General features: G+C 42.2%; 1 protein-coding gene across 1 annotated transcript; it reads left to right on the top strand.

The window, feature by feature from the left end:
• Positions 1 to 25,681: 25,681 nt before the first annotated feature.
• Positions 25,682 to 38,537, top strand: LOC137379743 (anterior gradient protein 3-like). The gene is made up of 8 exons (XM_068051061.1): positions 25,682 to 25,789; positions 25,970 to 26,147; positions 26,301 to 26,364; positions 29,753 to 29,805; positions 29,984 to 30,060; positions 34,246 to 34,309; positions 34,425 to 34,508; positions 38,099 to 38,537. The coding sequence occupies exons 2-8, from the start codon at positions 26,000 to 26,002 to the stop codon at positions 38,146 to 38,148; spliced, it is 540 nt and encodes a 179-aa protein (XP_067907162.1). The 5' UTR covers positions 25,682 to 25,789; positions 25,970 to 25,999; the 3' UTR covers positions 38,149 to 38,537.
• The last annotated feature ends 33,552 nt before the right edge of the window (positions 38,538 to 72,089 follow it).

The following is a 72,089-nucleotide window of genomic DNA, read 5'->3' on the forward strand; positions in this document are numbered from 1 at the left end:
GTGCATGCCAGGAAAAATGCTATGGAATTTTTATCGCATAATGGGATTTTTAAGAAGATTTTATTCTTGAAAGATGCTGATTTGGCAGATTTCTTGAAACCTTCTTGCAATGAGAACTCCTGCTGTAGATTGATGAGTCACAATTCACTGCTGAGGCAGGGGATGGATATTGAGGGGATAGATATTGAGCCTGGCAGCAAGGATGCCAATCAAGCAGATTGCTCTGCCCTGGGTGTTGTCGAACTTCTTGAATACTGTTGTAGCTGCACCCACCCAGGTAAGTGGTGAGTATTCAATCGCACTTCTGGCTTGAACCTTGTAGATAATGAGAAGCTTTAAGAAATCAAGAAGAAGCTCACTTATTGCAGACTGTCCAGATTCTGCATTGTTCTTGTAGATATTTTCTTGATACGGCTTGTCCAGTTAATCTTTTGGTCAATGGTGACCCCTTGAAAATTGTTGGTAGGGGGCTTTGCAATTCCAGTGCTATTTGAAAATCAGTGGTAGGTGGTTGGGCCTCTTTCACTGCAGGCAGACATTGCCTGGCATTTATAAGGCATGAATGCTACCGGCCATTCATCAACCCAGGCCTGAGCATTGCCCAGGTTCTGCTGTAGGCTGGCATGCGCTGCTTCATTATAAGAACAGTTATGAATGTAGCTTAACAATGTAAAATCATCAGCAAACAACACGAGTCCTGACATATTATTGGATACCAAGTGATTGGAAAAACAGCTGAAGACATTTGGGCTATGGGCACTGCCCTGAAGAACTGCTGCATTGATGTCCTGGAGCTGCAACATTTGGCATCCAACAACTACAACCATCTTCCTGTGCATCAGGCCTGACTCCAGCTATTTGAGGATTTTCCCCTAGATCCTATTGCACATTACAACAGTGACTGCATTTCAAAAAGTATTTAATTGGCAGTAAAGCACTTTGGGGCATCCTGAGGTTACGAAAGGTGTTGTATAAATGCAAGTCTTACTTTTACAGGGTATTTCTCCTTGTGAAAAACTAATTAAAACTCTGCTGCCCTGCCTTTTGATGACTTTTCTCCCTTCCACTTATTATTTTCTCTTAAGAGTCAATTTAACATGCAAATTCTTAGCCCGTATAAGCTATATGATAAAATGTAATATTCCGGCTATCAGAAATCAAAAGTTATGAGAATCAGTAAATTGGGGGCCATGTTTTATTATTTCACTAGTCGCTTTTTTTGGTTTTCTACATTTTTACTTTTACCAGTATTTTAGTAAGAGCAATGCAATGCTTTTTGATTTAATGGAGAAAGTACATTATGTCATGCTATTTTCATTCGTTTCCATAGTATTTGCCCCGCCCAGCGTAAATATTGAATCTACTCCTGTAGCAGACGTATTGAATGTACTAAGTTTGTTTATTTAGTACAAAGGTCAGACTGTATCAGAGACAGGGAACAATAGTTATATGCAGTGCCAGTCGTTCACCTAAGTGAAATATTCACACAGTTTGTTAGTGGAAATTGTTAATATTCTCATTGAAATTTGAGTAGTCCTCACAAGCTATTTACAGAGCAATTGCTTACTTCTAGAGATCAAAAAGAATTTCTGGTTGGGTTCAGAAAGTGGTTAATTTAAAACAAATCTTTGTTATAATCACTAACGCACCTCTAAAAATTGAAAGGGAAACGTTCCCAACAAAACAGACAAATCAGTAATGCAAATTATCATATCAGCAATCTCACCTGCCACCACTAATTGTCAAATGAAAATCACTAATCATTTCTACTTTTCTCCACGTCATCATTGATGTGATAAAGAACAAACTTTGATTTACATTGTGCCTTTTACCTCACAGAAAATAGAAAATACAGCACAGGAACAGACCATACGGTCTAACCAGTCCATGCTGGCAAAGAACATCCCAAAATACTTCATAATGAATTAATTAGTGCTTAAATGTAGTCACTGCTGATATATAGACAAATGTGAAAAATAATTTGTACAATTAGCAATAATGGGATGAATTTGTTGCCAAAGCCAGCGAGGAAGGAATTGTAGCGGCCGTCATACTTTCATATATATACAGAATCTCCAGCACAGAAACAGACCATTCAGCCCACTGATCCATGTTGGGATATGAGCCACCTCCTATTTTAATTACCATTTCCCACCCTGTCCCCATATCCCTCTATTCCTTAAGGATTAAGTTACATTGGGTCACTGACCAGAAACGTTAACTCTGCTTCTCTTTCCACAGATGCTGCCAGACCTGCTGAGTGGTTCCAGCATTTCTTGTTTTTATTTCAGACTTCCAGCATCCACAGTATTTTGCTTTTATTTTTGCGATATAGATAGGTTGAGTGAGTGGGAAAAAACTTGGCAGGTGGAGTTTAATGTGGGAAAGTGTGAAGTCATGCACTTTGGTAGGAAGAATCAAAAGGCAGGCTATTATTTAAATGGAGAGAGACTCCAAAATACTGCAGTACAGAAGTATCTGGGCGTTCTTGTGCACGAAACACAAAAAGTTGGCATGCAGGTGCAGCAAGTGATTAAGAAGAAAATGGAATTGTTGCCTTTATTGCTAGAGGCTTGGAGTTTAAAAATAGTGAAGTCTTGTTACAACTGTACAGGGTGTTGGTGAGGCCGCACCTGAAGTACTATGTACAGTTTTGGTCCCCGTATTTAAGAAAGGATATATTGGCATTGGAGGCAGTTCAAATGAGATTCATTAGGCTGATTCCTGGGATGAAGGGGTTGACTTATCAAGAACGGCTAAACAGGTTAGGCCTTTATTCATTAAAGTTGAGAAGAATGAGGGGTGATCTTATTGAAACGTATAAGATTCTGAGGGGGCTTGACAGGGTAGATGTTGAGAAGATGTTTTCACTGGTGGGGGAATCTCGAACTATGGGACATAGTTACAAAATAAGGGGACACTCATTTAAAACTGAGATGCAAAGGAATTTATTCTCTCAGAGGGCAGTGAATGTCTAGAATTCTCTACCCCAGTGAGTTGTGGAGGCTAGATCACTGAAAGTATTTAAAGAGGAGGTAGATAGATTTTTTAAATATCGGGGAGTTGAGGGCTATGAGGAGCTGGCACGAAAGAGGAGTTGAGGTCTGGGGCAGATCAGCCATGATCTTATTGAATGGCTGGGCCGGTTTGAGGGGCCGAATGGCCTACTGCTGCACCTATTTCTTATGTTCTTAATTATATGTATTGAGCAGAAGCTTGCTTAAAAGGGATTACTTTCCCCAGCTAGCCCCATGCTGAATGGTGGACACTTAGGAGGACAGGCGGTATTTAAAATGTAGCATGTGTAGTTGTTCTACACAGGTTCCAAACAATGACCAATTTATTAGGAATGTCTGGTCATGTAGGTAGACATCTAACATCTTGGTATTGACAAACTAATTTTGTTCTCTGACTTAGAACCCCCTCTGGTTGGGTTTGGTAAAGAAGAAAGAATTTGCATTATATTGCATTTTACACACCCTCAGTATGGCCAGAATTTTACGCCACCTCAATAAGCCAGATGGTGGCGGGGGTGGGGGGTGGGTGGTGTAAAATGGAGCGGGAGGCTCTGGAAGGCCTTTCTGACCCGTTCTCCCCTCCGTCCCACTTTACGTAGGGCGCGGGGGGGGCAAAAAACGGGCCACCCACCCCAGGTCAATCAAGGCCCTTAAGTTGCCAATTAACGGCCAATAAATGGCCTTCGCCCGCCTCCACGCAGATTTTACGCGTGGCAAGCGGGCATCATGGAGCCGGGAAAGGCCGCCCAGTAAAAGCTGGTGGCCTCTCAGCACCCCAGAGGTACAAAGTATCTTCCAACTTGCTTAATGCAAAAGGCTCTTTTGCATGTTCATAATTGTTTCACAGCCTCAGTTGGGCAAAAGCCACTATTTAATTCTGTGCCTCAGACATGCACTAATGCACACATGTATACTCACACAATGATGCCCAAACAGAAAAGAGGCCATTACTCTTCTGAGTACATCTGACCTCAGTATCCTATGCACATACCCCTAATTCACACACTACTGCCCTATCTTAGCAACAATCATGTTTGGGCACTCTTTCACAGTGTTTCATCCGTTTACCAACTTCTGCTTATATTTAAGGAAATCTACCATCTGATTATGTGCATTGGACTAGGGCATTTGATACGAACTTCAAAAAACTTGAAGTTGCAAGATACACTGCACACTGGAAAGTAACTAAGAACCTTGATGCAACATGATATTCCACCATCATGCTGACAATCTGGTATCCTAAATCTCGCTCACAAACATGAAACATACAAAAATTACTGACAAACAATGACCCACTGGTCTATCTAGTCTGTTCTATGTAGGTAGGATGCCCTAAGAATCATGACACAGATACTCTTTCACCACCCTGAGCCATATAATCTCTTGGGAGAGGTGATAAAACAGGTTCAAAATTCCAATACTTAGGGGAAATAAAATTTGGAAAAGTTTCACTCCAAACCCTTTAAGTGATTGAAAGTAGTCCAAAAGATTACATTTGCCCTGATTTATATTGCAGAGTATCTAACTCTTGCGTGAGAGATCTCCACCCCATACGGAATCAGGTCTCATCTCACTTGGAGGAACACTGAATCAGCATTCATTGTATTTGCTAGAAAGCTCTTCCACATGTCCATTATTCTCAGAAAAAAGAACCACCTAACATTTGATCTAGTCTGTCCTTATGTAACTTGTAAGATTAACCCCTGATCCTCTGTAACCTATCCAGCTAAACTGATGAAAGGTCATTGACCTGAAACATTAACTCTGTTCTTCTCTCTACAGATGCTGTTAGAGTATTTCCAGCATTTTCTGTTTTTATTTCAGACTTCCACCTTTGACAGTACTTTGTTTTTGAAATAATTGGTTCACCTAAATACAATCTAGTCTCTTAATCATCTTATAATCAACAATCAAATCACTTCTGAGCCTACCCTTTTCTAATGTGTACAGACTCAGCTCTTTGAGTCTATCTGGATGTCTTAAACTGGGAATCAATCTTGTGGCCTTCCTCTGCTCCCCTTCCAAAGCCTCAATATTGCTACGATATGAGGAAACCAAGACTGCTTGGCTGTCGCCAAATGGAGAATATCTTTTAACATTCAATAAAGGTGTAAGGTAATGGCTATATTACAGAATTGACGGTGGTTCCTATGATGGAATGAGGACTGAAACTAACTGAAGCATAAAGTTTCAGCTAAATACCTAACTTTCTGTTCCTGTATTCTAGAAGATAAGATCTAGATTTCTTCAATATTTTCAGTACATTAGTGGTACATAAACAGCACAGAAAAATTTCTGAGCCAGGAAAATTCTGAGGAAGATGTTTGTGCCTGTTGTGCACCTTTAAACCACTCTCCCAACTTTCCTCACGCCTGTTGGAGCTTCCCACAATCCACTGCTGAGTTTCCACTGGCCTTATCCTCATATGTCAAAGTGAGAGTCAGCAGCGGAGCAGCTGTGTGTTTCCTGGGTTTGCGCTGCAAATGCATTTTGGGTACATTGGACTGAGTATGTAAGTCAAAGCAGCTGCACAACACCAGATCACAGCAGAATTGAGGAGTTTGTGAGGCTGAAGAGTCTGGGAAGTGGAAACACTCATTCATACAGTATCAAAACACTTTCAAGCCATTTTATTTTGGGGGAATTTATCACCACTAAAGACCAAACACCTCCCCACATTGAGGTAAAGAGAACAAGTTGAAAGTTACACTCATGTCCTTCAAATAACCCAGATTACAGCAGCATTGGCAGAGAGTATCCTCTTGATCATTGTTACTACATGATGAGGGAGATCAATATAGAAGAGAAAATAGAGGGAATTTCCCTTCAGATCTAAAACATTGTATTAACATGCACACTTTACATATATAACTATTGATTAATACAGTAGCTGATATTTCTTTGTGTGGCACAAGCAAAATCTCTATGATGATACATAGATCACAGTACTGGAAAAACAGAAGTATCATCTACTCCTGATAATCCAGTCATTTTGTGCTATTAATTTAGAACAATGCAATAATTTAAATGAAGAGGAACAAATATTAAAGGGTACAAGAGCAGAGACATGGGACCAATAGATCCCTCTGATATGGTGCTAACATCAGAATTTTAGTGGCACAGTGGTTAGCAGCGCAGCCTCACAGCTCCAGCGACCCAGGTTCAGTTCTGGGTACTGCCTGTGCGGAGTTTGCAAGTTCTCCCTGTGACCGCATGGGTTCCTGCTAGGTGCTCTGGTTTCCTCCCACAGCCAAAGACTTGCAGGTTGATAGGTAAATTGGCCTTTGTAAATTGCCCCTACTGTAGGTAAGTGGTAGGAGAATGGTGGGGATGTGGTAGGGAATATGGGATTAATGTAGGATAAGTATAAATTGTTGGTTGGCATAGACTTGGTGGGCTGAAGGGCCTGTTTCAGTGCTGTATCTATGAATAAGAAAAATAAATAATAGGCAATGGATTCTTTCATTACTGAAGTTTCTATGACTGTAAACTAGATTTCTCCACAGGCAACAAGCAATTATTTTGCTTCTTATTTCAATCTTATCCTTTCCTTTTTTGTTGGGGTGCAGTTCCACAAGTGGGCATAAGACTGAATGCTGGGAAGCTAGTTATTCGCAGAAGAACATACTTCTGTCCTCACTCACATAGTTTCCAAAAGAACTTACTGAGCAGAGACCAAAAGACAGAAATCGTGCTCTTTCCACTCCATGGCCCGGGGTCAATGGTTAATGATTGGGGGGCATAAATCTTTGCCAATCTTTACATTGTTTTAAACAGGTGAGTGCGTATCTGATTATAATATGTGTTTACTTATTCTATCTTTGTTATATTGACACTGTGATTAGACTTGTTTCCTCAATTTTATCCTGGGAGTACCTGCAAACAAGTTCAATAAAAAGGTTTCTCTGTGTTATCTTTGCCAATGGGAAGAAACATTTCCTGGGTTACTTAGCAGTCCAAACAAAAAAAACACGCAAAAAAATACAATGGCTCAGAATTTTCTGGAGTGGACCATCTTGCGGTGGGCCCCATTAGTTAGACGTTACTCCTCACCTTTCATTGGGACATTGGCAAAGGCAGGACCAACAATCTATCACCTTAACCAATGAGATTTAAGGATTGAGAAAGAAAGAGGAGTGATGGAGAAGGAAATAGGATCAAATCAGGTATAAAAAAAAGAGAAATAAAGAGAGAAAGAAAGATTAAAGGAGAAAGAAAAAAGACAGAAAGGAAAAGTGAGAATTTATTTTTCATTTTAAATTTGACCTTTTTAAGATCTTCTTAAACAATTCACGACCTGAACGAATGAGAATCCACACTCAGAATCATTAACTTTCTTTTTGAGAGGTTGATTGGCAGCCATTTAACCATTATCACATCATTAAAAGCGTACTTATGCTGCTAATTACTAGACTTAACTTGCTGTGGCGAGTTTAATGGGCAATTGACGAGCAAATGCAGCAATTTCTTGAAAATCGTGGGGCAGTTGAGGGCACGATGCCATTTTCACAAAGCTATTGGCAGAGTGGCACAAATCACAATTCACAGAGTACCTCTTCCTCACTACAAGTTGCTCGGCAATTTGCGCTTTAGCATAAGCATGCGCGTTAAACTCAGCATTATTTTGGTAGTAATTTCTGGTCCAATATTTACTTATTATATATACTCATTATGTATAAGGCACTCAACATGTATACTGTATGACTACAAATGTTATTTAATGTAATTAATGTAATTGGACAAAATCACATGCTCCTTGACATATAACTTTTGTACAGATGCTAGATCTTATTGTATATCTTGGGTTGTAAGATCACCATCTGTTACAGATACCTTTAACTTTCGGAGTTGATTGCCAGACCAATTATTTTTCACCTTATCAATGTCTGCTTATCTGATCCTTCTGTCTCATAATTAAAGTTGCCCACTTAAACTTATATCACTTCCCTTTTCCCCTTACCTACCTATCTTTCCATCTGTTCAGAATTTCTTGTTTTGTACTCACGCCAACTTCTGTAATAAAATTAAATTTAACCCATTATGTGTTGAGTATTGTATTCTGCTATTGCACCTGATAATTGGGGGAAGGTGGAACTAAAGTCTGGAGTTGTATTTTAGGCCCTCCCTTTGTTAAATAGCTAATAGGAAGCTCCAGCATGGTGTGATGTGAAGCATTTCTAGTATCACAGCTTTATACCATATCTATAATAAGTGTAAAGTTTAATTGAATAGTTGTGCTTTGAGATGAAATGGAGATTTTCCCCTTCTTAAACAAATTTTAAGCATAAAATTTACAGTTTGAAAAAGTTAAAAGTAATCCCTTGTAAAGAAACTACAGCCATTATATAAATAAAATTATTTCACAGTTTTTACTTAATGAAGAAGTTATATCACTTCAGTGGCTTAATATTCCACTGAAGATTATTTCTCGGTTGTCCTTTGAGTCATTCACAAGTGGTGCACCAATACGCTACTTACACAGTAGCACAAATCACAACCACCATATTGGTTCAACACTATCTCACCTCAAGTGCAATCTTTCCTATCAAGACTGGCAGAAAAATTTGAAAATAACTAAAATATTTCAGAGATCCATCTTTCACCACATAGTTCATGCCATGGTCAACACCTCTCTCAGTAGCTTTTCTTCAAGGTTTCCTTCTCCAAATATAGACAACTATTGTGTGGACAAACACTAGCAGTCCCTATCATTTCCAGCTGTAGCGAGCTCCCTTATTGAATGTTGTATTATTTAAGTCACACAAATAAGCATACCAGGGTAGATTTTTCTCCACAGTAGTATCCAGGAGGCTGGCAACATTCAATAAATCTAGCTGTTGGCCATCCGGCCAAGTGGCATCATCCATTTTGAGGACCGGGCCACATTTATATTGAGCCACCAGCCTGCTCAACAAGCCACAGATCCAGGAGCAGCCTGGTGGCTCCAGGGAAAAGAAGGATTGTTGTTGGGGGGTGTGGGGGGGTTGTGGTGGGGGTCCCGAGTTGTGTAGAAGGGGAGCTGCAATGCAGCACCCCAATCTGGGTTTGTGGAGACTGGTGAAGTATAACTTATCCTCCAAAACCCACAAATATGAAGAGGAACTCAACCAACTCTTCGGTCAGACCACTACCTGATACATGGCACTCACTCTGCCCAGCTCAGTTGAAAAATAGCAGTGGGAAGGGTACTGTAAGCCTTTGAACCTGATTAGCATTTTAAATGACTCAGGAGGCAGGCCTGGGAAACATTGGCAGTGGTGGCAATGATGCAGTAGGGATCATTGCTCACCATTCCCGCAGTGCTATTCCCCATCTCTGCCAGGCCAGCAAAATTTAGGAATAAAATTATGGGGAGATAGTGGTGTAGTGGTATTGTCACTGAACTAATAATCCAGAGGCTAATGCCCTGGGGACACAAGTTCAAAGCTCACCACAGCAGCTGGTAGAATTTAAATTCAATTAAGTAACAAGACAATCTGGAATTGAAAGCTAGTCTCAGTAATGGTGTGATGAAACTATCATCAATGGTTGTAAAAAAAAACATCTGGCTCATTAATGTCCTTTAGGGAAGGAAATCTGCTGACCTTACCCAGTCTGGCTTACATATGACTCCAAACCCACAGCAATGTGGCTGATTCTTAACTGCCTCTGAAATGGCCTAGCAAGTCAATCAGTTGTCAAGGGGAATTAGGGATGGGCAACAGATGCTGGCCTTGCCAGTGACGCCCACATCCCATGAAAGAATAAAAAAAACTAGCAATTAAAAATTGCACAACATTAGCAAAAAAACTAAACATGAGTCCAGGTTCCAGGGTTTTATGAATGCAATTCACTCATGACCATGATTAGCACAACCAGTTGAAGATTTTCTCCCTTATTTGTTAAATGAGTTGGCTCACAGGTGATTTAAAAACAATAAGCCTTAGAGATGACTGACAAAATCATTTATGCTGGGTTTGGATGTGTCTTTATGTTGCAACAGTTGATAACTGTGTGGAGATAATCAGTTAATGTACTTGTTAGATATGGTTGGAAAATACAGCATAAGAATGAGACAGTTTAAGGAAAAACAAATGGGCCCAGAAAGCCTCTTAGATTGTGAATAACACGAATTTAACTAACATTTAAAATATATCTTTTAAAAATTAAGTGAATCATCTAAATTAAGAAAATAGTTTGCACTGATGCCTCAATATTTATCCAGTGTGTGTTCAATATTGCCCCTTTTTAGAACTATACCATATTATGATCTAAACACACACAGAACAGCACTTTGATTGACATGAACTGAACAACATCGTGACTAGGGGCTGAATTTTACCAGCCCCTCGACGCCGTGGGTCGCGGCGGGGGGGCCCATAAAATTCAGCAAGGAGAGGCCAGCCTCAAACCCCGACGTCGAGAAGGGCCCGCCACATATTACCAGCAGTGGGGGGACCCCAGTGCGGCCCCCCCACCTTCATCTAAATATCTAAATGAACAATAATAAGTTGTAAATTAACTTACCTGCAGGCGATGACCGTCCCACGCCGATTTTACCGCCACCGAATGCAGCTCGTGCGCCTTCGGAACCTGGTACAGAGTTCCGAGGCGAGACACTGGTGGTGAGGGGGGAGGAATAAAATTTTCAGGGCAGGTGGGGTGGAGGAGCAGGGAAAAGAGTTTTATTGTCTGTGGGGAAGGTGGGAAGGGGTTGAAGAGCAAATGTTAGAAGGTCGGGGGGGAAAGTGTGGGTATGGAATAAAGTAAGTTTTGTTAATATCGGGCAATGAAAAGACCATTGGAGAGATTGGGGAAGGGCCTCCATCACCTAATTATTATTTTTTTTAAATCGCGTCTACTGTACCTTTAAAAATTTAAATCTCTGCTAAGGGCTGAAAGCCCTATAAAAATGGCGATGGTGCCCGCACAGTGGCACGGACGTGGAGGCCGGCCTCCCCATATCATCAGGGGCGGCCGCTCCGCCCCTTCTATTTAAATCAGCCCCCACGCGTAATATCGCAGGGGCTGTGCGGCGGCACTTCCATGTCGGAAGGCCGCCGCTCTCAAAATTCAGCCCTAGGTATACATTTATATGCGGCGTGTCTCGTTCTAAATGGGATGGATTTTAAAGCCCCCCCACCATCGGGAATGGTGGCAAGACGGCAATGAAGATCGGTACAGCAGAGGCCCACCACCGGTCCTGACGGCAGTAGGCCCCATGCCGATCTTGCCAGCGGTTGCAAGGCCTCATGGCGGCCACTCTGCTGCTCGGCAACAGGACCCCCATTTAAATATGTAAACGAATTTACATACCTGATTCAGTGAGGGTCGTGTTGCCTCCATAAACGCCGCACCGATCTTCATTCGGACGGCCGACAATACCATGCCTTTGAATCCCCATTCAGGGAAACGTTGCGTGACACCTGTGGGGAGGGAGGAGCAGGATCTTTTCTCTGTGCTGGACGGGGACGTGGGGTAACATCACTGCGGATTGGTCGGGGGGGTGATGGGAAGGGGTGAAGGGCAAAGGTGCCAAACATTGGGCTGGGGGGTGCGGGGAAGGTCAAATTCTTAATAAACGTATTCTGGGGGGGAAAGTGCAGGAATGTTTTGAGATGCCATTGGGCGGTGGGGGCGGGGAGGAAATGAATTGAATGGTAATTTATTTCTGCTTTTTGGTAATTCAGCTGACCTGGCCCTTTAATTTTTAAATCTCCATTAAGGGCTGTAAGCCAATAAAAATGGCGCCGGCACCTGCGCATTGGCGGCAGACACCATTGCCTGTGACGGCTCGCCCACCCCCTCCACGTCATCACAGGGCGCGTGTGCCGCAGCCATGCAAATGAGCCGCCCCGTTTGAATTGTCGGCGGCTCCGTGACGCGGTGCCCGTGCTGACAATGCGCATTTTTTTACATCCGTCGCCCACTTCAGTGACGTACTCTTAAAATGTAGCCCATTGGCTCTAATAATAGCTCACAGCAAACACTAATTGGTTGAAGTTACATTGTACAATGTATTACGAAATTTTCACATCCTCTATTTTATCACAGGAATTAACCAGTTACAATAAACAGGTTAATGCCTTTAGTTAAAAAAACAAAGAGGCATTGCACAGCATAACTTCAAGTGTAATGCTTCCTCTAAGATAGAATGTGGCTTTTCAAAAAAGCTTAAATCTGGTGATAAGTTATTTCATATTCGACAGAACAATTGTGTTGTGTGTTATAAGCTGATTGGTTCAATAAAGTCTATTCTGTGAGTAACAGCTGGTACTCATTGCTATAGCTTAAATCAATATGTGATTCTAAAGGAAATTATCAGCTTCGTGTCTTCCAGATGTTACATGGATCCATATAACAAACAGAAAATTAAAAATGAAGTTATGGCTGAACTTCTACGTTGGGCAGGAGGCCCCGCCCACCGGCCAAAATGACAGGGGCGAGCCCGCCTCCACTGGGCCTGGGGAGCCACACCAGGATTTTTCATTCCCCAGCCCTTAATTGGACTTGGGCGGGACTACTACATCTCTGAGGCAGGAAGCCCCACCTAATGGAGCTGCCAGCCAGGAGCGGTGGCCAATGCTGGGACTGCACCCAGCCACAGCAGCAAGAGGGACAACAGCCCGGAAACAAGGTAAATCTTTGGGGCCTCATTGGGGACAATTGGCCAGGCCCCAGTGAGACAAGGGGCGTTGGTTGGGAGAGGTGGGGACTTAATTTCAGTGGAGGCAGTTGGAGCTTCAGGGGGGTCCTCCATGGGGCATAGGGTGCCTGATCAGGAGGGCTCCCCACCCAGCCTGCAAGGAGGCTGCCTGATTTTACCAGCAGCGGCGGGAGGAGGCCCTTAATTGGCTACTTAAAGGCCTTGTTTGCCTGGAGCGGGTGGGCCGTTTCTCGCCGCCGCCATCTCTCGTAAAATTGCAGGGCGGGAAGGTGTAAGGAATGGCACCCCGCTGCCTCCCATTCAGTTTTACAGCCCCCACAACCACCAGCCTGCTCCTGTCGGGAGGGTGGCATAAAATTCCAGCCATTTTTTTTTCACCATTGTTTTGGTTTGTTAACATAATTCACTGTTTTCCTTCTACTGTCAACCAAGACCCCTCAGTAACATTGGAAAATGTGTATTATGAAATCATAAGCTATATTACTTAATGCAGTGGGGTCCCAAAGCTCTGCTTCAAGGATGCTTGCAAGCATGACATTTGGGCCTTTAATGCTGACTATTTGACCTGGGACTCACTAACAGGTGAAAGGGGGAAATGGTGACACCCTCTGTGGACTGGTGTGCACTGGGTGCTCAGTGGCTACAGCAGCTTGGCAAGAGGCAGAAACACCGAAAACAACAAGTCACAGCATCATTTGGCAGCTTCATGTGCAGCACTTGTGACATAACCTGTCTGTCAAGGATTCACCTTCACAGCCATCAGCAAAGGTGCACCAAGAGAAGACACCCCAATGGATTGTTTGCTGTGTGTCCATCATCTTCTGTATCTGGAAGCTTGCCAACCATTACTTAATGCAACCAGCAAAATGTCGTTATAATAGATTCGCCTGAATCACATATTTTGAGACAATGAAATAAGTTCCACCATTCCAACATCTTTTACTTATAAATTTCTGTCCATACAGACTGAAGTCAAGAAATCATATTTTCAATCATTTTACTGATTATTAAAATTCATTGCTTCAATTCTGTCAATCTACAACAATATTATTAATACAGCTTGCATTAGAACTAAGATCTGCATGAATCAAATCAACTGAATGAACTCTCAAAAAGCATTAAAAAAAAGTTTGAAATCAATCTGCTGTAAAAATGTGTTGCTTGTACTTAAATAACTTTTGTGTAATGCAATATAAAAGTTTACTAATGTTGAATGAGGTGTTACCATTCATTTAACTTGACAGCTGAAGTTGTGAATCAGCATAGTGGCCATTTTGAATAAATTTTTTTAAAAACCTATAAGATTTTAAGCCAATAGCAAAAAGGCAAGTCATCGTTCTGACAATCCAATAAAAGGTGAAATGAAGTACATAGTATTTTGAAAAGGTGCCAAATATTCCAAACCAAATTTTGATATCTCTAGCTAACCTGTCAACCCCAACCACATTACCAGGGATTATTTTTACAAGCACAAGGGTGTGGTAGTTTAAAAGACTATCTAATATACAGATATTCAAAATTCCCAGCATACACAATAGTTTGTTTCAGATGTTGAGGTTTAACTTGGGTTTGCACAACTCACTTTTTTTAAGAAAGTGAAAACATTTTACCCCTTCAATTGTAAAAATAATATACATGCAACTGAACTTATTATCTTGATGGGATTGAGATCTGTTTCATAAAACGCACAGAAACCAAAATTTTCTTTAGATAATTATGCATGTTTGTGTTATCTTACAGGGTGGGATAGAGGGAAATAGTACATGTTCATGAGCAAAAACAGTGAGACTGACAGGTCCATGCACCTTTCAAAGGAACAACTTTATAATTTCAGACTATTGTTCCTATATCTTGAAGTGGGCAAAGCCAATGATCAAGGGTTCACAATGAATCGAGTGGAGAACATAATGCGTTATATTTGGTCACTTAAATTTACCAAATCACATTCAAGATCACAGCAGCATCCTAGAGTGGACATGGAATAATGTGGAATAGGCAAGATGTATGTTTCTGCTGATTTGTTGACAAGCTGTCTCAGAAAGAGAAACAATTATTTGCACTTACAAAAAGCACACACCTGTTAGGACTAGGGAAGATGTCAGCACTACAATGACAAAGTAACATGACTTCAAAGCAATTAAAATGTATTTTATTTTGTCATCTTTATTTTTCAAGGTGATAAACAGATTATATTATAACGCAAAAGGGTTACTGCTAATGGGTCTGAAAGTATTTCTAAATCAAAGTATTCTCTGAGAAAGTAGTATGAAAGATAATTTGCATGTTTTTTATCACAAATGATTTATATGAATTTGAATTCTATTGGAATCACTCAAGCAGCACTGCCTCTAACACCACATTTACTAATGAGAGTGTAATTGTTGCTAGCAAAAATGAAGAAACCACTCTGGCTTCCTCCAGAAACAAGCAGGTGCAGCTCTGAAGCAGAATGATAGCTATCAACCTCCTCCAGCTTTCTAATTATCAAACTCCTCCAGCTTTCACTAGCCAGAAACACTGAGTAGTATAAAACTTGAATACTCAATGACCCTAAAAATCTGTGACGGTTCCAATATATTCTCAACAAAACTTAAGTGAGAGTCCGTTAGAATGGCTAGAAATTAGGCCAGAACCCAAATACCCTGAGTTTGCTCAATGGCTTGTTGGTTCAGATCTGCCACCCATTCCAAACATGATGACCATTGTAAGATGGAGGAAGTGGGTCTAGAAACTCTCTACGTTAGGGGGTCTTCACTGCAGACCTGGCGTATGGTTAGCAGAAGTACACATAGTCACACCAGGTGCACCTCCACAAACACCAGCAGTTATAAAATCACCTGGAGGTCCAGTAGAGGACTGTGGTCCAATCCAAGGAGAAAATACCTTTTTACATTTTTAGACACAACACTCTTACCTGGGGCAGCTGTGGGAAGCTGCAGATTCTTTCTGCTGCAATCTCACACCCCTCCCCAACTGCCCTTTCTCAGACTTTCCAGCATCTTCACAATGGCACGGGCACCTGTCATCAGCAGAGAAACCAGGGAACATCCTCCCGATCCCAGAAAGTTACCGGGATCAATGGTGGAGGTTCCCCATGGGTCATTTTTTAAGGGCATTCACAAACCTATATAATAACAGTAAAAGAATCATTAAATAAATGGTAGGACTGCTCAGGAGCAAGACGGTAGAGCTGAAATACTAAAAACTAAATGCACTGAGTGCTGCTGGAGGGCACAGAGTGTGAATAAGGGAGTTTGGTAAGTGAGGGAGTTCAGTAAGGAGGCGAACTATAAATTAATTAAGAAAACATAAATTTAATTAAATTAGCACAATAAACATGGCAGGACAGGTGATGTGTCATGGCTGCAGTATGTGGGAGCTCATGGATGCCACAGCAATCCATGGCAACAACGTCTGTAGTAAGTATCTGCGGCTTGAGGAGCTTTGGCTCAGAGTCATTGAGCTGGAGGCCGAGCTGTAGACACTTCGATGCATCAGGCAGGGGAAAAGTTACCTGGCCACTTTATTCCAGAAGGCAGTTACACCTCTTATGATAGGGTCGTCTGTTTTGGTCAGTGGTCAGGGACAGGAGGGTGTGACTACGACTCAGGCAGTTAAGGTGATCGAGAAGCTGGGAGTGAAAGAGCCTCAGCCCTTGCAACTGAGCAACAAGTTTGAAGTTCTTGCAGCTTGTATGGACAAGAATGAGGGCTGCAATGTGGATGAGCAGACTGACCATGGCACCATGGTACAGGAAACCATTCAAGCAGGGGGAGCAAAAAGGAAAGTACGGGGAGTAGGGGACAGTTTAGTGAGGGGATTGACACTGTCCTCTGCAGCAAAGAGCGAGAGTCCAGAAGGCTGTGTTGCCTACCCGGTGCCAGGGTTCGGGACATTTTCTCATGGCTGGAGAGGAACTTACAGTGGGAGACGGAGGATCCAGTCGTCATACTCCATGTAGGTACCAACGACATAGGCAGGACAAGGAAAGAGGCTCTGCATAGTCAGTCTGAGGAGCTAGGCACCAAATTCAGAAGCAGAACCTCAAAGGTAATAATCTCTGGATTATTACCTGAGCTAGATGCAAATTGGGGCAGGTCAACTACGATTAGAGAAATGAATGCGTGGCTCAAAGGCTGGTGTGGTAGAGGTGGGTTTCGGTTCGTGGGGCACTCGCACCAGTACTGGGGAAAGTGGGGGCTGTACCATTGGGATGATCTACACCTGAACCATGCTGGGACCAGTGTTCTAGTGAGCTGCATAAATAGGGAAGTAGAGAGCATTTTAAACTAAACAGTGGGGGCAAGGGATCAAATTTGGGAAGATGTGGTAAATCAAAGAGTAGAAATAAGGCAAGAAAGGTATGAATATGGGAAAAGATAAACAGACTGTGACAGGAAGGGATAGTGAGTACAAATCTAAAAGTAAATCAGCAGTCAAGGCTAGAGGTTACAAAAATAATAAAAAGACAGAACTAAAGGTTCTGTATCTGAATGCACGTAGCATTCGAAACAAAACAGATAAAGTGATAGCGCAAATAGAAATAAATAAGTACAATCTGATAGCCATTACAGAAACATGGCTGCAGGATGACATAGATTGAGACCTGAATATTGAAGGGGACATGACATTTAGGAAGGACAGGAAGCTAGGAAAAGGTGGAGGGGTGGCTCTGTTAATTAATGATGGTATTAGCACAATAGAGAGAGATGACCTAAGTTCAGGAAACCAGGATGTAGAAGCGGTTTGGATTGAGATGAGAAATGATAAAGGCAAGAAGTCACTTGTGGAAGTGATGTACAGGCCCCCTAACAGTAACCACACGGTAGGACAGGGTATAAAGGAAGAAATAATGGGTGCTTTTCGGAAAGGTATGGTGATATTCATCGGCAATTTTAATCTACATATAGACTAGAAAAATCAGATGGGCAAAGGTAGCCTAGACGAGGAGTTCATAGAATGTGTTTGGGATAGTTTCTTAGAACAGCACATTCTGGAACCAACCAGAGAGCAGGCTGTACTAGACCTGGTATTGTACAATGAGATAGGATTCATTAATGACCTCACTGTGAAGGCGCCCCTAGGAAGCAGTGATCATAATATGACTGAATTTTACATTCAGTTTGAGGGAGAGACAAGTGTGTCTAAGACTTATAGTTTAAACTTAAATAACAGCATTTATGAGGGCATGAAAGCAGAGTCAGCAAAAGTGAACTGGCAAAGTAGGCTAAGGGATAGTTCAATAGAGATGCAGTGGCAGACATTTCAGGAGATATTTCAGAATACACAAAATAGATACATTCCAACGAGAAAGAAAAATTCCAAGGGGAGGAACCACCATCCATAGTTAACTAAAAAAGTTAAAGATCGTATCAAACTTAAAATAAAAGCATATAACTGCGCAGAGATGGGTAGCAGGTCAGAAGATTGGACAGAATGTAAAAAGCAGCAAAGTAACATCCCAGAAATAGCTGTAAATCAGGAAATGGAAGGGAGGGAGGAACTCAAGAAAATTAAAATCACCAGGGACGTGGTACTGAGCAAATTGTATGAGCTGCAAGCTGACAAGTCCCCAGGTCCTTATGGACTTCATCCTAGGGTCTTAAAAGAAGTGGCTAGTGAGATATTTGATGTGTTGGTTTGAATTTTGAAAATTCACTAGATTCTGGCTAGCTAATAGGAAACAGAAAGTAGGCATAGATGGGTCATTTTCTGGTTGGCAAGATGTAATGAGTGGTGTGCCACAGGGATCAGTGCTAGGGCCTTAATGTTTTACAATTTATATGTATAACTGCTTGGATGAAGGGGCCGAAGGTATGGTTGTTAAATTTGCTGATGACACAAAGATAGGTAGGAAAGTAAGTTGTGAAGAGGACATAAGGTGGCTCCAAAGGTACATAGATAGGTTAAGTGAGTGGGCAAAGATCTGGCAAATGGAGTATAATGTGGGAAAACGTGAAATTGTTCATTTTGACAGGAAGATTAAAATGAAGCATATTATCTAAATGGTGAGAGCTTACCAAGCTCTGAACTGCAGAGGGATCTCAGTGTCCTAGTGCATGAATAACAATAGGTTAGTATGCAGGTACAGCAAGTAATTAGGAAAGCTAATTAAATGTTATCATTTATTGCGGGGGGAATTGAATACAAAATTAGGGAGGTTATGCTTCAGTTATACAGGGCATTGATCAGACCACATCTGGAGTACTGTGTATAGTATTGGTCTCCTTATTTAAGGAAGGATGTAAATGCATTGGAAACAGTTCAGAGAAGGTTTACTAGACTAATACTGGGAATGGGCGGGTTGTCTTATGAGGAAAGGTTGGACAGGCTAGGCTTGTATCCGCTGGAGTTTAGAAGAGTGTAAGGCGACTTGATTGAAACATATATGATTCTGAGCGATCTTGACAGGGTGGATGTGGAAAGGATGTTTCTTCTTCACAGAGTCACAGAATCACAGAATAATCGTGCAGAAGAGGCCCTTCGGCCCATCGAGTCTGCACCGCTGCATTAAAGACACCTGACCTGTCTACCTAATCCCATTTGCCAGCACTTGGCCCATAGCCTTGAATGTTATGATGTGCCAAGTGCTCATCCAGGTACTTTTTAAAGGATGTGAGGCAACCCGCCTCTACCACCCTCCCAGGCAGTGCATTCCAGACCGTCACCACCCTCTGGGTAAAAAAGTTCTTCCTCAAATCCCCCTTAAACCTCCTGCCCCTCACCTTAAACTTGTGTCCCCTCTTAACTGACCCTTCAACTAAGGGGAACAGCTGCTCCCTATCCGCCCTGTCCATGCCCCTCATAATCTTGTACACCTCGATAAGGTCACCCCTCAGTTTTCTCTGCTCCAGCGAAAACAACCCAAGCCTATCCAACCTCTCTTCATAGCTTAAATGTTCCATCCCAGGCAACATCCTGGTGAATCGCCTCTGCGCCCCCTCCTGTGCAATCACATCCTTCCTATAATGTGGCGACCAGAATTGCACACAGTACTCCAGCTGTGGCCTTACCAAAGTTCTATACAACTCCACCATGACCTCCCTGCTTTTCTAATCTATGCCTCGATTGATAAAGGCAAGTGTCCCATATGCCTTTTTCACCACCCTATTAACCTGCCCTTCTGCCTTCAGAGATCTATGGACAAACACTCCAAGGTCCCTTTGTTCCTCGGAACTTCCCAGTGTCAGGCTACTCATTGAATTCTTCCGTGTCACATTACTCCTTCCAAAGTGTATCACCTCACACTTTTCAGGGTTAAATTCCACCTGCCACTTTTTTGCCCATTTGACCATCCCGTCTATATCTTCCTGTAACCCAAGATCACTCAACGTCACTGTTAACCACTCGGCCAATCTTTGTGTCATTCGCGAACTTACTGATCCTACCCCCCACATAGTCATCTATGTCGTTTATATAAATGACAAACAATAGGGGACCCAGCACAGATCCCTGTGGTATGCCACTGGACACTGGCTTCCAGTCACTAAAACAGCTGTCTGACATCACTCTCTGTCTCCTACAGCTAAGCCAATTTTGAATCCACCTTACCAAGTTACCCTGTATCCCATGTGCATTTGCTTTCTTGATAAGTCTCCCATGTGGGACCTTGTCAAAGGCTTTGCTGAAATCCATGTAAACTACATTAACTGCACTACCCTCATCTACACACCTGGTCACATGCTCAAAAAATTCAATCAAATTTGTTAGGCATGACCTCCCTCTGACAAAGCCATGCTGACTATTCCTAACCAAATTTTGCCTCTCCAAGTGGATTCTCTCCTTCAGAATTTTCTCCAATAGTTTCCTTACCACTGACATGAGACTCACTGGTCTGTAGTTCCCTGGCTTATCTCTACAACCTTTCTGAAATAGTGAGACCACATTAGCTGTTCTCCAGTCCACTGGCACCTTCCCCGTGGCCAGAGAGGAATTAAAAATTTGGGTCAGAGCCCCTGCAATCTCCAGCCTCGCTTCCCACAGCATCCTGGGACACAAATCGCCCGGACGTGGAGATTTGTCCACTTTTAAGCCTGCCAAAACCTCCAATACCTTGTCACACCCTATGACAATTTGCTCAAGAACCTTACAGTCTCTCTCTCTGAGTTTCATATCTACACCCTCATTCTCTCCGGTGAAGACAGATGTGAAGTATTTGTTCAACACCCTACCAATGTCCTCTGGCTCCACCCACAGATTTCCCCCCTGGTCCCTAATGGGGCCTACTCTTTCCCTGGTTATCCTCTTCCCATTGATATACTTATAGAATATCTTGGGATTTTCCCTACTTTTACCAGCCAGAGCTTTCTCATATCCCCTCTTTGCTCTCCTAATTGCTTTCTTAAGCTCCATCCTACACTTTCTGTACTGCATTAATGCTTCCGTTGATTTGCTCTCCTTGTATTTGCTAAAAGCCTCTCTTTTCCCTCTCATCGTACCCTGAATGTTTCTGGTCATCCACGGTTCTCTGGGCTTGTTGCTCCTACCTATTACCCTAGAGAGAACATGTTAGGCCTGTACCCTCCCCATTTCCTTTTTGAATGCCCCCCACTGCTCTTCTGTAGATTTCCTGACAAGTAACTCTTTCCAGTCTACCTTGGCCAGATCCTTCCTTATTTTACTAAAATTCACTCTACCCCAATCCAAAACCTTTTTTTGCAACTTGTCTATTTCTTTCTCCATAACAAGCTTAAATTGTACTATGTTGTGGTCACTATCACCAAAATGTGCCCCCATCAACACATCAACCACCTGCCCGGCTTCATTCCCCAGAATTAGGTCCAGCACTGCACCCTCCGTTATTGGATCCTCTACATATTGAGCTAGAAAGTTCTCCTGTATACATTTTAAGAACTCCACTCCATCTAAGCTCTTAACACGATGACTATCCCAATTAATGTTGGGAAAGTTGAAATCACCTAATATAATTACCCTATTATTTTTACACACCTCTGTGAATTGCGCACATATTTGCTCCTCAATTTCCCGCTGACTATCTGGGGGTCTATAATAAACACCTAGCAATGTGGCTGTCCCTTTTTTATTCCTAAACTCTACCCATAAAGCTTAATTTGATGCCCCCTCCAAGATATCAACTCTCCTTACTGCAGTAACTGACTCCTTAACTAATACTGCAATGCCCCCTCCTCTTTTACCCCCTCCTCTGTCTCGCCTGAAGATTCTATATCCCGAGATATTGAGCTGCCAATCCTGCCCCTCCCTCAACCATGTCTCCTTGATGGCTACTATATCACAATTCCACATGTCAATCCTTGCCCTTAACTAATCCGTTTTACCTGTAATACTCCTGGCATTAAGGTAGAGGCCAGCCATCCTGGTCTTACTCCCTTAAAACTTACTTCCGCTGTATTCCCTCTGACTTGTTTGCTTTCCTGTGTTTAGCTGTGTCGCTATTCTGCTAGGAGTCTGCGTCCCCTCCCCCTGCCAAATTAGTTTAAACTCCTCCCAACAGCACTAGCAAACCCGCCAGCAAGGAGTGCGAGAATCTTGAACTGGGGTCACTGTTTGAAAATAAGGTGTTGCTCATTTAAGACAGAGATGAAGCTAGATTTTTTCTCTCAGAGGGTCGTGAGTCTTTGGAACTCTCTTCCTCAAAAGGCGGTGGAAGCAGAGTCTTTGAATATTTTTAAGACTGAGGTAGATAGATTCTTGGTAAGCAAGGGGGTGAAAGGTTATTGGGGGTAGGCGGGAATGTGGAGTTGAGGTTACAATCAGATCTGCCATGATCTTGCTGAATGGCAGAGCAGGCTTGAGGGGCCGAATGGCCTACTCAGCCCTAATTCATATGTTCGTATGTGAATATTTAATATTGATTTCTGCAAATGATGGTGGAAGTGAGAATATACTAAAGGAGGATACAGACCAATTATTAGTGAAAAGTTTAGAAAGGGAATTGGTTCAGAATATCCTGAATTGCCAAATTGGCAGGACTCAAGATGGATAATAAATCACTGAGGATTTATGAAAGAAGTAAAGGGTGAGCTAGCAGAGGAATTGGCTACATTTATCAATCTTCCTTAAATATGCAAATTCTGGCATGGGAACAGAGAACAGCTAATTGTTTTCAATTTTTGTTGAAGAAAGGAGAAAGATAAAAAGGGTATCTATAGACCACTCGTTGAATTCCAGTTTTCAAAATCTTAGGGGATGATTTTAATCCTACCATCACAGTGGAACTTGGTTGGTCAACAGTTAAAATCGTATAAGTTGCTTATTTTCCCTGAAACGTCCAGAAGTTGACAAGTATGTAACTTAACTTTCACTCCTGAGCAGGCAGCAAGGACACTCACCTAAAGCCAACAGACTCTTCTTAACATATGCATGTTGAGCCCAATGGTGATAGGCAGGCTCCCATAAAGTCCTGCCTTTATAGATGATACGCATGTAGTCTTATGGGTCTCTGCCACCAATTAAGCACAGCAGAAAGAGGTGCCTATCCATTAATGAAATAAACGTTAGGAATGCTTACTTTGCCTTCATATGTCATAATACCTTCATTTTTTAGAGAAAGGAAGACTGGATGGAATGGCTGTTCTGCGACAAAGGATACCCTCTTCATCTTGGTTCACAATCTCCTTGAAACAGCCAAAAGGAAGAACAACAACTTGCATTTATGTAATATCTATAATGTAGAAAAAAATTATCCAAAGATATTTCAAGAGGCACGATAAAAAATGGATGCCAAGTCTAAAAATGAATGAGCAAAAGTATGGTCAAAGAAGGACCTTAAAGGAGGAAAGGGAGGTGGAGTGGCAGAGGGGTTTAGGTAGGTGATGCACAAAAGGCCAGAATCAGAGGAACAGCGAGTTCTGGGAGGTGGGTTGTAAGACTCAAGGAGGTTACAGAGATAGGAAGGAGTAAGCAGTGAAAGGAATTAAACATGAGAACAAGAATTTTGAGGCATTGTGGAACTAGGAAGCAATGTAGATCAGTGAGCAGGATAATGGGAGAGCAGGAATTGAGTGGTATAAATTATAGGCAGTAGACTTTTGTTTGAGTGGGAGTGTGAAAAAACAGTGTGATCAAAGGGAAGCAGCAAAAATTTTTATCAACTCATTAGGAAAAGAGATTTATTAAAAAGGGTTTGGACCATCTCAGAATTGAACATAATGAGATTATACAGGTAGGTAAGTAATTAAAAAGTTGCTTAATGAATACTTTCTTTAGTATTTACAGCAGAGAATGAAGGAAGTCTTAAAATCATGCAGTTGAGGAATTTAAAAAGGCAGCCAATCGATACATGTATTAACAGGGCACTGGTTCTTAAAACTCTGTGGGCAATTAAATGCCCAGGACCAGATGGTATGTGTTCCAGAATACTGAAGGAGATTACTGAGCAAATAGCAATGGACTAACCATGATTTTTCAAAATACTTTGGAAATAGATGCTCCACCACAGGACTGATGGGTGGCAAATGTCACACCTCTGTTCAAAAAGGGGGATGGGATAGTCAGGCAATTTTTTTTTTAATTGCCTTATTTTAATTGCAGGAAAATGACTAAAGAACATTGTTAGAGATAAAAAATAAATGAATAGTTGGAAAAATACTGGTCTCAGATGGTCAATATGGAATTTTAGAAGGGTATGTCATGTTTGACTAACCTTATTGAATATTTTGAGAGAATAATTGAAAGTAAAGATGGGGAATTCAGTAGCTGTAGTTTTTGAGGACTTTCAGAGTGTATTTGATAAAGTGCTGCAAAGTTTAAAACAGAAAGTGGCAATATGCACAAGGAGACGACTGAAATCAGATAGCAAAGGGTTGCATTAAATTGATTCCTTCTTAGGCTAGGAGCGTTAGCTAGGCTAGGGATCAATATTTGGACCACTTCTTTTGTTGCTGGCTGATATTGCAAAACTGCCAAGAGTAACAAACTGTCAGAAACATTGCTGGAGACTACTGGAGAATATAAACAGGCTGAGCAATGGGCAGGTATGTGGTATGTCCAGTTTAATAGAGAAAAATGTGAGGCAACATATTTTGGAAACATGCATGGAAAACTGAAATATACCTTAAATGCTAAAATTCCCAATGTAGTGCAAGAGCAAAGAGCTCTAGATTTACAGATAAAAGATCCTTAAAAGTGGGTGGACAAGTTTAAAAGAAAACAAAAGAAATTTTAGGTTTATGTTGAGGGATCATAATCTCAAGATGAGCATTGGGAGGGGAAGCTTAGAAGGTACTTTTGCATGCAAAGAGATAATCGGAATGTGAAGTGTGTCATCAGAAGTGGTACTCATTGCTAAATTGATTACTGTGTTAAAAGGGATAATGACATTGAAGAATAGAAAGGTAAAGGGAGAAAATAGGACAACTGGACTATAAAACCAGTCCCTGAGAAGGGCTTAAATTCAATACATACAGGGAGAGCCAAATAGCCTTCTCTTGTACTAAAATGTTGAGGTTTCACCATATAGAGGCATCGCATAGGCAAAGGAAGACACTGAAAACAAGCCTGAAGAAATGCTTGATGAACCCTAGTTGTTGGCTTTAGAAACCATTAAGCGAAAATAGAACATTATTTTTAAAATTCTTTTTAATTTAAAAATATTGTATTTGTTATATAAATTTGATTTTCTGGAACAAAATAGAAAGGAGATCCATAAATATTGCAGAGGCAATATTGGGGTGTTGCCACTATTCATTTAAAACCAGATCTAAAGTTATGAATCAGCACAGTAGTCAATTGGAAATTAATTTCAAAAATTAGCATGCTGTCTGTAAAACTTTTAGCCAATAGCAGAGAGACCAGTCAGCTTTCAGAGAAATCAACAGACACTGATTTGAATTACTCAATGGTTTGAAAAGATGTCACGTTTTCTTAATAGTTCACTATCTCTATTTAAATGTGCGAAATTACACCTAATAAACTTTATTTTGAAAATTCTGAGCTCAAATAGTTCTAAAATTAACATATCTACTTACAGAAGATAAATAATCTAAGCAAAGGACATTCTTCCTGCATTCCCAAATTGGGGAGGGCGATAAAGGTTGGTGACCAATTGGGCGGCGAACATCGGGTATATATTTGGGAACATTACACTTCTGAATCACAGCACGGTCTTAACAGCACTCAGCTCAGATTCACTGTTAACCTGTCGCAGGTAAGCAGGCGATGTAGCCTTCGCTTTTGATTTTCACTCTGAAAGGGAAGTCATTTGTCACAATCTAAAACATTTCCTTAAACTTTTTTGTCTCTCTCTTTGGAATTATTCAGATGCGTATATACCTTGCAGAATTGTCGGAACGTATTATTGGAGTAATTCTGTGTTCTGTGTCTCTAGTAAATCTGCTCCAAGTTGAGTCCCACCAGGATGGCCGCTCTTTCGCTTTCCCTGCTAGTGCTGCTGGCGGCTGTCTCGGATTGTCTGGCCAGAGGTGCCACCGGATCGAAGTCTGTGACCCCTCCATCGAAAACCGAGAATGCAAGCGAGAAGAAATGCCCGCCCAGTTTCTCCAGAGGTAAAGTAGCTGCTACTTTTCACCGCAGTTCGGGCTGGCTTCCATCGCTTGATCGTGTTTTCTATATGTTCGTTTTATTTGACTTGTGTTTTCCTCTCAGTATTCCTGTGGTATTGTTTGCAGGATAATATTTTCATATCTTTTTATTCTTAGGATGGGGAGACGAAATTAATTGGGTTCAGACATACGAAGAAGGGCTGTTCAAAGCAAGGAAGAGGTAATGCTGCCTTTCTAACCAAAAGCGCCCTCTAGTGTCTGTCGGTACTGTTCATGTACCTGTACACCTTGGCGTTCTTCTCCCTTCTCTCCATTCCTGGAATTTGCTTGTATATCCTATAAGATATGCACACACACCACATTAGGTGGTAGATGCTGTAAGGTTGGAATAACTCCAGAGGTGATTAATAGACAAGTGCTACAAGCTGCAGTGCCTGACTGGGGAAATCCCAGGAATGAAATTTAAACCTTGAAAAACAAGTAGCACTTTACTAATGGGGGGTTAATAGAAGGAAATAGCAACAAACACTTAAAAAGTGCTGAAGTGAGCCAACAGGAGGTGCATACGGAGGGAGAAAATGCATAAAATATATATTGAGAAAAAAGGGGTGTTCAAGAGGTGTGCACATGTACCAACGGGCAACCATTTGAAGAGATCACAGCTAAAGCAGGAAATGTAGTTCCCTAAAAACCCACCAAATGACGAAGGAGGAAATAAATGTGCGGAGCATTCTGTGAGAAATATCGGAAACTTAAGTAAAACATTAAGTGTAACATTGTGTGCCTTGAGTTGTTGCTGGTTTCCTATTTTTTTAAGTCATTGAAGGTGGTACAGTGTGTTGGGAATGTATGTGTTGTGCCACACAGACTAATAGGTGTAGATTAGCACCCATGACAGAGCCCTTGGCAGGATGAATTGTATATAGTTTGTGCAAGGCATAGTTTTGATAAATTGAATATATTTTTTACTCATTCTGTTATTTTATTCTCTTCTGATCCCCAATTTTGTCTATTTTAGCACAAGGAGTTCAAAATCCCTAAAACATAAGAAATAGGAACTAAAATAAACCATTTGGCCCTTTGATCCTGCTCTGCCATTCAATGAGATCATGGCTAATCTTCTACCTTAGCTTTACCTTTCCGTACTATCTCCATATCCCCCTAATTCCCTTAGTACCTAAAAATCTACTGATCTCTGCCTTTAATGAATATACTCAATGGCACGACATCCACTGCTCTCTCGGGTAGAGCATTTCAAAGATTCACAACCTTTTGAAAAATTTCTCACTTCAACCCCTTATTCTGAGACTGTGACCTTGTGTTCGAGATTCCCCAGCCATGGGGAATATTATCTCATCATCTACCCTGTCAAGTCCCTTATTTGTATGTTTCAATTAGATCACCTGTCATCCTTTTAAACTCCAGGGAATATAGGCCTACTCTACTCAATCTCTCCTCATGGGACAATCCCCTCATCCCAGGAATCAGTCTAGTGAACCTTTGATGCGCTCCCTCCAAGGCTAGTATATACTTCCTTAGGTAAGGAGACTAAAATTGTACATTAACTCCAGGTGTGGTCTCAACAATGCCCTGTTTAATTGTAGTAAGACATCTTTACTTTTATACTCCAATCCATTTTTAACCAAAGCTAACATGCCATTTGCCTTCCTAATTGCTGTACCTGCATGTTAACCTTCTGTGATTCATGTACAGGGACACCCAGATCCCTCTGAATGCAAACATTTTTTCCAGTCTCTCACCATTTTAAAAAATATTCTGCTTTTTATTTTTCCTACCAAAGTTGATAACTTCACACTTCGCCACATTGTATTCCATCTGCCCACACAACCAACCTTTCGATATCCCTCTGCAGTCTCTTTGCTTCCTCATCAATGCTTACTTTCCCACCTATGTATCATCAGAAAACATGGATACATTCATCAAAGTTATTAATACAGATTGTAAGTAGCTGAGGTCCAAGAACTGATCATTGCAGTACCCTGCTCGTTACAGCCTGCCAAGCCAAAAATGTCCCATTTATTACTACTCTCTGTTTTCTGTCCATTAACCAATCCTCAATCCATGCTATTACTCCCAATCCCAGGAGTCCTAATTTTGTGTAATAACCTCTTACGTGGCACCTTATCAAATGCTTTTTGAAAATCCAAATACATTGCATCCACTGATTTCCCCTTATCCATATTACTCATTACATTCTCAAAAAACTTTTAACAGATATGCCAAGCACCATTTCCCTTTCTTAACTCCATGTTGACTCTGCTTAATCATGTTATGATTTTCTAAGTGCCCTGTTATCATATCCCTAATAATAGATTCTAACATTTTGCCTGCTACTGATGTTAGGCTAGCACCATTGGCACATTCTCTTTGCCTTTGCCCCATAATCTCCTTGTCAGTTAATCTCTCCAGCCCGCTGTCCTGTCACACACCTTCCCTTTTATTCTCTTTTCCCTCACCCCTGCTTTATTTGCTTAAAACCTGTCACATTTCTAATCTTCTGATGAAAGATCACAGACCTGAAACGGTAACTCTGCTTCTCTTTCCACAGGTACTGTCAGACCTGCTGAGTATTTCCAGCACTTTCAGCTTTTATTCCATCTAAATTCTGTTTGCTGTGTATGGCTGGCTTGTCCCTTTAAGATTGAGGTCACTTATGCATGCACCTTAAAGGAATGTTGCTTGTACCAGGCAGTTTGTTTCCTGCACGGCACATTCCCAATTGCTGTGTAGCCAAGCAGCTTCGAAGAAACATTGCCTTACAATACTGCTTTTTATATATTAAGGAAGTATGACGTTGGGGATATACTACCCCGTTGAAAATTTGACATTGTAAGGCAAATCGTAGAGTGGGACATCAAGGAAGGATGGGCTCTATAATGGGGAGAGAACCACCGGGGAGCAAAACATGATATTTTTTGGATAGTCTTTTTCAAAAACAGAATAAGCATTTGAAGTGATGTTGGGAGCTGACAAAGATTAGTCAGCTGAGGCTAATCAGGGAAAACATTGGAGTACAGTTAATAATCTTTCATGTGGAACTTTATCAAAAGCCTCTTTGAAGTCAAGGTATTATAGGACTTTTTCACAGTCCACTTGGGTTGCCATTTCCTCAAAAAATCCTGCCAAAGATATAAATCCAACTTTTCTTCTGTCTAGTGATCATAAGGGTCAGAGTGGAAACATGCCTTGATATTTTCCAATCCAATTTTAATGGTCCATGTTCTTAACCCAAATGACCCGTAATGTAACACTAAATTGCTAGTTTGACTCACATATGCCAAAAGTAGCTTGTGTGGGAAATAAAAAATATATTAGTCCATCTGGAGAGACCTTATAAATTTGAAGTTAAATAAGGGAAACAAATTGTGAGAAACCATTTAAATCCCTAATGCTGATCATGTGCAGAAAGAATGCCAGCCCTTTCCCAAATTTAAACATTTTAAATGTGTTTTTCATAGGATTTAGACACTGAAATATCTGTAATTAATTATAGTACTCCTTAGTTTATCTGCTTATATATTGACAAGATAACCTGACATGTAGTTATTCCGCATTAAATAAAAATGTTTTGTACACTTCCATTTTAGCAACCGACCTTTAATAGTCATTCACCACTTAGAAGACTGCCCATTCAGTCAGGGTAAGTGATCTTTTCAACAAACAAGCTAATTCCCTATATTGTATTTCATAATGTTTTTCAGTAAAGTGCTGCTGAAAATGTTTTGTTTTGGTATGGAAGATTCACTATCGCTTCACCTCGAAAGATTAGTTGCATTGCTCTATTTTTCAAGTCTTCTCTATGACTTTTTTTCTAACAGCCCTGAAGAAGGCATTTGCCGAGAGTAAGGAAATTCAGAAAATGGCAAAAGATGACTTTGTTATGCTTAATCTTGTGGTAAGTGAAAAAAAATAAAATATGAAAAACATTTCATATAATGGCCCAGATCCAGGGAAATAGGGGTATGAAGGTAATTGTGAATTTGTTATTTTCTAAAACTATATAAACTTGTGTTCACTTATCCTGCCCTCACAGTTTAACTTAAAAATAATACTCAAGATTAACTTTTTCCATACAGTTCACCATTTTATGTATCTATAAGATCACCTCCGACATCTCCTTTCCAGGGTAAAAAGCTGAGTTTTCTTGTCTCTCATAGTGCATACCTTTGACGCTAGGGATCAACCTTATGGCTCTTTGCAATGTCCAAGTATCATTTGTTCTTGATAGCAGTGCTGGGTACAGGTGCAATCTTCATTGTGTCTTTGCAAGCAGAACTAAACACAGTAGCCAAGGTGTAGTCTGACCAGAACATGGTACAGTTTTATAATAACATCTTTTGACCTATATTTTATGGTTTGGGCTTTTGGTTCTGCATTAATTAGATGTATTGAATCTACTAAGATGCATAGGTCTCTCTCAACTTCGTCTTGAGCTATTTAAGAACCATGTAGTATGTATGTTACTCATCTTTCCAATGTACAATACTTCAGACTTGTCTGCATTAAACTTCATCTGCCATTGTCCAGTCTGTTCACATGTTTTATTTAACTCATTCTGTAACATCTGGGCCACCTCCTTTTTGATTCCATTGACTCGCGTGGTTAGGAATCCTCTGCAAATTTGACTAATTTACATTGAGTTTCTGAATAGAAGTCACTGATGTAAATTAGAAACAGCAGTGGTACAAACTACTAAGCCCTTGGGCTGAATTTTATGGAGCTGGCCCAAAAGGTGAGGGGAAACCCCACCTTGGCCCTTTGGAGATCCCCAGCCCCGGGCTCTATTCAGTGGCACTCAGGCAATTAACTGCCCACCCCTTTAAGGATGGGGATCCTGCCTCCCAGAGCTGCTGGCCAACCAGAGGGCCAGCAGCTCAGTAGTATCAACAGTGCCATTGGATGCGGTGGCCAGTGCCAGTACTACAAGAGGCCTGGGACCAGGCCCATCACTGGAGCCCCGGACCCAGTAAGTGTGGCGGGGTCGCCGAGGTCTGCTGCACTGGCCCTGGCAAGGGTTGGGGGGAGAGGGGTGGTCGTTGAGGGTGGGGGTGTGTTCACAGAGGGGTAGCCTTTGCTGCCAGGGGCCCTCCATGGGCCACAGATTGCCCACGGAGGAGGCCACAAATGCCCCATCACCCCCAAGCAGGGCAACCTCCCCACATGGTGGTGGCGCCACCCCCCCCCCTTGCTGATTAAATACCAGCAGCAGTAGGAAGAGGCCCTTAAATGGCTATTAATAGACCAGTTATGGTCTTCAGTTGGCCTCTGGTGACAGGCACTACACCTACCATCATCCATCACTATTTTATGGGGGCCCACCCAACCACCTCTCATCCCATCTCCAAGGGGTCCATAAAATTCTGGCCTATATCTCTTTTCCACCCCCCCCCCTCACCCCTCACCTCAACATGACACCTGTTGTTGTTTACCTTTCAGACAATTTCATATCCATTTCCAAGTGTTCCCCTGAATTCTGATGGCTTTGATTTTAACTGGTAGCTTTTCATGTAAAGAACCTTTACAATTGCCTTATAGATAGAAGTCAACATACACAACACCATAGGGATTAACACAATCCACTTTGGTTGTCTGTTTCTGAAAGATTGTTGGTCAGGTAGGACTTTCCCCAACTAAAGTTGTTGTTTTAATTGCTGTTTTCCAGGTTGTTGTCGTTGTACAGATAATCCTCAAGTGCATTCTAATAATTGATTCTCAATTAAAACCAAGTATTTAATTGCCTCTGTCTGTTTTGCCACCCCTTTTGAAAATAGGCATGACATTAGCCAGTTTCCAATTTACAGGAAATTCCCAGTGACCATTAACTGCCTCATATTGTTAATGATTCACAAATCTCTTCTAGTCCCTTGGAAATTATTACCATCTAACCCTGGAGATTTATTTGTCTTAAACTCCTTCAGTTTGTGTAGAAATTCCTTCTGATTTAGATAAAAATCATTGGTCTTACTTGGGTTATCTGTCAGGAGGACGTGTTTCTCATGTTTTCCCCTGTGAATACATTCTGAAAAGAATCATTTTGAATGTTCGCTATTTCATTATGAAAATATTAAGTGGCAAAAAATGTGAGAACAGGAAATAAGGTTTTGTACACAGATTGTAGGTAGATGTAAGATTTTTAATATGCTACATAATTGTATATATGTAATGATTTGCATGTGACACACTTGTAGGGTGTGGGAAAATCTTAGGATGTGCAAAAATACTTATAAGGTGCGACGTATTCTAATTGTGTCACATTTCCCAGCAGCTAATCAAAAACACTGCACTGTCTTTGAGCACGTCTTACTCCTGAACTTGTTTCCAAGTCCTTACAGTGGCTGAGATGCTCATCCAAACATCTATAGACGCCTTAGAAATACAATTTGTGACATAACAAACACCAGAAATTATAGAAATATTAACTGAGTCTGGAAATTCCCTATATGCATAACCATACTATCTACAAATGCTTATCACACTTGCCCCCCGACCTTCACCTTTCTCTGGGGCCTCAGCTATGCATACTACTCTGCTCGTAGTGCTGTAGTTTGCCATCTGGACCTCCCATAAATGACTTTTTTTTTCTTCCATGCATGCACTCATGCCTGTTTTGGACATCCACACATTACCTTCGTTACTGTTTGCTATATTCATGAAAGTCATGTATTGACTCACTCTGCCAACCCCACCCCCACCCCCCCACCAAAAGCCCCCCAGTGTTATCTTGCTGCTGACAAACCCCAATGCCATTTTCATCTTTGAAGTTGACTTCTCATTTATATTTTTGAAAAGAACTGAATTTTTTTTATTTGTGTTGAATTGCCCCTATACCATCACAATTGTTCTGAGTTGCAGTTTTGATACCCATTTCATGACTGACTCCTTCTCTGTAAGTAGAAGTAATTAGAGGCTTCACTCCTCCTTTTCAATTTCTCTCCCTCATGTACTGTCAGGCCTTAATAGTACGGGCCTTTCACAATGATAGAGGAACAGAACGATAACTGATAGGATTGTGCTGGTGAAAATGAGAAACAGGGAAAATATATTTAGATGCCAATTGACAAAGACAAAAGCTTTACTAGGTAGAGAATGGAAATGTTGGCCACTACCTTATACATCATGCAGCACAGAGGGGGATCATTCAACTCATTGAGCTGGATTTTGTGGAGGAGGTGGGGCTCCTGGCACTGGGTTGAAAATGCAGGGAGAACCCCACCTCTGCTTTGTCATGCCCTCCTGGAGCAATCCTCCATCGTTTTGCTGCTTAAGTTGTCTGTGCCAGGAACCCTACCCCTTTAAAGATGGGAATCCCGCCTCCAAGAGCTGCTGGCCAATCACAGTGCCGGCAGCTCAGCATTATCGGCAGCACCACTGCTAGCAGTGGCCACTGCCGGTACTGCAGAGGTAAGATCCCAGCAGCAGTGGGAAGAGGCCCGTAAGTGGCCGTTAATAGGCCACTTAAGGGTTTCAATTGGCCTCTGGGCGGGAAGGCTGTCATCAGCCTATTCCACCCCGGCCAAATCACTTGGCAACAGGCCGTCCACCCCCCGCCACCCGTCACGATTCTATGGGCCCCTCACCTCCAACCCTGCCCCACTTATGTGTGATTGTGGGAACGGTGGAAAATGTAAGGAGCAAACAAAATAAAAGTACATTATCCAGACTGTTTTTTGAATAGAATTGCATTGTTCTCTACATGCTGACCAGTTCACAAATTATAGGGCAACCTATTGGTGATAGAACTAGCATGTCAGAGACTTCAGTAGGACACTCAATGGAATTTCAGTATTTACATGTGGCTTCCCTGTGACAGGGAATTTTTCAGTCATCTAGGCCTTTTGGGGAATATAAGAAAAGCAAAAGAGGAGGTATCCATTCAAGTTACATCTCTTGCACATAACCCAGCACATTGATTAAAGGGCAGATAGGTGCTATCTACAGAGAGATTTATACATTGCCTCCTTTTTAAAAAAATATGTATCTTAGTATTGTTTGTATTACTGATTGGCACTGCTATATGCAACTTTTGATTGTAATTTCTGATAAAACTACTGCTGCAACTAAATCTTTACTTTCATTACAGTTTGAGACAAATGACAAAAATTTGTGGCCTGACAGTCAGTATGTTCCCAGGATAATCTTTATAGGTAAGAATTGTAACCCTGTTTTGTATGTGAAGGATATAGTTACATTGGTTACTATTTTCAGTATTTAACTACTGTACTTCTAAATGATAAGTGTATTTTTTTTCTTTGAATACAGATCCTTCCTTGACAGTGAGAGCAGATATCAGAGGGAAGTATGACAATCGTTTATACACTTATGAGGCTGGCGACATTGATCTCTGTAAGTCCAAGTTGCTTCTATTAAATATATTGTCACAATCCTCAATGTTTTATAAAAGCAAAATACTGCAGATGCTGGATATTTGAAGTAAAAATCTAAAATTCTGGAAATACTCAGCAGAGCAGGTAGCATCTATGAAGAGAAAAACCGCATTCAGACGGCAGCTGTTTATCATTACCACTCCCTTTGGCCCTACGCCACCAACTCTTTTGTCATTTAATGTCTCCTGTCTTTCACCCTATCACAGAAATTCACTTTTGTTCTGTTTCCACCTTCCCCCTTTTGCTTTCTTAAAACCTATCACATTTCTAACGAAATGAAAGGCCACAGACCTGAAATGTTCACCTTAATGTTTTACGTCCAGGTACCTAACTTTATTTTAATTCTGATATGCCCACTGGGCATTTTTGAGGAAGAAAGTGACTGTGTAAATATTATTTGAGAGGTACTTTTCTGAAATTGCATTCTGGACATACAGACTTACTCACAGGAATGCATATCAGGAATTAAGATACACATCACGCCTAAGTTTCACATACAACACATACCCAAATTCCCGATATGCCCTTTGAGCAGGCAAAACTCTATGTTGGGGTTTCAGTATCATCAAATTACCCATAAGACTTTCAGCAGCAAATTACAACAGTATTCCTAGCTGATGTCTAAGTTCATTTGAACCTGCTAGTATTTAATCAGTGTGATCACATTGAAGGATATTTTATCAATGTGTGCTGCTGGTATAGAGCTCCACCCAATGGGAGCACCAATTGTAAATTCAGATGAGAAGATCAGTGGCCCATCCCAGATTTTTCAATTATTATAAAGAGTAAATGTAAAATCTTATGCACCTGCTAAATGCAAGCCCGAAATTCAGATATGCAGACTTGGCAGGTAAACCTCCATCACAAGCACAAATTCAGAACATCAATCCTTTATTTTCATGTCTACAATATGTTTCAGGAATATTACTATTTACTTCCTATAATGCCTGCGTTTGCCCAATAATGATGAGTTAATTAGTCACCTTCAGCCACTCAGTATACCTATTTTGAATTATAAGATTGGTTCTGGTTTTGGCCTTTGCTATGAGATCTGGGGCTGGATTTTTGTTCGTGGGTCCCAATTCCGCCATTGGGAGGAAATGCGGGCCAGGAACCTACACAACCCAGTTTTGGGACCCAAAGGACAATTTTTGAGGAGGCTGCCAACAGGAAGCCCTCCAGCACAGAGATCGGCAGCCCCACCAACAGAAGTGGGGGCTGCCATTGTCAGTAGGAGAAAGAGAGGGTTCCTCATGATGGAGGCTCCCCTCTGAAGAGCTTTTACAAATTTTTTAAATCCGAGCACAGATTGTCATCGTGGATGGGCAACCATGGCAGGAGACCACTTGACCCGTGCTGGGAAATAGCCGGCTGCTGCCTCACTTCCTGCCTCCACAGCCGAATGAAAACTCAGCCCCTGGTCTGTTTTTCAACTCGTTTCAGCTGGAGTGGTAATTAGGGTGCTGCAGTTTTCAGTTTCCTTGGGTTATAGAAGGTAAAAGCAAATCCAGGATTCCTGCTTTTGATTGATTGACTGTTAATCTGTCATTCCTAGTGGAAATGTAGATTTAGGCTGATTCAGGATTGATCTCAGCTGTAACATCACCACAGTTGAATAATCTGGCAGTCACATCTTTAGTTTGTACAAAGTACCAGAGAATTACTGCTACCTGTGGGATCATATCCAAAAGGCAGTAAAAGGACATGAAATTGTTGGGAACATGCTTGTGATTTCCTGATGCATGCTTCCAGCAGGCCAGACTCCAAACCAGGAGTACACATTAGGAACATTGACCTTCTAGATCTTTCTCATTGGGAAATTTTTAATTTAGGTCCAGATGCATTACATAGCAAATCATCAGAGCATTCTAACCACAGCTTTTCTCTTTTTTTTTTCTTGAACTCTGAGAAAATTGCAATATTACTTAATTGATTCTGGAGGTCTGGGTTTTGAATAGATGTTTAACAATACAAAATTTGTTATCCCTTGGTGGCAAAAACTAGGCTAAATAGTACGCATGTCCATTTCAAGCTATTCAGTGATTTTATTTGTATTTAAAAATCTAAGGTCCACATGTAGTTGAATTACTTCAGTTCTTGAGATTAAAGAAACTGGAGCTATTTTCATTAGAGCAGAGAAGGTGGGAGGAGACCTGATCAAGATAGTCAGACTCTCATAGGTCAGTAACTAGAGGTATAAATTTAAGATCACCAAAAGAACAAAAGTAAAAGCTAGAAGAAGGAGTTTTTTTTAAAATCACGTTTGTTAGAATATGGAAGCCCTAACAAAACCATGGTGGAAAGAGAATCCATAATGTCTATTAGAACAGAAATGGTTTTAAACATCTGGGGGAAATAAAAGGTATGGGGAAAATCATGAGATGAATGTCCTGCCCTTGGAGGTGGGCACTGAGGCAGTGGGGTTAAAAAAAATGGCAGGGGTGCTGTTCCAGCCACTTAAAGGCTCTTACTGCCTCCGCTTCAGTTTTGTTGAAGGCAGAGGGACCTGCAGCCACGTGGAGAAGCCACCAGGTAAAGCCTGGTGGCCTCCTAGCAGAATCGGGTGGTCTTTCCATTTGGGGGAAGCCAGGGCTCCTGGAGGGCTCCCCTGCAGTGATGGCCACCCCCACCCCCAGAAGAAACACTGCCCCTCCCCTCACCATCCCCTACCCCCACCCCCACCCCCACCCCCTTGCTGGGGCCTGCCTGAAATCTAAAACATTAGCCCTAATGCTACAACAGATTCCCATTCATTGAAAATGGGTTTGAATATAGAGCTCAGCTCTAGTTCAAATTCATGACTAGCTATGGATCAGCTCTTAACTAAACTATATTGTAGAGCATCTTATGCTGGTGGGAAAATTAGCCCACCATATTGCATCCACCTCATCACAGACAATACAAAGTGGTGTTGACAGAAATTCTGGGTAAAAAATCCTGTGCCACAAGCTATTCCATGCTGTCAGTTGAAGTAGAACAACCAAGAAAGCAGTGAATTTGAACTGCAGTTGCTAAGATGAAACCTGAATTCTCTTGATCCCACTGCCAAAAATCCAACCTGTGTTTTTCAAATGCAATACTTATAAGCATCTGTTCCATTCACATCAAATTTCCTCAGGTTTAGCATCACTAATCAGTTCCATTAGTGGGCTTAGGACTCTTTCAAACTGGAGTGTGCCTTTACCAAGCAAAGTCGAAAAGTAGCATGAACCAGGAGTTGAATAGAGCATCCTTTTCATGACATTCCAGTTTACTGGAATATCTTATATGCAGTCACAGTGATCGTTCCCACTTCAGAAGTCTGAAGCATATACATACTATCAAATCATGGCACACAAGAACAACCTTTAGATGCACATTGGCATACAAGGCTGACCTATTCCTGCAGTGTACAGAAGTAGCAAGCTGTAACATGTGCATGCGTGCATGTGTGTGTTCTCAGAGAAGGATTCCAATAAGTAATACGCCACAGACAAAAATGCTGTATTTTTGTCACTTCGTTTAAATTGTACATTATACCTGAATAACTTCTTTTCTCTTTTTCTTTAGTGGCTTCAAACATGAAGGCAGCCAAAGTACTGTTGAAACATGAATTATAAGAACTTGAAGTCATCTATCTGCCATCAACTTTATTGGTTATATTATTTCTATTCAACACCTGTAACCATAAAAAACTCATTGTGTAGAGTCATTGCATGTCCCTGTCCCAATATTATACTGATAAGTGCAGAAAAGGTGTAAATAGCATTTTCTCAAAAATGGTCATTCTGACTTGTAAGCAATTACATTTTAATACATCCTTTTGATACCAGTGTGTGTGCACCACATCTATAATTCTTAAGTGAAAAGTCTGTAAGAGTTTCAATTATGTGATTTTGTTGTCTATTTACAGTTTAAAATATGAAAAACCTTGCATTTACATAGTGCTTTTCATGACGTCAGGATGTACCAATATATTTTACAGTCAATAAAATACTTATGAAATGGAGTCACTGTTTTATATGTGTTACAATTGAGGCGGGAGGAGTGCACTGTCTTTTCTAGTACCACTTCTGTACAGGTCACAACATATGTTTAAATGTTTACCCAGTTACCAATACGGTCAATCATATACTCGGCTCTTTATCCCTGAATAAAATACACCAACCAGGTTTCGTTAAACAACAAAATTATCAGTTTATTACAAAACAAGATTTATCCAGTAATGAACCAAAGCATTAAAACACAGATTGAAATATGAAAGTTCTTTTTTTACCTTAACCCCTCTCTCTCATGCGCACGCACACACACACACTGGTTAACTGAAAAATAAAGAGGATTTTCTCTGCAGAGCTCTTTTACAAAAAAAGAATACTTGCTAATTCTTGAAGAAAAGGGCTCATACCATGGATTTACCCCGCAAGTTCCAGCATTCTGGACGAAGGTGTCCCAATGCTAACACTTAGGCTTTTGGACCTTACTTCCACTCTCAGCATTTTCCCTTCTGGCCTGAGGAGGAGATCCCGGGGTGTTCCCAGCTGTGCCTTTTTGTTCCCGGCTACTTGCCTTCTTTTCACCCTCCCACCTTCTATCCTTCTTGGGTTTGTGGGGGTGACAGACAAATGGGTTGGGCTTGTAAACAAGCTCATAATCATCAGCATCATCTTAGCTGCCTGTCTGGCTGTTGAAACCTTCTGGTTTGCCACATGTGTTCTTACTAATGGAGGGATTTTTAAATTCTACCAGGAGAATTAATTCCCCAGGGTTCTCATATGGCCTCTACCTTTAGTGCCCGCATCCACAATCAAAATTATTTTGCTTTATCCTCTCAAATTCTCTATAAGTCTGCCCAGGCTGTCTCTGGACGTTCTGAAATTTCTGCCTGTAGGCTTCAGGGACCAACTTTTAAGCAGTGAGAATAGCTTTTTGCCACCTCATAACCTGCAGAAGCCTCCTCAGAAAGCATGGCATAAACTTCATGAGCTCTGCCCATCAACCTGCTTTATATAAGCAGTGTCTAGCTTTCCTTTGGCCACTTCATCTGTCTGGTTATCTTTTCAAAAGAAATGAAAAATGTCTCTACATCCCTTCCCTCAAACGTCAGGAGGGCTTTCACAAATTTCAACTTCTCCACTGTGTCCTGGGCTGGAGTCAGATCTTTCCTCACCAGAACTTGCACTGGAGTCAAGGCCACCCCTTTGTCTTAGTTCCATCTTTTTTAATTTGAACTCTTTCTTTTGCCCTTTCCTCTCTTTCAAGTTCAAGTTTCTTCATTGTCAATTCTCTTTCCTGTTCAAGCTCAAGTTTTTTCATCTCTTTTTCCCATTCAAGCTCAAGGTGTTTCATCTGTAACTGAATTTTAGCTAATCCAACTGAACCACCATCTGGTTCACCATTTTCTTCTTCCAATTTCAAATACTGTACTATTACTTCAATTATATCTACTTTCTTAGCCCCTGGTTTTAACTCTAATCCCAATTTTGCTGCAAATGCTATTAGCTTAACCTTGGTTAAGTTTCTCAAATCATTCAGAAATAAGTCATCCTTCTGCAAAAAGGTTGTAGCAACTGATAAATCCATTCCAGCAATGGAAACTTTACTCCAATGCACAAGAAACCTGGCTTTTTACTTATCCTCTTTTCTATTATTGTTACCTCACTTACAATTACAAGTCATCAGCTTTGGGTTATCTGCACAGAGCCCCCAATTATATGTTATGACTGAGGCAGGAGGAGTGCTCTGTCTTTTCTAGTTCCACTTCTCCACAGGTCACAACATATTTTTAATTGTTTACCCAATTACTGGTATGGTCAATCATATACATGACTCTTTATCCCCAAATAAAATACACCAATCCAGATTCTTTAATAAACAACAAAATTATCAGTTTATTATAAAACAAGACTTATCCAGTAACAAAGCAAAGCATTAATGCACAGATTGAAATATGAAAGTTCCCTTTTTACCTTAGCCCCTCACACAGACATACACACACAATGGTTAACTGAAAAATAAAGAGATTTTCTCTGCAGAGCTCTTTTACAAAAACAAAACACAAAAAAAGAATACTTTGGCCAAATACCTGCTAATTCTTGAAGAAAACAGATGAGATAGGTTGTGTCCCAAATTGCATACATTCTGGCCTCTGAGTACACATAGAAGGGTCACTGGGATATTTTCTGGAGCAGTTCTCTTCTGGCAGGCTTGAGAATTAATCCAGTAGGCTTTACAGGAGAGTCTCAGGAGAAATGCTACTTCAGTTTCTATTTCTTACACTTGATTCTCAGGGCTTCTCAAAGAGATGGAAAAGGATGAGCTGGTGGTGGCTGCTCTCTGGTAGGCTTATCTCCAACTGCTTTCAACACAGTCCACACACCAACTGAATCAAAACAATATCTCAGAAGCAAAACCAAACAGCAAGTATGAACCTCCTGGCCTCATAAATCATGACATATCACTTCTAGGTAAACATCTTTCCCAGGTCACCAAGGTTTCTGTTGTTTATTGAGCTGAAAGCATGTGATTTCCAGTAAAAGGCTGTTTTCAAACAAGACCTCTGAGTGACCCTTGTAAAAAAAATGTCCATCAAGTCTTTTCAACAAAACAATGTCTAACACCTATGAAATTTTCAACTTTCCAGAAAATGAATCCATTTCCACAATTTAAATATGAATCCTCAAAAAATATGATAATTAATCCTTGTTTTTAAAGGTGAGTTAGCAAGTAATGTTGGATGTGTTTTGATGGCATTAGGTTGGCTATACGCTTTATGTACAGATTAATTTCCCCCATATCCGTGGCTGAGTCAATTTTGTCAAATGTCAGTGTTGCAATATGTTGGTGCCTATCCCTGGATTATGGGCTATGCCTTCTAACTGTCAGAATAGTGGAATTACAGCAAATTAACCTCTTGGGTGTGGCATGCAAAAGTGTGGCAAAAACACAGTGGGTTACCAAGAGCAAGAATAAAATAATTGATTCATAACTCTGCACAACAAAACACCTCCCAATTAAATGCACAATTTCCCTGCCTATGTACACAAAAAGGGCTGAATATTACAACAGGCTTCAGGATCCCAGCATCAGGTCAAAAAATGGGCCCCGATCCTGCACTTGCTGGCAGCAGGAACAGATTTAGGAGGCCGCCTGCAGGCCCACTGTCCAATTAAGGATGGTAGGTGGGCTCTCCATGTTATTGGCTCTATCAGACACCCAGCAGCTCTGACGCCTCAGCAGCCACACCGAGAGCAGTGGGCGCTGCTGAGGAACATAGGAGACCTTGTAGACAGACACCACCCCCCCAAGATGGAAGTGCCTCTTAGATGCAAACTCGCATGGTGGATCATTGGGTCCATGGGGGCAAACTTTCCTGGCTGTGGCCCCCTCTGTGGGACATGAAGCCTCAGGCTCTGATGGCCTCTGGACTGCCGCATGAAGCTGGCAATCTCCCCATGCATCAAGGCAGCCATCTTGCCATCGGCAAAATGCCAACAGTCCTGTAAAATGGCTCTTAATATGGCCTTTAATTATGCAAATCAGCTGCCCACCTCCTTGGAGCAGGCAGCCAATCCACCTTGCAGCCCGTCGCTTGGAAGTTTCATTCCCACCAGCCGGCAGCCAATTAAATCCCGCCCACTGTGATATCAGTATCATACAGTGTAACTCCTTGATAGCGTTGCTGTTTCCTATGGTGTTTGTGCTAATTTCCTGGGTTCCTGCAGCTCTTCTGCTGAAATTACGGTTGTAAGATTACTATTATTTTTGTTTGCCTCTGGTTAGTCGGCATCCTTCTATCTATGAAAGATGATGGACACGCAGCAAACAATCCATTTAGGTGGGATGCCTTCTCTTGGTGCACCTTTGCTGATGGCTGTGAAGGCCAATTCTTGAGAGGCAACTTCTGCCACATGTACTGTTTTTGACACTGGTGCCTGTTGCCAAGTTGCTGTAGCAACTGGTCATCGTGGTAATGCACACCAGTCCACAGGATGTGTTGCCATTTCCCTCTTTCACCAGCTAATAACTCCCAGGTGCAATAGTCGACATTTAGGGTCTTCATGTCATGCTTGCAAGCATCCTTGAAGCAGAGCTTTGGGCGCCATACTGATCGTTTGGCCCTGGCTACCTCACCATACAGAAGGTTCTTGGGTATGTTACTGTCTTCCATCCTGCAGATGTGTCTGATCGACCAAAGCTGCCTCCGATTGATTAATGACAACACACTTGGGAGCTCTGTCTTTGAGAGGACTGCCACATTTGTTATTTTGTCCTGCCAGGAGAGAACCACAATGTGCCGCAGACAGCGAAGATGGAAATTATCGAGCTTCTTTTCCTGATAGCTGTAAGTCGTCCATGTTTCACAGCCATACACATGATGCTGAGAACACAGGCCTTATAAACCATCAGCTTTATCTTAAGGGTCAGCTTGGTGATATGTTATCCCATGCATGTTTCAAAAGTCGGCCAAAGGTGGTAGCTGCTTTTCTTATGTATGTATCAAGCTCTGCATCAAGGGACTGATGGTCTGTCAGTGTGGACCCAAGGTAGAATAATTTGATAACCACTTCAAATGCGGTATTATTTAGTGTGATCAGGGGCAGAGATGCAACCCCTTGTCCCATGTCCACGGTTTTCTTGATGCTTATTGTCAAGGAGAACATATTATGGGCATGGAAGAGACAGTTCATGGGTCTTTGTAGTTGAGTTTCTGTGTGAGTGACTAGTAGAGATTCATCAGGGTAGAGGAGTTCTCTGATCAGAACATGATGTGTTTCAGCCTTAATAGATTTTAGCCAACAAAATCGGAACTCAGTGATGCCATTGATTCTCTAGCCAGCGGAAAAGCCCCTGGGAAGGACGACATTACCCCTGAAATAATCAAGAGTGCTAAGCCTGCCGTACTCTCAGCACTCGACGAACTGCTTTGCCTGTGCTGGGACGAGGGAGCAGTACCACAGGACATGCGCGATGCCAATATCATCACCCTCTATAAAAACAAAGGTGACCACGGTGACTGCAACAACTACCATGGAATCTCCCTGCTCAGCATAGTGGGGAAAGTCTTCGCTTGAGTCGCTTTAAACAGGCTCCAGAAGGTGGCCGAGCATGTCTACCCTGAGGCACAGTGTAGCTTTCGAGCAGTGAGATCAACCATTGACATGCTGTTCTCCCTTCGTCAGCTACAGGAGAAATGCCGCGAACAACAGATGCCCCTCTACATTGCTTTCATTGATCTCACCAAAGCCTTTGACCTTGTCAGCAGACGTGGTCTCTTCAGACTACTAGAAAAGATCGGATGTCCACCAAAGCTACTAAATATCATCACGTCATTCCATGACAATATGAAAGGCACAATAGCGGTGCCTCATCAGACCCATTTCCTATCCTGAGTGGCGTGAAACAGGGCTGTGTTCTCGCACCCACACTGCTTGGGATTTTCTTCTCCCTGCTGCTCTCACATGCGTTCAAGTCTTCAGAAGAAGGAATTTTCCTCCACACAAGATCAGGTGGCAGGTTGTTCAACCTTGCCCACCTAAGAGCGAAGACCAAAGTACGGAAAGTCCTCATCAGGGAACTCCTCTTTGCTGACGATGCTGCATTAACATCTCACACTGAAGAGTGTCTGCAGAGTCTCATCGACAGGTTTGCGGCTGCCTGCAACGAATTTGGCCTAACCATCAGCCTCAAGAAAACGAACATCATGGGACAGGACGTCAGAAATGCTCCATCCATCAATAGCGGTGACCACGCTCTGGAAGTGGTTCAAGAGTTCACCTACCTAGGCTCAACTATTACCAGTAACCTGTCTCTTGATGCAGAAATCAACAAGCGCATGGGAAAGGCTTCCACTGCTATGTCCAGACTGGCCAAGAGAGTGTGGGAAAATGGCGCACTGACACAGAACACAAAAGTCCGAGTGTTTCAAGCCTGTGTCCTCAGTACCATGCTCTATGGCAGCGAGGCCTGGACAACGTATGTCAGCCAAGAGCGATGTCTCAATTCATTCCATCTTCGCTGCCTCCGGAAAATCCTTGGCATCAGGTGGCAGGACCGCATCTCCAACACAGAAGTCCTCGAGGCGGCCAACATCCCCAGCTTATACACCCTACTGAGTCAGCGGCGCTTGAGATGGCTTGGCCATGTGAGCCGCATGGAAGATGGCAGGATCCCCAAGGACACATTGTACAGCAAGCTCGCCACTGGTATCAGACCTATCAGCCGTCCATGTCTCCGCTTTAAAGACGTCTGCAAAGGCGAAATGAAGTCCTGTAACATTGATCACAAGTCTTGGGAGTCAGTTGCCAGCGATCGCCAGAGCTGGCGGGCAGCCATAAAGGCGGGGCTAATGTGTGGCGAGTCGAAGAGACTTAGCAGTTGGCAGGAAAAAAGACAGAAGCGCAAGGGGAGAGCCAACTGTGTAACAGCCCCAACAACCAATTTTTTCTGCAGCACCTGTGGAAGAGTCTGTCACTCTAGTATTGGCCTTTATAGCCACTCCAGGCGCTGCTCCACAATCCACTGACCACCTCCAGGCGCTTACCCATTGTCTCCCAAGACAAGGAGGCCAAAGAAGAAGATTTTAGGCCCCACTCTGTTTGGCATCTTCTTCTCCTTGGTCCTGACCTTTACCTTCCCTGCTGATATGGAAGGAGTCTACTTGCACACTAGGATAAATGGCAAGTTCTGTTTGCCTCTATGTTTAGTGAAATAATCCTATACTAGTTCTAAGCTTGAGTGGAGACAATAACTACAGAAGCTGATACAAAGATTTCTCAGTACTTGACTCGATTGTCAAATGACAATAAGCTATAGATCTAGACGATACTCACGGATGAAATACAGTTCAGAATGTATGGTGACCAAACCATTTTGTTCTGAAGTGTCTACTGATGTAATTCTTTCTCATCTTCGTCTTCTGATTCTTCATGTTGCCTTCCTTGATGATTGCCTCTCCTCTCCCAAGAATAGATCAGTTTGTTCTACTTTTCATACAGTTTAAATCTAACCTCAGTCATACTGAATAAGATCTTCTTTGTCTCAGCCTTGTGGCTTCTATCATAAAAAACAATTTCTTTTGCCCTCTTGCTGATGGCAGTCTATTCTGGTTTCTTATGAGCGAAGGACTGTGGAATAAAAACAGAAAATGCTGGAAATTTGATGATGAATAGGTATCCAAGGAGTGATAAGAACAGTAATCAGGTATGAGGCAATTTAGAGACAGAGATGAGTTTCGTTTAAGAGTTAACTATCTGCTAAAGGAATGGTCACAGGTATAGAAGAAGCTATCAGCATTAGATCACAGAGATACGAAGGATATTCACTTGTTGGTCAGAGGTAGAATCATAGAATGGTTACAGTATAGAAGGAGGCCATTCGACCTGGTATGTCTGTGCCAGCTCTCTGCAAGAGCAACTCAGATAGTTCCACTCCCCTGCTATTTCCCCATAGCCCTGCAACTTTTTTCTCTTCGGGTGCTTATCCAGTTCCCTTTTGAAAGCCATGATTGAATCTGCCTCCACCACACTCTGGCAGTGCATTCCAGATCCTAACCATTAATGCTGGAGTGATGCAAATTGTCCAATAATTTGTGGCATTTTGTAACTCACAGGCTATCTCTTCTTCGCCACAAATTGCTGGAAGCTTGACACACAAATGGGGCTGAATCTTATGCCTCCCCCCCCCCCCCCACCCCCTGGAGATGGGTACGGAGGCGGGGTGCCCATAGAATTGTGACAGGAGGCAGGGGGTGGAGGGCCTGTCGCTTCCCCGTCACACTGGAATTTAGTCGGGGTAGGATAGGCTGACGACGGCCTTCCCACCCAGAAGCCAGTTGAAGCCCTTCCTTCCGTTGCTGGGATTTAACCAGCACTGGGGGAGACTCCACCATGCAAGAAGGTCTCCCAGTAAACCAAGGTGACTTCCTTGCAGACTTAGGGGGGCCCTCCAGAACTGAGAAAAGTTAGAAATTTAATAAGTTTTGAGCAAGCGAAGGGGGGAGAGGGGAAAAAGAACAAAAGGTATAGGGCGGAGGGTCTGTGATAGGGTGGAGGGCAGGAGAGATTAAATGATAAAAGGCTTCATGTTGCAATACCAAAGAGATTGGTAATGGGACAAGTAAAAAAACAAAAGATATGTATAGAGGAGGTGTAATGGCAGGATAGCAGCTATCCAAGTGCAAAGTAAAGAAAATAAGAAAGCAAAAACAAGAGAAAAAACGGAACCAGCAAAAACACAAAACAAAATGGGGGCAGAGGTCAGGATCTAAAACTGCTGAAATCAATGTTGAGACCAAAAGGCTGTAAAGTGCCCAGTCGAAAGATGAGGTACTATTTCTTGAACTTGCATTGAGCTTCATTAAAACATTGCAGTAGGCCAAGAACAGAAAAGTCAGGTGGAGAATTAAAATGACAGGCTCAGGGTCATGCTTGTGGACTGAATGGAGGTGTTGCTTAAGCAGTCACCCAGTGTGTGTTTGGTCTCCCCAGTGTAGAGGAGACTGCATTTTGAGCAGCAAATACAGCATATTAAATTGAAAGAAGTACAATTTAAGCAATATTTCAGTTGGAAGGAGTATTTGAGGTATTGAACAGTGAGGCAGGAGCAGGTTGAAACGATGGGTCTACCAGGACAGTCCTGTTTGTGGATTTTGGGGAGGAGGTAGAAGCAGGCTGTCTGGGGTTGTGGGACTATGAGGTTGGAAGCTGTAGACAGAAGATCTCTGGAGGAGATGAAGTCAGTGACAGTCCTGGAGACAGTGGATGTTCAGTTGTGGGATCATGGTCCGGGGAAGGTAGGAAGAAGTGTCTGAGAGTTGGTGCTCAGCCTCTGCAAGGTAGAGGTCGGTACACCAGACAACAGCACCATCCTTGTCAGCAGGTCTGATCACAATGTTGGGGTTAGACCTGAGAGAACAGAGTGCTGAAAGTTTGGAGGGAGACAGGCTAGAGTGAGCAAGGGGAGCGGAGAAATTGAGACAGCCAATGTCATGCCGACAGTTCTCAATGAAAAGATCAAGAGTGGGTAACGGGCAAGAGGGAGGGGTCCAGGTGGATGGAGAACACTGGAGGTGGGTGAAAGGGTCTGTTGTTCAGGGAGAGAACTCATGGTCAAAGAAGTGAGCCCGGAGACGAAGACGACAGAAGAAGAGCTCAACATCATGCCGAGTGCGGAATTCATTGAGGTGGGGGAGTAAGGGGATAAAACTGAGTCCTTTATTAAGTGCAAATCGTTCAGCGGCAGAGATGGGACGGTCAGAGGTATAGTGAATACACAGCAAGGGGTCAGATTAGGAAAAGGGATGGTGTCAGAGGGAGGTGAAGGGGAAGAAGGATATGGAGGGGTGTTGGTACCTATGAGCAGCTGGAGCTTGCATTCCTTAACACCTGAAAGGAAGAGTAAAAGTTTTTTGTTAATGCGTCAGTTAAGACAAAGGATTAAATGAAACTGCGGAGCAGAACAGCATTGAGATTAGGTGTGGCGGTGCTTCAAGAGAAAGAGGTCAAGTGTGTGCGGCGCATAGCACTGAATGTGAATCTCAGGATGCGGTGAGAACAGCAGTCCGAGGATCATTGTATTTCTCAGAGATACCTGTAATCCTGGGTGGATTCAAAACATGAAGGGTGAAACTTCAGTTGGAATCCACGTGAAATAAGTCGGAGCCAGAAACAATCACTGAGGAAGGAGATGTGGCTGTGAAAACGAGTTTTGGTTTAGACCTTATCAAACACCAGGAGGGAAATAGAAAGCAATGAAGATAAACAAGGTAAAAGAGACAAACAGAAATCCCGTGGGAGAAAAGAGCAGAACTTCTTCAAGGTAAGCATTCCTGGAAGAGAAGTGGCAGTGAATTAAACATCAAAATAAAAGCAAAATACTGTAGATGCTGGAAATCTGAAATAAAAATAGAAAGTGCTGGAAATACTCAGCAGGTCAGGCAGCATCTGTGGAGAGAGAAGCAAAGTTAACGTTTCAGGTCTGTGACCTTTCATCAGAACTGGTAAAGGTTAGAAAAGAATTAGGTTTTAGCAAATGAAGGGGGACGGGGTGTGGGAGGGTGGTTGGTGGGGAAGAGAACAAAAGGGAAGATGTGTAATGGGCAGAGGGCAGGAGGCATTAAATAACAAAGCTGTCCTGGGTCAAAGACAAAGAATATGTTAATGCTTGTGGTGAAAGACAAAACATTAGTCCAGCGAGAGTGTTAATAGCAGAATAATGAGCAGCTCTGTCTATTTGAAAAACAGCCACATGGTTAAAAAATAAAATGAAAAATATAAAAAAAGGCCAGTCATGTTCTGAAGTTATTGAACTCAATGTTCAGTCTGCAAGGCTGTAGAGTGCCTAATCGAAAGATTAGATGCTGCTCCTCGAGCTTGATGTTCTTCCCTTCCCTTCCTTGACTTCTCTGACTATTTCTGGGAACAGGATATCAACCAATATTCACTATTAGCCTATTGACTCCCACAGCTACCTTGACTACACTTCTTCACACCCCACTTCCTGTAAGGATTCTATTCCATTCTCCCAGTTTCTCTGTCTCCATTGTATCTATTCGGACAATGCAACCTTCCACACTAGTGCTTCTGGTATGTCTTCCTTTATTCTCAACCAAGGATTCGGTTGATAGGGCCCTCGACTGTGTCTGTTCAATTTCATGCACTTTTGCTCTTATCTCTTCCCTTTCCTCCCAGATCCACAACAGGATTCCCCTTGTCCTCATCTTCCACTCCATCAGCCTCCATGTTCAGTGGATCATCCTCCATTATTTCCACACCTGCAGTGTGATGTCGCAACCCCACACACTTCTCCTCCCCTCCCCTTTCAGCATTCCGAAGAGACCATTCCCTCCGTGATACCCTGGTCCACTCCTCAGTCACCCCCAACACCCCCCCCTTTCCTACAGCACTTTTCCATGCAAGCACACGAAATGCAACAACTGTCCTTTTGCCTCCTTCCTTCTCACCAAACAAGACCCCAAACACCCCTTCCAAGTGAAGCAATGATTTTTTTGTACTTCTTTCATTTCAATATACTGTATTCGCTGCTCACAATGCAGTCTCCTCTACACTGGGGCGATCAAATATAGACTGGGTGATTGCTTTGCAGAACACCTCTGTTCAGTCCGCATGACCCTGAGCTTCCAGTCGCCTGTCACTTCAATTCCCCACCCTACTTCCCCACTGACCTTTCTGTCTTGGCCTGCTACATTGTTCCAAGGAAGCTCAATGCAAGTTCGATGAACAACACCTCATCTTTCAACTGGGCACTTTACAGCCTTTTGGTCTCAACATTGACTTCAACAGTTTTAGATCATAACCTCTATCCCCATTTTGGGTTGAATTTGCTTTATTCACTCACCTTAATAAGCCATTGGTCATGATAATATAATGAATAGTGTACAGGGAAAAAAATCATTATTGTTCTAAAATAACATTTCCTCTAGCTCACTATGATCAATGCCATAGAAGATCATTTAGTAACTCACTTCATAATGGCTCAGAATTTGCTGAGTAAATAATGGCAAGTTAAGTGCAAATGCCATTATTAGTATGTAAATTGTCCAACAAATTGTGGTGAGGAAGAAATCTTCCATCAGTTGCAAGTTGCCACAAATTTGCACCACTCCGCTGTTAGTCTTGCAAAAATAGCAGCTCGCCCGCAACTTCCCCAGGAATTTCAATAAATTGCTACATTTGCACAGTGAATACAAATTAAATTCACTGCAGAGTATAAGGGCAGGACCCTTTGAATGACAAGATTTATGTACCTGCAATGCCACTCAACTTGTCCAGCTGAGAAAGAGAACAAATTAAACTGTAGAGTCTCATTTTTGCAAGTAGTAAATTGTACTTAGAGATTTTTAAAATTTAAAATTTTGAGTGTTTTTCTTTCTTTTCCTTTCTGTCTCATTTTTGTCTCTCTCTTAATTGAATCTTTCTTTCCCTCATTTTATTTTTCTTTTGGTACTTAACACGAAAATTGGTGGTGTCATAAATAGTGAGGAGGAAAACCTTAGATTACAGGACAATATAGATGGGCTGGTAAGATGGGCGGAGATGTGGCAAATGGAATTTAATCCTGAGAAGTGTGAGGTGAAGCATTTTGTGAGGTCTAACTCTCACAATATACAATGGGTGGTAGGACCCTAGGAAGTACAGAGGGTCAGAGGGACCTTGGTGTACTTGTCCATAGTGGTTAGCACCGCAGCCTCACAGCTCCAGGGACCCGGGTTCGATTCCGGGTACTGCCTGTGTGGAGTTTGCAAGTTCTCCCTGTGTCTGCGTGGGTTTTCTCCGGGTGCTCCGGTTTCCTCCCACAGCCAAAAGACTTGCAGGTTGATAGGTAAATTGGCCATTATAAATTGTCACTAGTATAGGTAGGTGGTAGGGGAATATAGGGACAGGTGGGGATGTTTGTTGGGAATATGGGATTAGTGTAGGATTAGTATAAAATGGGTGGTTGATGTTCGGCACAGACTCGGTGGGCCGAAGGGCCTGTTTCAGTGCTGTATCTCTAATCTAATCTAATCTAATCATAGATCACTGAAGGCAGCAGCACAGGTAGATAAGGTGGTTAGGAAGGCATATGGGATACTTGCCTTTATTAGCCAAGGCATCGAATATAAGAGCAGGGAGGTTATGATGGAGCTGTGTAAAACGCTAGTTAGGCCACAGCTGCAGTACTGCTTACAATTCTGGTTGCCACACTATAGGAAGGATGTGATTGCACTGGAGAGGGTGCAGAGGAGATTCATCAGGATGTTGCCTGGGCTGGAGCATTTCAGATATGAAGAGATAGGCTAGGGTTGTTTTCCCTGGAGCAGAGAAAGCTGAGGGGGGACCTGACTGAGGTATACAAAATTATGAGGGGCATAGATAGGTTAGATAGGAAGAAACTATAGTGGAGGTGTCAATAACCAGGGGGCATAGATTTAAGGTAAGAGGCAAGACGTTTAGAAGGGATTTGAGGAAAAATGTTTTCACCCAGAGGCTGGTTGAGATCTGGAACACACTGCTTGAAGGGGTGGTAGAGGCAGGAACCCTCATAATATTTAAGAAGTATTTAGATCAGCACTTGAAATGCCATAGCATACAATGCTATGGGCCAAGTGCTGGAAAATGGGATTAGGATAGATAGGTGCTTGATGGCCAGCACGGACACAATGGGCCGAAGGGCCTATTTCTGTGCTGTATAACTCTATGGCTCTATGACTCTAAGTTAATGCCAATTCATCCTATTCCTTTTTGCTGTCATCCCTCTATTTCTTTTTCTATCCTTAAATTTCATTGATTAAGAGGATAGAGTCTTGGTCTCATCTTTCATTAAGGTCCCAGATGCAAAATAATAGGGGGTGAAATTTGACTTGGGCAGTTGCACAGAATGGGTGATAATGACTTACTTCAATGGCAAAGAAAATCAAGCAGATTAAAATGGGCTGCAGATTCACTATCACTCATTTTCCTCTGTTGCCTAAGTTGAACTTCAATCCCATTATCTATGCCCCTCATAATTTTGTATACCTCAATCAGGTCCCCCCTCTGCCTTCTCTGCTCTAGGGAAAACAACTCTAGCCTATCTGTTTCTCTTGTGTGTGACACTGTTACAGGCCTTTTCAACATCAAAGGTAACACGGTAGGTGACATGCAACAGCTGTTTTTTTCTAGTGAGAGTCTATCACCCTGTGATTGCATAGTCTGCCCACAAAGATCCCACAAACTACTCAAAATACATCCTGAATGTTTTTCTCATTTACCAATTTTCCTTTAACTGAAACTTCTAAGTTTAAACAGAAGAAAAACTTCAAAGAAATATGTATTTCACATTAACATGATGTTTTAACACATTTAACACATTAAATGTATGAGGATCCTCAGTCGCTTGTAGCCCACCTTTGACACCCTCATCCCCATTACACAACATATACTCTTCTATTCCACTGCATCCACAATACAATAGCCATCTCGTTGATCTCAAATCATTGGGCTATAACTTCTAATATACTTAGCAAGGTGTGACTGTTCATCACCCACCATGGCTCAAACATTTCAAGCTCTACCATTGATCTTCTTGCACTGCTAAATCCACATATTACTTCAAAATCATCGAGACAGCAACAAATCAGACTATTCTTCTCATGAGTTTGAGCTAAATTTTCCACGATTACATGCCTATTGTAGTGACATACATTGAATGGCCAGTCATGAAGAAATGGGCACGAGATTTGTCTCAATGGAATTCCATACACTTTGCACCATGATGTAGTTTCTGAGCAGTGGGTTATAAGGATTAGCGCATACAGCACGTCTCAAATAGGTGGCTGCTTCAGTTAAATATTCATTTGGAGGTGGCAACATACATACCATTTCCTGCTGTTTGGTACGCAGTATGTTGTTCCTAAGGAAAAATTGGTTACAGAATTGCTCAGAAATGAACTGTTGGTGTTAATTGATTATAGGACACAGCTATGTCTATTTTGCAACAATTCAGCCATTTTTTGAACATTTGCTTTTTTTTGGTTTTCTGCTGGTAGTTAAGTTTTCATGAGTCTCTGGCCTATTGTTTTAAGTTTAATTTTGCCCCTGAATCATAACTGCTACCAACTGCTTTCCTAACGGGATTTTTCAATGCAAAAGATTCTTGGAAGAGGGGGGCCAGACAGATGAGATGAAATTAGATGAGCTCTATTCCAGTCATTTCTTTTTTATTCGTTTATGGGATGTGGGCATTGCTGGAAAGGCCAGTATTTGTTGCCCATCCCTACTTGCCCTTGAGAAGGTGGTAGTGAGCTGCCTTCTTGAACTGCTGCAGTCCATATGGTGTAGGTACACCCATAGTGCTGTTCGGGAGGGAGTTCCAGGATATTGACCCAGTGACAGTGAAGGAATGGCGATATAGTTCCAAGTTAGGATGGTGTGTGATTTAGAGGGGAAATTGCAGATGGTGGGTGTTCCAAACGCCTGCTGCCCTTGTACGTCTAGTTGGTAGAGGTCATTGATTTGGAAGGTACTGTCGAAGGGCCCATGATGACTTGCTGCAATGCATCTTGTAGATTGTACATACTGCTGCCAAGTGTGCTGGTGGTGGAAGGAGTGAATGTTTAATATGGTGGATGGGGTGTTTATCAAGCTTTGACCTGGATGGTGTCAAGATTCTTGAGTGTTGTTGGAGCTGCACTCATTCTGGCATGGAGGGAGTATTCCATCACACACCTGACTTGTGCCTTGTAGATGGTGGGCAGACTTTGAAGAGTCAAGAGGTGAGTAACTTGCCATAGAATTCTCAGCCTCTGACCTGTTCTTGTACCATTTTATTTATGTGGCTGGTCTAGTTATGTTTCTGGCCAATGGATGTTAATGGTGGGGATTTTGTTGATCATAATACCATTGAATTTCAAGAGGAGATGATTAGACTCTCTCTTGATGGAGATGGTCATTGCCCCGCACTTGTATGGTGTGAATGTTATTGCCTTTTATCAGCCTAAGCCCGAATCTAGTCCAGGCCTTGCTGCATTCAGACACAGATTGCTTTATTATCTGAGGAGTTGTGAATGGAATTGAACACTGTGCAATCATCAATGAAAATCCCCACTTCTGACCTTATGATGGAAGGAAGGTCATTGATCAAGCAATTAAAGATGTTTGGGCCTAGGACACTGCCCTGAGGATCTCCTGCAGTGATATTCTGAGGCTGAGATGACCAACAACCACAGCCATCTTCCTTTGTGCTAGGTATGTCTCCAGACAGTTGAGAGATTTCCCAGAATTCCCAATGACTTGTAGGACTCCTTGATGCCACATTTGGCCAAATGTTGCGTTGATATAAAAGGAAGTCATTCCTACTTCACCTTTGGAATTCAGCTCTTTTGTTCTTATTTGGGCCAAGGCTGTAATGAGGTCTAGAGCTGAGTGATCCTTGTGAAATCCAAACTGAGCATTGGTGAGCAGCTGAGTAAGTACCACTTGACAGCACTGTTGATGCTACCTTCCATCACTTTGCTGATGATTGAGAGTAGTGTTGGGATGGTACTTGGTCAAATTGGATTTGACCTTTTTGTGGACAGCACATACCTTGGCAATTTTCCACATTGTTGGGTAGATACCAGTGTTGTAGCTGTACTGGAACAGCTTGTCCAAGTGTGTGGCTAGTTCTGAAGCACAAGTCCTCAGTACAATAACTGGAATGTTGTTGAGGCCCTTAGCCTTTGCTGTAACCAGTGAGCTCAGCTGTTTTGTGATGTCATATGGAGTGAATCAAATTGGTTGAAGACTGGCAGGATCTCAGGAGGAGGCTGTGATGATCATCCACTCAGCAGTTCTGGCTGCAGATGGTTGCAAACACTTCAGTGCTTATGTGCTGGGTTCCATCGTAATTGAGGAGGGCGATGGTCATGGAGCTTCCTCCTCCCATTTGTTGTTTAATTGTGCACCATTCACGACTGGATGTGGCAGGACTGCAGAGCTTTGATCTGATCCATTGCTTGTGGGAGCCCTTAGCTCTGTCTATAGCAATGCTGCTTCTGCTGTTTAGCATGCGTGTAGTCCTGTGTTGTAGCTTCACCATGTTGGCACCTCATTCTTAGGTGGACCTGGTGCTGCTCCTGACAAACACTTACATAGACTTACAGATTTTTGTCCCCCCTATTCCGACATTAGCTTTTAATTGTCCTCTGCCCGTAACATTTTTCACAGTTTTCCAACCCCACCACTGGTGTGTTCCTTGCACCAATATAAATCTCTACTTCTATCTTCACAACTGAGAAAAGTTTGGACCCTGATATTTAGATCTCCAGACTTTGCTTTGGCTGGAAATTTGTGCATATAGAGGCTCCTCTTCCCAAAGGGGATTGGAAAAATAGACACAATGAAACTATTAAGAGATGTGACTACCTGACTAACCTCTATGTCAGATGCTTTGGCAGAACCACATCAATTACATCATATATGTTTCAGTGCAAATGTATGATAAAGACATGACAGGTTAATCAACAAGCAGCATACCTTGATCGAGTTGCAAGATGCTACCAAATATATCTGCAACTGTTCTTGTGCCAACTGGTAAAAATGATGAGGATCTATCTCTGTAAGGTTTAACACAGCAGAGTGCCAAATATAAATCTGTGTCATTTGCAGCAAGGATATCTGCAGCTATCATCCAGTGCAGGCTGGTACAGCTAATACTAATAACAGTCAGATATGGCTTCACCACTTTCCAATGTGCTGCAATACTAACCTATGGGGAATGATGCTATGGAATGGTACAGTGAACTGTCCTTGCAACCACCTCTAGCAGTACTTACAACAACAACAACTTGCACCTTTAACATAGTAAACTGTCCCAAGCTGCTTACCACCTCCTATTCTGCAAACTGGTTTTGGGATGTTTAATCACTTACCCTTAGGCTTGTGCCTACAGCTCCAGTTTCCTTCCTCTTAATTTTTGCTTGTCACTTAGAAAGACACTTTCTCCTTCAGCATGGAAAAGATCTTTAATTGGTTAAGATGCCTTCTGAGTCCTTCCAAAGACTTTCAGAATTTTTGTCTCACTATTCTGACACAACCCTTTAATTGTCTTTTTCACTTTAAATTTTACTTAAATTACAGGTTTCTGCCTCCATGACTCATGCTCCCAGCATCCATCAAATCTGCACTTCAGACATCACAAATGAGCTTACCTTGTGTATTGTTACAACCAGGTGAAAAGGGGTCTAGGGGGTTCCCTCTCGGCCTTTGCCTGGTTTCACTGTAACAGGGTTTAAGTTTAGAAGCAGGGTGTTTTTAGCTCCCCCTCAGTGAATCCTTGTTCACTGCTCCAATTGTAAGTCAAAGAAATCAAACAGGTTTCCTTAGATTTAAACAAGAAAAGTAGAAGTTTATTAATCTTAAACTCTAATCCGGTTAACGACTTCGAATATGTGACGCGACCATGCTAGCATGCATACGTGATAAGCGCACACGCAGATAGAGACAGAAAAAGTAGAAAAGAATAAAGGGGAAAAGTTTGAGGCAATATCGGAATTATAATTACAGTCCTTTGAGTTCCATGTGGAGTCTTTGGCTGCTGGTAAGACCTGCTGTTTGTTGGAGCCCAGTTCACACTTCAACTTGTTTCGATGTCAGAGTCTTTTCTCTCTTGAGGTTGACGTGTCTTCTGTGGGTCTGGTGGCTTGGGACAAAGCAAGAGAGAGACAGCCAGGAGAGAGGCTTCCTTGTTCCAGATTCAGTTGCAAACTTTCCAGTCTCAATTCAAACTGTCCTGTGTCTCATTAAAAAGCCTGGTCCAATCGGTTAGTCATGTGACCAGCTGGTTTAATCAGTCCTGTCTTTGTGGATTGTATCATGTTAGCAGTCCCTGGAATGCGCTTCCTTACACCTTCAATGTCTGGTGATCAAAAATCCATTTGGATTAATTGGATCAGGGAGTAGTTCTTTGTCTCCACAAGCACAATCCCTTAGTATGCAAATGTCCTCCAGTCAAATGTCTGGTGATCCCTTTAACAAGTCATTTTTTCACTCCAGCAACAGTTTAAAATCAATGCTCATATGACGAAATTAATATGCCTCATTCTTGGCAGGTGGGAGTCTGCATGACAGTATGAACAATACACTTCTACTTGAATCTATCTAAAACCTGCCACTAGCCATTCAGGTCCAAACTGTACCCATATTAGAAAAAAGAAAGTCTTGCATTTTTATAGCACTTTTAGCAATCTCAGGAAGCCCCAATGCGCTTTACAGCCAATAAAGTAATTTTGAAATGTAGTCGCTGTTTAAAGTGAATAAATGCAACAGCCAATTTGCACACAGCAAGATCCAACACATACCATTATAATAATGAACTAATGATGGGAAAAAAATTCAATAGCCCCTGAAAACGGACATAGGAAGCCTGATGCAAGATTATCCTGCACCCATTGCTTCCAATGCAGGTAGCGAGCCAAATTCATGCTGTTTGTTAATTAACATGATTGCCATGTTCACCTAGCACTAACCATGACATTGGGCACGCCTCAGCAAGAGGCCCAAAATCATGAGAGGCTAGTACCAGTTAAAGCTCCGGTTAACTCTATTTCTTTCTGCACAGATTCTGTCAAGCCTGCTAAGTATTTCAGCATATTGTGTTTTTACACCAGTTAAAGTTACCTGCATCTCCAAAAGGAGAAGTGCATTATGGCTGCACCAGATGCTGGAAGTCATTCTGCAACTGATTCTGACCTGCAAAATACTCAATAATGGCACAAAATGGGAAGAGTGGGCTCCAGGATTTTCTGACACAGCACTGGAGACTTTGGTCAAGGAGATGCAGAGTAAGAGAGATGTCCTTTCTCCATAGGGATCCAGTACGCCCTCCAGACAACTGTCAGAAAGCTGTGGAACCAGATAGTGGTGGTGGTCAATGCCAGGAGTTAAGCCCTGAGGACCTGGATACAGTGGGACAAAAAGTTCAATGACCTCATACGAGTGGTCAAGATCAGTGAATGCATCCTCAGATAGGAAAATAGGAACAGGGGTATGCCATTGAGCCCCTTGAGCTTGTTCTACCATGCAATGAGATCAAGGTGATCTGCGACCTAACTCCACATGCTCACCTTTTCCAAATATCCCTTAATGACTTTGGATAACCAAAAATCTGTCAATCTCACATTTAAATTTTACAATTGATCTAGCATCAATTGCCATTTGTGGAAGAGAGTTCCAAACTTCTACCACCCTTTGTGCATAGAAGTGTTTCTTGATTTCACTCCTGATGGGTCTGGCTCTAATTTTTAAACTAGTCCTAGACTCCCCAAACAGCAGAAATATTTTTTCTCTATCGACCCCATTGGTTCCCTTTAATATCTTGAAAACTTTGATCAAATCACCCCTTAACCTTCTAAATTCCAGGGAATATAACCCTAGTTTCTTTGAGCTCTCCTTGTAATTCGAGTCCAGGTGTCATTCTAGTAAACCTACATGGCACTTCCTCTAGGTATGGTGGCCAGAACTGCTCATAGTACCCCAGGTGTGGTCTAACCAGCTTTGTATAGCTACAGTATAACTTCTACTCCCTTGTATTCTAGTCCTCTAGATATAAAGACCATCATTCCATTAGCCTTTTCAATTCATTTCTGTAACTGCTCATGACGTTGTAATGATCTGTGCACCTGGACCTCCAAGTTTCTTTGGACCTCCATTGTTTCTACCTTTTCACCATGTAGAAAGTATCCTGTTCTATCCTTTTTAGGTCCAAAGTGGATGACCTCACATTTACCCACATTGAAATCCATTTTCCACAGTTTTGTCCATTCACTTAATCTATTAATATCTCTTTGTAATTTTATACTTCCACCTGCACTGCTTACAATGTCATCTATCTTTGTATTATTGGCAAATTTGGAAATGTAGCTTTGTATCCCATCATCTAAGTCATTAATAAATAAGGTGAATAGTTGAGGACCAAATGCAGATCTTTGTGGGACACCATAGAGACAGCCTGCCAATTAGAGCAGCAGCTCATTATCCCTAATCTCTACCATAACCCACCAACTGCACCATTAGCCTCAGACAATGTTCAATAAACCAAACCCCCATTGCTCACCTACCAACAATTTCTATCAGTCAGGACACATACCTAACATTCAGAATTTCACCTCACCCTAGCACTGCTGCAAGTTTCACACCCACATTTCAAAGTTTTCATACACTGCCAGCTATTCAGCCATGACAGCCACATCACCCAAACAGCTAACACCACTCTCACTGACACACTTCCCGCTCTTGTAGGACAAGGTGGTGCACAACCAGACACAGCACCTGCTAACTGGCAGGGCATAGATGTGGCTGCATGTCCTTATTCCCTTGGAGGGGACAGGTCTCACCATTGTTGGGGCGTCCTTTGGTGAGGCCATGACCAGCGGTGGGACTGAAACCATAGAAGATGGTGATATCCTCATACCTAATCCTCCTCCTCACACCCCACTTCCCCTTTATCCCAAATCTCTTCGGATTTACAAATTGCAGATGGTGTAAAGTACCTCCTACTTCCTTCACTCCCCTCACCAAAACCCTACCCTTGTGTTTTTCTCCTTTCAGATACCCAAGAACTGCCACCTGGCCAGGTAGTGGTGGGAGAGCCACAGGTGGAGACCAAGAATGCTTGATCTCACACTTGCAGCCACCAGCTCAGATATTGACACTGTTCATAATTTAGAGGATGGCTTAGAGGAGGAATCTGTGTGTGGTGAGACATCAGGCATAAGTGACCTGAAGCTAGAGCAGGGAGCAAGGGTAGACGATGTGCCAGCTTCCCAAGGACGAAGTCGTCCATGAGTTCTGCTGCAGAGGAATGGGGAAGGCTACAGTTGGCAGCTGATGGGCATGCACAATAAAATGCTTGGTACATTGGCAGGCCTATCAGACAGCCTGCATGCCATGTCAAGGAACATGAAGGAGTACAGCTCCAATTTTGCACAGGGCTTTGTGCAGAGCTTGGAGCCCACCCTTTCTAGCATGGAAGTGTTGGCCAATTCCATGAGCACACTTGTGGACACAATGGTGATGTAGAGTTTGATGGCTGATGTCTCAACTTCCATTGTAGCACAAACAAAAGCCGCAGTGGAAGCTCAGACATCCCTCATGCAAGATCAGCTTTCTGCCATGCAAACCTAGACTGCTGCAATGATGGCTCAGAATACCAGTGATTAAAGGGGTTTGTAGGGTGTCACAGTAGTCCAACAATCTGCCTTCCAACAGATTACTGGGATTGCTGAGTCACCGCCCCAGGCGAGTGGCCGTGGCTCTCTAGTGCACAACCTGCTGAGATAGTATGCAGGTACAGCAGATGATAAGGAAGGCAAATGGAATTTTGGCATTTATTGCTAAAGGAATAGAGTATAAAAGTAGGGAAGTGTTACTGCAACGGTAAAAGGCATTAGTGAGACCGCACCTGGAGTATTGCGTACAGTTTTGGTCCCCTTACTTGAGAAGGGATGTAGTTGCATTGGAGGCAGTTCAGAGGAGGTTCACTAGATTGATTCCAGAGATGAGGGGTTTGTCTTATGAAGAGAGATTGAGCAGTTTAGGCCTTTACTCTCTAGAGTTTAGAAGAATGAGAAGAGATCTAATTGAGGTATATAAGAGGATTAATGGGATTGACAAAGTAGACAGAGAGAGGATGTTTCCTCTTGTCGGGCAATCTAGAATGAGAGGTCATAGTTTTAGGATAAGGGGTAGCAGATTTAAAACAGAGATGAGGAGAAATTACTTCTCTCAAAGGGTCATGAATCTGTGGAATTCACTCCCCAGAGTGCAGTGGATGCCGGGACATTGAGTAAATTTAAGGAGGAGATAGACAGATTTTTAATTAGAAAAGTGTTGAAGGGTTATGGAGAATGGGCAGGAAAGTGGAGTTGAGGCCGAAATGAGATCAGCCATAATCATATTGAATGGCGGAGCAGGCTCGAGGGGCTGAATTACCTACTTCTGCTCCTAGTCCTTATGTTCTCTCTCTGGATGATAGCATTTGCCTTCTCACCATCACCACTCTTCCAGTGCTCTTGCTGTTAACTGTTGGCCATAGAACCATAGAAAAATTACAGCACAGAAGGAGGCCATTCATCCCATCGTGTCCATGCTAGCCAAAAAAAACTAGCCACTCAATCTAATCTCACCTTCCAGCACCTGGTCCAGAGCCTTGCAAGTTACAGCACTTCAGGTGCATGGCCAGGTGCCTGTTAAATGGGTTGAGGGTTTCTGCCTCCACCACCGATCCGGGCAGTGAATTCCAGACACCCATCAGACTCTGGGTCAAAAAGCTTTTCCTCATGTCCCCTCAAATCCTTCTACCATTCACCTTAAATCTGTGCCGCCTGGTAATTGACCTCTCCGCTAGGGGAAACAGGTTCTAATCTAGGCGCTTCATAATTCTGTACACCTCAATTAAGTCACCCCTCAGCCTCCTCTGTTCTAAGGAAAACAACCCTAGCCGATCCAATCTTTCCTAATAGCTGCAACTTTCAAGCCCTGGCAACATTCTTGTAAATCTCTTCTGTACTTTCTCCAGAGCAATTATGTCCTTCCTGTAATGTGGTGACCAGAACTGTACACAATACTCCAAATGTGGCCTAACCAGCATTTTACACAGTTCTAGCATTACATCCCTTGTTTTGTATTCTATACCTCAGCCAATGGGTGGCACAGTGGCGCAGTGGTTAGCACCGCAACCTCACAGTTCCAGCAACCTGGGTTCAATTCTGGGTATTGCTTGTGTGTTGAGTTTGCAAGTTCTCCCTGTGTCTGCGTGGGTTTTCGCCGGGTGCTCCAGTTTCCTCCCACTGCCAAAAGACTTGCAGGTTGAAAGGTAAATTGGCCATTGTATAAATTGCCCCTAGTATAGGTAGGTGGTAGGGGAAGATAAAGACAGGGGAGGATGTGGTAGGAATATGGGATTGGTGTCTTCTTCTTCTTTGGCCTCCTTGTCTCGAGAGACAATGGGTAAGTGCCTGGAGGTGGTCGGTGGTGTGTGGAGCAGCGCCTGGAGTGGCTATAAAGGCCAATTCTAGAGTGACAGGCTCTTCCACAGGTGCTGCAGAAACATTTGTTTGTCGGGGCTGTTACACAGTTGGCTCTCCCCTTGCGCTTCTGTCTTTTTTCCTGCCAACTGCAAAGTCTCTTCGACTCGCCACACTTTAGCCCCGCCTTTATGGCTGCCCACCAGCTCTGGCGAACGCTGGCAACTGACTCCCACGACTTGTGATCAATGTCACAGGACTTCATGTCGCGTTTGCAGACGTCTTTAAAGCGGAGACATGGACGGCCGGTGCAGGGTTAGTATAAATGGGTGGTTGATGGTCGGCACAGACTCGGTGGGCCGAAGGGCCTGTTTCAGTGCTGTACCTCTAATAAAAAAATAATAATAATAACAATAAAGGAGAACATTCCATATGCCTTTTTCATCACTCTATCTACCTGTTCTGCCACTTTAGGGACCTGTGGACATGCACTCCAAGGTCTCTCACTTCTTCTCTCAACATCCTCCCATTTATTGTGTATTCCCTTGCTTTATTTGCCCTCCCCAGTGCATTACCTCACACTTTTCCTGATTGAATTCCATTTGCCACTTTTCCGCCCACTTAACCGAACCATCGATATCATTCTGGAGTCTACAGCTATCCTTTTCACTATCAACTACAAGGCCAATTTTTGTGTCATCAGCAAATTTCCCAATCATGCCTCCCACATTTAAGCCCAAATCATTAATATATACCACAAAGAGCAAGGGACCCAACACTGAGCCCTGTGGAACGCCACTGGAAACCACTTTCCATTCACAAAAACATCTGTCGACGACTACTTTTATTTCCTGTCTCTGAGCCAATTCTGGATCCAACCTGCCACATTCCCCTGTATCACATGGGCTTTCATTTTACTGACTATTCTGCCATGCGGGACCTTGTCAAATGCCTTACTAAAATTCATATCGACCACATCCACTGCTCTACCCTCATCAATGCTCCTTGTTACTGCCTCAAAAAACTCCATCAGGTTAGTAAGACATGATCTTCCCCTAACAAATCCATGCTGACTATCCCTGATTAATCCGTGCTGTTCTAAGTGGCAGTTTATCCTGTCCCTCAGAATTGATTCTAACAATTTACCCACCACCGAGGTCAGACTGATCGTCCTATAATTATTTGGCCTGTCCCTCGCACCCTTCTTAAACAATGGCACAACATTCGCAGACCTCCAATTGTCTGGTACCTCGCCTGTATCCAGTGAGGATTTGAAGATGATCCTCAGAGCATCGGTTATTTCTTCCTTGGCTTCTTTTAACAACCTGGGATGCAATCCATCCAGCCCTGGCAATTTATCCACTTTCAAGGATGTCAGATCCTCTAGTACTTCCTCTCTCATTATGCTTATCATATCTAATATTTCACACTCCTCCTCTTTTACTACAATGTCTGCATCAACTCTCTCCTTTGTGAAGACAGAGACAAAATACTCATTAAGAACCCTACCCATATCTTCTGCATCCATTCATAAGTTTCCTTGTATATCTCTGAAAGGTCCCACTCTTTCCTTAGTTGTCCTCTTGCTCTTCACATACTGATAAAACATCTTCTGGTTTTCCTTGATTTTACTTGCCAATAATTTTTCATGTCCTCGCTTTGCTTTTCTAACTTCCTTTTTTTACTTCACCCCTGTACTTTCTATTCTCCTCTAGGCTTTCAAAAGTATTAAGATTTTTGTGATTGTCATAAGCTTTCTTTTTCTGCTTTAACTTACCCTGTAAGCTTCTAGATAACCAGGGGGCTCTAGATTTGGCAGTACCACCCTCTACCTTTGTGGGGACATGCCTACACTGTGCCTGTAGTATCTCGCTTTTGAATGCCTCGCACTGATTTTCCTTCAAGTAGTTGTATCCAGTCCACTTTCGCCAGGTCACCTCTCAGTTTTGTAAAATTTGCCTTCCCACAATTTAGAACTTTTACTCCTGTTTTACCTTCGCCCTTTGCCATGATTATGCTAAAACTTACTGTATTATGATCACTATCTCCAAAATGGTCACCCACCGTTACTTCATCCACTTCACAGCTTCATTACCGAAGACGAAATATAGAGTTGCACCCCCTCTCGTTGGGCTTGTTACGTGCTGGCTAAAAAGGTTCTCTTGAATGCAGTTCAGGAATTTTGTCCCCTCTGTGCCCGTCACACTGTTTGTATCCCAGTTGATATTTGGCTAGTTGAACCCCCCATCTATTATTGCCCTACAGTTTTTGCGCTGAGATATTTGCCTACATATTTGTTCTTCTATCTCCCTCTCACTATTTGGGGGTCTATAGTACACTGCTCATTGTGTAGCTGCTCCTTTTTCATTTCTGAGCTCAACCCATATGGCCTCATTTGATGATTCATTTAGCATATCATCCCTCCTCAAAGCTGTTATTGATTCCTTAACTAATAATGCTACACCCCCTCCTTTTTTATCCTCCTCTCTATCCTGCCTGAAAACTCTATATCCAGGGATGTTGAGCTGTCATTTTTGCCCCTCTTTAAGCCAAGTTTCCATTATAGCAATGATATCATGCTGCCATGTGTCTATCTGTGCCCTCAGCTCATCGGCTTTATTTACTTTACTCCTTGCATTTAAATAAATACCCTTTAACACTGCCAAACTCCTGTGCTGCACACTTTTTAACCTTTGCTTCTTCTATCTCAGTCACTCGCTAATTTTCTACCTCCTGTTCCCTGCCCTGAAATCGTTCTATCTAAGACTGCACTCAGATTCCCATCCCCCTGCCAAACTAGATTAAAACATCCCCAATAGCAGTAGCAAACCTTCCTGCAAGGATATTTGTCCCAGTCCTGTTCAGGTGTAGACCCTCCAGCTTGTATAAGTGGCACCTTCCACAGAACCAGTCCCAATGCCCCAGAAATCTGAAGCCCTCCCTCCTGCACCATCTCTCCAGCCACACATTCATCTGGTGTATTTTCATATTTCTATACTCACTAGTATGTGGCCTTGGGAGTAATCTGGAGATTATTACCTTTGAGGTCCTGCTTGCTAATCTTGTTCCTAACTCCCTAAACTCAGCCAGCAGGACCTCATCCCTCTTTCTTCCTATATCGTTTGTACCAATGTGGACGAAGACCTCTGGCTGTGCAACCTCGCCCTCCAGAATGCACTGTAGCCCTCGGTAGTATCCATGACTTTTGCACCAGGGAGGCAACATACCATCCTGGAATCACATCTGTAAACACAGAAACGTCTATCTGTTCCCCTAACTAAAGAATCCCCTATCTCTATTGGCTCTCTTGTCCTTTCTCCTCCTTCCCTGCACAGCTGAGCCACCCATGGTGCTCTGGTCATGATTCTTGCTGCACTCTCCAGAGGAACCCTCTCTCCCATCGATACTCAGAACTGAATACCAGTTAGAAAGCCAACCCAGTCTGCTGTCACCCATGCTGAGAGGGTGCAGTCCGAAATCAGGTCTTCTAAGCCCAAAGGTGCTCAAGGACCATCTTATAAGGCCATCTGCAGTCTCCCCCACTGGAAGTCAGCAGCCTTTCACTAGCCATGCTGCAGCCATTGGAGTAACACTGTGTAGGAGCACAAGGCAAGAAAAGGTAAGCGGAAGAAAGAGGCTAAGGGAATGCACTAGGTTAATTAGTTGACATTTGTGTGCAATATGCCATGCTTTGGTTTGGAATGTTTATTTTGTGTTGGCTTTTATTTTTGCATTATGCCCAAGCAAACACTGTGATGATCAGTAACATAGGTGACCAGTTGGCAAACGGGGAATTGGGGTTGTGCTTACTGTTATCATAGTCAGATGAGTTTTCCACAGACAGCCAGTAAGAAAGGGAACTCTCCAGGTTGTACCCTCCCTTCCTCTTCCTCCTCCTCATCCTCCTGCTCTTCAGCTGCTCGCCATACAGCTAGAGGAAATGGCTGTGCCCTCATGATGGCAAAGAGGTTCAGAATACACTACAAATCTTGACATCTGCTCTGTCAAGTACTGCAGGGTTCCTCCAGAGTGGTCCAGGCAATGCAAGCATTATTTAAACTCTACCACATTTCATGTGGCAGCATGGTTTCAGTGTATACATGCTGCCCACATCTGTGTGGGTTTTGCACCAGTGTCATCAGCCAGGTGGTCAGTGGCTAGCCCTTGTCACTCAGTAGCCTATCTTTGGTTTGTCGTGGTGGCTCAAATGCTGCTGGTGCAGAGGACTGCTGCAGAATGAAAGCATTATGATGGCCAACAGGATAATGGCATTGACCTGCAATCATTCGCTGCCTATGGTCAAACACCAGTTGGATGCTGAGGGAGTGGAATTCCTTTTGGTCGCGGCAGATCTCAGAGTTGACATGCTATAGGAAATCTCCGGAAAACCTTGCACAGGAGTGGAATCTCCAGTCAGTCCCTTCCTCCGTAAGCATCAGTGGTTGACTAGTCCACTCTGGCTGCAACCCCAAACGTTGTATGCTGTACCCCTTTAAGTCCAATTTCTAGCTCCATTCCAGTTTTCTGAGGCCTCCATCAGAGTTTCTCAAAGCAAGAGTCTGACAACAATGAATCCTTATCAAATTCTGCTCACAGGCACTACGAGGCTGCTCGAGCTGTTTACACATCCTTAGATGGTGTCCTTCACCTGCCATCAATTCGGTTATACTGTTCATCAATTAAATTCCATCTCCTGGCTGCACACCATAGTGGACCACCCCATGTGCAAGGCTATCCATTGTCCTGGCTTGTAGTTCAAGGGACATCGCACACTTTAAGAGCTGACTCCTGTTTAAACAATCGGAAATAATGTTTATGTTTAAGAGAGAGAACAATAGTTCTGACAAAACAACAGCTGCAAACATGGTCTGCTTTGACCAGCATGAAAACAAAATGAAGGAGTTCTTGGGAAAACAAGTTCACAGTTAATAATAGTACTACTGAAAACCATTGATTACATAAGTGATTAATTAATCAGAGCACAATCACACTTAGTTTTAAATCAATGTCTGAAAGGTAACTTTCAAAACTTAAATTCCAGGTTTTTTATTTAAAAAATCAAGAGCAACGCAGAAGTAAAATGCAAGAATATAAAGGTGCAAAAAGTATCGGCCTCAGGCCTATAATGCAGCACTTGCAAAGTGACATGCATATAGCCAGTGATACCCTGCACCATGGAGAAGAGTACAATACTCGCAAAGCTGCATGTTCATTCTGTCTGCTGCTGTTGGCAAGAAAGAATGAAATGTAATCAGCTACCTGAATAGGGAACATCAGTGACCTCCCTTATGCAACAGTGGATGACAAACCGGAGATATTACAAACATCCACAGCCTGGAAGGAGCACGTTGCTTAGAGGTTCATAGCCACAGTCACTTTCACAGTCACTGGCAATGCTGTCCTCACCCTGCTCTGAGGTAGCAGGTGGCAGATTTCAGTGAGGACATCATTACTGAAGTGCAAATGTCTATCACATTGTTCCTCACTGAGGTTCAAATAGGAGTATTGCTCCCTAAATACCCTGAGCAGATAAGGCCTCTTGTTCCGAGCTCTTCTCCTCCTCCTCCCTTGTCTAGCAGCTTGCCCTGCTCTGCGTTGCCTTTGCTCATTCTCAGTCATGCTATATTCTGAAGGAACTGCACATATGTCTGTGAGCACTGTGTTTGTGCAGCAGCCGTGAAGTCAGCAACACGTTCTTCAGCACCTGTCACACCACTCCTTGGAGACATTAGCAGCTTTAAAGAACACTAGAAAGCTCCAAACACTTGTAAAATCATAGCACCTGCCAGTAGAAATCAATCAGCAACTAATTAGTAAGTAGCTGATGATTTCTTTAAATAGCCCTGGCGGAGGGGTCCTTCCTACTGCTGAACATGTGTTCAGGTATGCGTGATTAAGAGAGGGCTTTGGCTGGAGCATTGATCTCCAAAATGGCACTGATGACATCAAATCAGCTTTGCATGCTGATTGACATCGCGATCTGCCAACTCTGTATACACCTGGTGGAAACTCACTGCTCACATACGAATGCCCTCACCAAAATGGCACCTGGCACAACTTGCACCAGAAGTTTGTGGATGTGGCGTGGATTCCATTTTGGAGCTCTAAGGCCACCAGTGGTGGGTGCTACGCATCTGAATTTTGAGGCCAATCTGTTATAGCAATGTTGCTTGAGCGATAAATATTGCCTAAGACACCAGGGATAACTCCCCTGCTCTTCTTTGAGATAATGCAATGGAATATTTGACTTCCATCTGAGAAGGAAGGTGGGGCCTCTGTTTAATGTCTCATCTGAAAAGTTGCATCCCAACAGTGCAGCACTCCCTCAGTACTGCACTGGAATGTCAGCTTAAATTTTTTTCTCAAGTCACTGGAGTGGGATTTGAAATGACAACCTTCTGACTCAGAGGCTAGGGCAATTGAGCAACAGCTGCCACAAAAAACAGAAAACTTAGGATACTGATTCCTCCATCCTCACTCCACTGCATTCTAATCTGGTCCTAATGTCTCCTTCTGTGGCTCAGATCAATTTTGGATGCTCACGCTGCTATGAAGTGCCTTGGAATGCTTTCCTACATTAATGGTGCTGTATTAATGCAAGCTATTATTGTTGGTATTTTTCTGTACAAGAGAGCACAATAGAAATGTAAGTCATGCTTGTGTTTTTTCAGCCTTTGTGCTCAGTGTCCCTTCTTTCTGGGAGCTCCAGGTGCTGCTCTTCATCAAAACATTACTTTTTCTCTTAGCTGCTGCTGCTAAGAAGTTCCAACGCCAGACATCTTTGTTGAAAATAATGGTAGTCGTTTTCATTTTTAATAAGTTTGTATCTTAAAATCTCTCATCACTAGAAAATCAAATTAACTAACTGTTTGTGATTGGTTGCATAGATTTTGCTCTATAGTCAACAGTTGATATGCTATTGTAATTTGCAACTTATTACGACCAAGGCGGGAGTAATGCACTGTTAGTTCAGTCCCACTATTTCACAGGTCATAGCATATCAAATAAGGTTTCCCATCTACCGAAGAATAGCCAAAGTAAACACTTTATTTGACCACAGAATAAAGCACACCAAACCAGGTTTTTATAAACTACAACAACATTAACTATTTATTAGAAAATAAATGATAAGTCTTAACTACTAATGAGATAAATCTCATTAGTATAAATATATATATGAAATACTCCTTATTACCTTAATCCTCATGCACACCCACATACATTCAAAAAAAGTTAACCGGGGAAAAGGATTTTTGGTTTACAGCTGTTTCTTAAGAATAAAAGGAAAAAAATAAAATGATTGAGGTTATCACATTCTGGTAGGATACTTTCAGTCGGGTGAAGTGTCCCTGAGTCAAATAGTCGAACTCTCTTCAGGCGAGGTTGATGAACAGTCTGTGATGGGTAGGCTTTCACAGCAATTTAACTGTAGCAGGTGTCACACAGGTCTTTCAGCAAAGGTGTAGCAACAGCTCTGCTTTGGGTTTTGAAGCAGCATTCTAGCAGTAGAAGCTTTCTTGACATTTCAGGATCTCCCAAAATACAGGAGGCAGCAGGAGCCACACTGGATGCAGGGTTTCTTCTCAAGAGATGTAGGATTCCTTTATAGAGAAAGATCTTTTTCTCTAGGTCTTCCTCTCTTGCTTCAGGCAGGTCAAAGCAAAGATTTCAAATGGCTGCTCTTTGTCCAACTCACTTGCTTTTTAAAGGGCCCAAAATGAAAAAAAACCTTCCTGAATATGGTCACATGTCCATACACAGAGTCTCCGCTGTCACTCAAAAAAAGCTGCTGTGAGGAAGGTCAAACTCCTGTCGTTTCCTTGAAATTGCTGGCTTTCCTGTCCTTGTACAAGTTCAACCTTCTTTCAAAGCACGTAGAAAGTTCAGCTGTGCTTGCTTCTTTCTCCACAGATGCTGCCAGACCTGCTGAGTATTTCCAGCATTTCTTATTTTTATTTCAGATTTCCAGCATTTGCAGTATTTTGCTTTTATATAAAGTTCACCTGTTGTTATGAACCTCCATTCAAAACATTGCAAAAATTTCCACTGTTTGCAGGTTTCTTAACTGCCCACTGAACATCCTTTTTTCAGTTTTTTAAAACACACAGAATTCTAAGTTTATAATAGAAAAACAAAACCTTGCAACAAACCATTGATCTGTAGGGTTTATGTTTACTTTTCCGTCTGGCCAACCAGCATATTGTTTTTCTTTCATATAGCATATGTAGAAATATATATGGCTCTGGTATAGTTTTGATTCACTGTGTAGCTAGGATTGTGCGGTAAACACACCTTATAATGTTTCTGGACTCAAAATGGCATGAGTTTTCGGGAATGAAGTTATGGTTCACGTTTTCGTTCAAACATATTTTCATAACCAGTACAATTGAAACGCGTTTTATAACTTTTTGTTTTTTTCTTTGTGCACTAAAAAATATTCCTTGATATATTTATGGGCAGTAACCTGCAGTAGTTTTATTAATACAGCTAAAAATGGTTTATCACAAAAATAAGCATTTTAATCACAGTATCTAGTCCACCACCTGTGAGTAACCTGATTTTAAATAACTGGCAATAATGTTATAAACTCTACAGAACCATTTATTAGTTTCATTGGTGTACATTAGTCAGTTTCTGAATAAACTAAATATTTTTAATATTTAAAAATTTTAAAAGGGTGTCTATTAGTGCCCTACAGCTACAAGAAGCAATTTAATTTTAAGAGTCTCCTTGAAGGATTGTAAAGGGGTGCAATTAGTGGAAATTTGCCATGGTGATTAATTTGATCTGAGGGCATGGTCAGTTTGTGGGCAGGGCCAGCTTCCAGCACAATGTTTTTTGAACCAGTGCAAAAGGTTACGGCAACTCAAATTGCGCTGAGCATGATTTGTAATTGAAACTCCTTGATCTTTTGCACTGGTTTGGGTGATTTTAGGTGAAGTGGGAACTATCGTGATGGCTTTGAGCATCTGCTAGAAAGGTATGGCTCAGAAGCACCATTAGGAGTAAACAAAGCAAAATTTTTAAATGTCGTAGTTTCATTTATAATTCTTCTCTAGAGCACTCACTGACATCAGTAATAATTGTTATTACAAAGACTGGCAACTAACCAACTGTCATTAGATTGTAATAGAACATTTAATAGAACAGCATAATCATTAGGAATTGCTCTTCTGTGCTCTTCTCTATATCTGGGCTGCAGTGCCCTTGCTGAGTTCTTTCAAAATGTCCTTCCTTTTGCTTACTTTCCCCCATTTTGCTTCTCCTTTGTTTTATCTCCCCTTCTCTCATTGTTGCGATTTTTCCTCACAGCATTCTTCCTTTCCCTTCTTAACTACTGAGAGTCCAATAATAGTCCCATGTTTGATTTTGAAGTGCAGGTGGAAGATGCCACAGACTGGAACTGATTGAAACTGGGAACAGCACACTATTAATGGAGAAGTTATAACTTCACTGATTGCAAGACTTCTGTGCCCATTATAATTTTTGCAACGTCAGTTACCATATGAAATTTTATTTGGTGAATGTCAACTCAGAGCTAAAAAGAACATGTGGAACCGTAAAGCACCAAACCTAATGGAGTATCTCCTCTGGAATCCTACTTCAAATGCTAATTTAGTTTCATTTTTAAAGTTTGTTTCATCCCTCCCTTCACCTTAAATATACCCACCATATATACATATATGCTTTTTTTCAGTTACTCAGCTCTTCTGCAATGCTATACTATTTGTCGCCACATAATACACCATTATTGCTTTAACTCCCTTACTCTCATTAACTCTTCTGTGCCCCTGGAAAATCGCACATATCTGTCTAGTCACCCATCCTATATGCTATCATCAATGACATTGACTAGCATCATATGAAATGGTATCAGAGTGCCCATTACAGAAATTTCTGAATTGGGCACTCCTTTCCACAAACATTTGGATGGGTATCTGGTACACTCTACTCACCATCTTAAGCAGTGGGTTGATGAGTGTGATAGTGAATTATAGCTTTGTCTGGCTCGAGGAAATTAAATACATATCAAATGCTAGATAAGTATCTATCTCAGTCATTGGTTCATTATCACTAGAT

Source organism: Heterodontus francisci, chromosome 2 (assembly GCF_036365525.1).
Source record: "Heterodontus francisci isolate sHetFra1 chromosome 2, sHetFra1.hap1, whole genome shotgun sequence".
Classification (NCBI taxonomy): domain Eukaryota; kingdom Metazoa; phylum Chordata; class Chondrichthyes; order Heterodontiformes; family Heterodontidae; genus Heterodontus; species Heterodontus francisci.

Coding starts and splice junctions, on each gene's coding strand:
- LOC137379743 (XM_068051061.1), top strand. CDS start 26,000: ATGGCCGCTCTTTCGCTTTCCCTGCTAGTGCTGCTGGCGGCTGTCTCG. Junction 26,148..26,300: donor CCCGCCCAGTTTCTCCAGAG/GTAAAGTAGCTG, acceptor TTTTATTCTTAG/GATGGGGAGACGAAATTAAT. Junction 30,061..34,245: donor TTGTTATGCTTAATCTTGTG/GTAAGTGAAAAA, acceptor CTTTCATTACAG/TTTGAGACAAATGACAAAAA.